At 48.9% G+C, this 71141-nt stretch overlaps 1 protein-coding gene across 2 annotated transcripts; it reads right to left on the bottom strand.

Annotated features, from left to right (window-relative positions):
- Positions 1–10461: 10461 nt before the first annotated feature.
- GPR20 (G protein-coupled receptor 20) lies at positions 10462–36996 on the bottom strand. Of its 2 annotated transcripts, none has more exons than XM_044418960.1 (2): positions 36954–36996; positions 10462–12829 (listed from the first exon to the last, which is right to left on the bottom strand). In XM_044418960.1, the coding sequence occupies exon 2, from the start codon at positions 12806–12808 to the stop codon at positions 11777–11779; it is 1032 nt and encodes a 343-aa protein (XP_044274895.1). In that variant the 5' UTR covers positions 12809–12829; positions 36954–36996; the 3' UTR covers positions 10462–11776. The 2 variants fall into 2 exon arrangements, with proteins under 2 accessions (XP_044274895.1, XP_044274894.1); XM_044418959.1 differs by lacking the exon at positions 36954–36996 and adding an exon at positions 36069–36535.
- Positions 36997–71141: the final 34145 nt, after the last annotated feature.

A 71141-nucleotide genomic window follows, 5' to 3' on the forward strand; every position in this document is an offset into this window, starting at 1 on the left:
GGGGTGTACAAGAATTCTTGAGGAATTGAGGAAATGCCCCACTTGCAACCACAAATGTGGCTTTTGGAAACTCTTGTGCATCTCCAAGCTTGCCATTTCGTTCTCAGGTTGGGCCAAATTTCAAAAAGACTCACTTGGAAAAAGGCATGTTTTTTTAAAAAAGGGAGGTGTGTTCATACTTTAAGTAACGGGGAGAAAGCACACTTTTTTGGAGCTGTGCATGGCTTCTGTTTTATTCTCCCCAACTCCATACTTATGTTCATGAATTAGAATGAAGTGAAATGAGCATCTGAGGAAAGGAAAGCCTCAAGGAAGCTGGGCCTGAATTTTATCTTGCTTCTTCCCTTAAACAGGACTCTGGGCATGATCTCCTTCGTGCATGTCATGGGGTGTGAAAAAGCGGCAAAAGCAGAGCAAATAAGATTGCTTTTGGCCATTTTGACAACTTGTGCTGAATCATGAAGCCCTCAGGGAAAGACCTTGGGGCAGAAGTCCCCTAACCTCCAACCACAAACAGGGTCATCTTGCCACATTGTGAAAAAAATACAAACTGTTTGCACGAGGCCTCTTCTAAGGCTGTTAACTCTGCAAGTAAATTAGCTAACTGCACCCCATGGTCAAAATCTATCCATCAGATCTACCATTTCCAAACAAATAAAGCTTTTTCAAAAAAGATCCGCAATAGCACATTATTGACTGAAGTGGCTCTGTTATTGCACTGAGAAAAAACTTCTCCAGCCACAAAGATTTATGTGGCCCAGGAAAACTTCTAGAGAAGAAGGTAGCAGGTTTCTTCCATTGAATTCTGTCAACGGATGTTCCAGGTTCCATATGATGGAGAGGCCATCTAGCCTGCACCTGGATGAGAAGAACTGGGGGATTTCTCCCTATCCACGACTGCTCAGCACCCTAGAAGCCATCAGTTCAGTGGCACGTCACAAACACAGGCTGGGAATCTGTGTGATACTTCAGAAAAGTTCGGCTTGTACTTTTGTTCTCTGTTCCACTTTCTGTAAACTGTTTAGATGATGTCAACACTGCTTAAATTTACAGCCATGCATTCGGATTAATCTCTAAGCCAGGGGCTGTGGCGGTCACGGGGGATGGTGGATACTTATCTCACAATCACAGGGAAGGAGCTACGGATGCCAAGTAACTGGTTTTACAACTCTTGCACTCCGTCGATAGTGCTTGCTAGTGCAGCGTGTTTCTTTTGCACTGGCAAGAGCTGCTGATATTGCACAAGTGCCGCCTTTCACTAGTAAGTAGCACTAGTGGCTGGAGACGGTTAGCTCTTTCCCAGAGTAGCTCTGAGAATTTGTTGACCTTAAGCTGGGGTTCAAACCCGGAGCCTTGGATCTGCGTGCGGAGTCATGGTTCTGCAGGTCGGTCTACCTGAGGCTTTCTACCTGCCACTTCACCAAAGTCTCCACTCCCCAGACTCTTTGTGGGATCGAGAGCAGCTCCTCTGCCTGTGTCTTTTTAAATCCCTCCAGCTTTTTTCTTCCCTACTTTCCTGTATCTTCCGTCACACAGCCTCATCCTGGTTCATTCCACTGTTTTCAACTAATACAGCACTTGGATGGCCCAGGAAGGGCCCAGGGGGGTTCCCAAAGCCCCAGCAGACCAGCGAACTGCCATGAGATGTTTTTGCCAAGGGCACAAAAAAGGCCTTATAGAGAAAAGCCCTAACTCTGACCCACCAATTCGTTAGCCATGAATGCACTTTTTAATAAGAAGAATAGCAGGAAGTTAAGAAGCACCTTACTTAGCTCAGGCTGTTTGTCCATCAAACATTGGCCATAACTCCCTAGTTATCTGATCTGTGTTTGGCTAGACAAGCCAAAGGATATTTTGCAAACAAAAGCTGTTGCCTGACAAGAGGGAGCACTTTCCCACTTTGCAATATAAGGCAGGCAATACCTCCCTATTTCCGAGACAGCACCCATTCCATTGTACAGTTATCACCTGGTTGTATAGAGAGAACATAGGTTGCTTCTGATGAATATTGGCATGGTATTAGAGCAGGGGTTGCACAGTGGAGACCCCCAAAAGCCTTATGTGCAGCCCTCACAAGTACCACTGACTCCCTGCTGCTTTCTGCCTGGAGAAGAGGAGACTCAGAGGGGATCTGTGGGCGACATGCAGGTATGTGAGGGGGTGTCACACGGAGGTGGGTGGAGACCTGTTCTCCCACAGTCATTCGTGGGTCTTGCACTGTCTTCTCCATGTTGGCCATCAAGTGAATGAATCCGGTGAAGTACAAGAGGTCTCCTCAGAAGCCATGCAACCCTCACTCTGGTAGAGGCTGCAAATGAAGGAATCTAGGAAGTGGGCCAAGATGGGAAGATGCATATAAAAGGGAGGGAGGGAGGGAGGGAAGGCAGGAGAAGTTAGGGTTTGTGATATGAGGTACGTGAGGGGATGTCACATGGAGGTGGTGGTTCTCCCCTGCAGAGGAAGGCAGGATGCGCTCCAACAAGCAAAGCTCAGGGGACCCAGGTTCACTTTGGATGCCAGGAAGCACTTCCTGACAGTCAGGACCCCGAGGCTGTGGAAGGGGCTTCCCCATTGGTGCGGGTGTTCAAGGATAGCTGGACACGCACATGGTAGGCATGTCGTGAGTGGACCTGACTGAAGCCGGGGGTCAGACTAGATGGCCCGGGAGGCCCCTTCTGACCCTCTCGCTTCTATGTTTCAGCCAGAAATCCTCATGGAGATTGCTCGTTTCCCTCCACTGCTAACAGCAAGGAAAGGGCTGCCTCTCCCAGGTCTCTAGGCATGTGCCCAGAATGGCAGGGTGCACAGAAGTCTGTCGTGCCCTTCCCAAACCAGCGTAACTTGCTGCACTCGGGGCTGAAAAGATCGTGCCCCCCAAATGACTGAGTGGAGATGTGTTCAGATGAAAGAGCTGGGGCTTAACTGCTTTTCGGGAAGCAAGGATCGTATGTCATGGCTTGTATAGACACTGACACTCCAATCCTGAGAATTCCCAGATGCGGCATTTGCGGTGGCACAGATGTTTAGACAGCAGGCTGGTCTTTGCAGTCCTCCCCTTGCTGTCTTGGGACAGGGCTCTTCTGTTTCTGCCACCCAGAGGGTGAGACTGGGCTGCTGGATGAATGGCATATGTTTTGGTGTATCTAACAGAAGGCCAAGGGCTTAGGCTACCAAGCGCTTGATGAACAGTAGGCACAAGGTCTCAGTGCTGGTTAAACAGGGCACAGCTCATCTCGACAAGTTTTCGCAGGACTCCTGGGGCTTTTGCTGCAAGCTGTGCCGTCTAGAGCAAAATTTGTTGCAACGTGAGGCCAGCGTCTCTATCCAAGCCTTCGGGCCGAGGTCTGACATTTAATTCTCCAGATATGACGCATTGCCTAAAGCATCTTGCCCCAAGTCAGCAGCTTCCAGCTGTGTTGGGTTGCAGTGCTCCTCAAGGATGGGAAAGCGGAGTTTGAAAACGCTGACCTGGGCGCTTTGAAGCCAGGTCCATGTTGGAGGTTGAAACCATCGGCCGATCCTTGACGCCGTCCTGAGCCAGCTCCGAGGGTGAATTTCTCTCTGTGCTGAAGTGTTTTGGTTTATACTGAACTTGGCTAAGAAAGGCCTGCCAAAAGCACCCCCTCTTCGCATGCAGGAATTCTTCTTGACAGAAGGAACGTGAGTGCCGGCCATGAAGATGCGATGTTCAGGAATGTGTGAAGGATCTGCTTCGGGAGTGGGGATCTGTTGGATCCGCAGGACTCCCTGGACTCCACTCTGCTTTGCAGCTGCTCTGGGTCAGTGTTCCTGGTGAACATGCCTGATGTTCACAGGGTTCTCCCCAGGAATTGAGCCCATGTGCTGCACAAGCAGCGCCTTTCTCGCGTACCACCTGCAGGAGTCACTTGTGCGGAGGAAGAAGTTGCCAGTTGTGCAACCCTCACCTTGTGAGTGGCAAGGACTTTTTTCTCGGCTCGGCTTCCTTTGCAAGACTGGGCCGGCCATGAAATGAAACTTCCAATACTAGAGGGGCAGATTGTGCTGGGAACCTGGCGATGTTCTCAGTCTCTGAGTTCACAGGTGGGATGGAGAGTTCATGTGGGAGTTCGGATGCGCCGAAAGCCTTCCCACGTGCTGGAGGAATCAAATGAAACGGTGCCCTTTTCGCACAATAAGTGTGAATCATCAACACCGTGCTTGGGTCAGATGTCAGTCGGGTTCACTACAGTAACTGCCTTCCCCCTTCCTGAGCCTTTCACCCACCTGAAGCTCCACAGGTGCAGTGTTTCCAGCTGGGAGGGTGAGAGCAGCTTCTGTTGAAATGCCACCTGCAAGGCTGGCCCTACCAAGAGGCAGAGAGAAGCAGCTGGCTCAGGTGGTCGGGGCACAGAGTGGGGGCAAACCGTTGCAGCAGCCTGCCCTGCCAGCCCTGAGCTCACCTGGTGCCTCAGGGGCAGTGGAAATCCTCTCCCATACCTGTGCTGGGGGAGCCAAGTCAATGCAATGGGGCATCTTGTCCTGGTCCAAACCTGCTGCTATTGAACCATTTGTCTAGCTCAACATTTCTCCTTGTGCCCACCAGACTTCTTACTCCTTGTTAGTAATATTTTTAAGGGTCTTGAACTGGGGGGTCATTGAGTCACAAGACTTATATTCTGCTCCAATGGAGATTTCGGAGTGGTGAACATTAGAAGATGAGGCAGGTCAAAGAATAAAGCAACATGTTAAGAATAAAACCAGCAGATCTGCCTGGTTAATTTAAGAAGCCTCCCTGAAAGGGAAGTGTTTCCCAGAAGCAGGAGGAACAGTTACAGTGCTGGTGTCTCCCTGATGTCTTCCACGGAAGTGGAGCTGCCGTGCCCAAGGCTTTTCCTTGGATGAACCAGGTGGCCCCGGTCCAGGGTGAACCATCAGAAGCAAGTCCTCCGATGATCTCAGTGACTGGGCAGGTAGGTAAGGGAGAAGGTGCTCTCTCAGGTAGGCACTGTCCCAGGTGCTCTCTCCCATCTCAGGAGGAGGTGCACTCTCTTTGCACCTGCAAAAAGCTCCCATGTTTCTCCCAAGGAAGCTTTTCTGAATGAGTGCGCAAGACGCCCAATGGCAGCCCCTTTGCAAGAGTGCCTGAAACGCTCTCTCCAAAATCCAAGCATGCCTACAAACTCAGAGGCTTTGAGGACCCCTGTTATACATGTAAATTGGGGCAGAAGCCTGTGACCCCATGTGGCACAGTGGCCAGTGTGCGGGTGCAGGATGTGGGAGACGCCAGTTCTAGTCCCCCGCCCCCTAGCCCTGAAGCTCACTGGGCCACTTGGACCACCCACTGACCCTTGGCCCAGCCCACTCGCAGGATTGTTATGAGGACACAATCGAGAGGAGGAATAGGCTTAAAAACGTTTCTCTGTGTTCCTTGCGAGAGGCCAAAAAGGTGGAATGGAATTATAAAAAATGAAGGACATCAGGATGTGCCCCAGTTCTCCAGCCCCTTGTCATGCATCTCCCTCCCGCCTGCCTGATCTCAGTGAGGTTTGGGCCTCCTGCTTCTCTGTGCAGGACACAAAGCTCTCCAACCTTCTTGCCCAGGGCTCATCGGTGCAGGGGGACTCTCAGGGGAAGAAGAAATGTGGGGAGATGGGTGGTCGAATTGGCGGCAGGAGGGGAGAAATGGCACAGGACCTGCTTCTTGCTGGATGGCTGCTCCGAGGAGCAAACAGAAGGGCTGCTCCTGGAGCAGGGAGACCAGCAGGACAGGCCTCGGGGTGACATGGAGAATGTTGCTCCATGACCTCTGGTGAAGTTCAGCCCGTGGCCAGTATGGCGGCTTTCTCTGGATGGGGTGGAGAGGGATCTTGGTGTCGGCCTCCAGCCGCAAAGCATCTTGGGCCAGCCAAGATGCCTTGAAGGTGGCGAATGAAGGTGCAGGGACTCGCTCAGCAGCCAGTGCCCCCCTCCTGTCACCCCAGAGCAGGTGCGCCAGAGCCCTGAACTGCGGCCGCTATGCGGGGGAAGGAGGCCGGGTTGCCCAAAGAAGTTGGCACAGCACTGCGCCGTAGCGCCCTCTCCTCTCTTCTCCCCTTCCAAGGCTCGCCTGTGACCCGGCACAGCTCTCTCTGGGCAGAGGCCTGACCCTGTAGGGGCCCCAGGAGCTGGACTCTGAAAAATCCTTTGGCCCTCCGGATGGTGTTGGGACACCATAGGACTGTGCTCTAAGGAGGCAAACCAGCCCAAGGCTTGAAGTCTGGCCTGGGAAAGATAACGTTCGTTCCTTTTTGGTGGCCTTTGTTTTAAATCTTCAATATATTCCATTTTTCCACTGGCCCATTGCCAAGGCAGTCCTCTTGTTAGGACAATGAAAAAAGCAGTTCTCTGGAAGCCCCTAGCTGTTTAATTTCCTGCTATGAATGGAGAATAAGCTAAACATTGACGGTTAATATTTACCTTTGTGTTCCTCCTGCCAAATGTCCTGATGGGAGATGGATCCCTCTGTCCCCTTCCCATTCGCAGTGCTTCCAACTATTCAGTCAAGCTGCCGGAAAGAGAATCCTTCCTTTTGTGATTCTATTTTAAGCTCACCAGCCTTTCGACTCACCCCCATTTCTGCGTTTTTAGCAGCACAGACATTAGCCAATAGTGAGTTAATCAAGTAAATTAATTAGGATTTCTATGCAATGCTTCTGTGTCCAAATATACAACATACGACTTTGGTTCAGTGTGAATTTGGAGTGGCGGAGGACAGTGAAAGGAAGGAAGAGATCAACCTCATTCCGTAAAGGAAGGAAGAGATCAACCTCATTCCATAATTTGAAGAGGCAGCATGATCTCCCTTGGAGGCAGGATTTCTCGGACCTGTTCAATGCAGCGCTGGCCAGTGGCCTCCATTTTAGATTTCCCAGGTGCCTCTCTTCCGAGGGGCCTTTGGAGAAATGTGGCAGCTGCCAACAGGGCCTCCCTTTTCTGGGTGCAGCAAGAATCATTTCCCCACCTGTGTCCCTTAGAAAGCTGCATTCTGGGAAAGTCTGGACAGCAGTGGATTGCCCGTGAAGTATTGGCCCCCTCTGCTAGGCTTTGCTTGCCCACAGACCTTGTGTGCCCAAGCCTAGTGGTTCTTTTGAGGCAGGTAAACGGAGCCGGTTTTGTCCAGCCTCAACCCCAAGTCGGATCATCATCCCTTCCACTGTTTGGTGGCCCGGCTGATCTGCTCCAAAGCACCCTGACATGTTCCTTGCCCTCTCAGGTGTACGGAGAGCAGGCCGAGCAAGGGCTCGTGGACTGTTGGACCCCCTGCCATGCACAATCCAAGGACCATTCTTGGCACAAACACTGAGAGGAAGCGGCCTCGGCCAAGGACTTCTGTATCGCCTGGTGTGGAGGCTTAGACTGTGCGCCTGCCTTTGAGATGGGTGTCACGGCAGGGCAAGGTGCAGCCGCTGGCTCGGTGGTGTGGGGAGAGGGACAGCTCCTGCCGTCCTGAGGACGACGGTCACGCCAGAGAGGTCACAAAGGTCTCCTCCCCTTGCAGTCAGGGGGAGAGCACACGTGCCAGATGGGGAGCGGAGGATTGGAGAGGAAAGTCACCGTGCTGAAGCCGACGGATGAATTGCACACCACAAATGCAAAGACAGTGAGAGAACTGAGAGCACCCTGCTGGGTTATTCAGCAGCCTATAAATTTTGAAATATAAGCAGACAAACACTTCTTATAATCCACCCTGTTTGAAGCATGAATGGTTCTTTATCAAGGGAACCCAGAGTTTTCAGATTTGCACTGGAGGGCAGGTGGCTGAAAGGCAGCTTTGTTGAATATGGACGCATCTTGATTTTGAATCATTTGAGTCCCGGGGACTCTGATAAATAATCACCTCATTTATCATATTAACTCTCAATGACCTATTTTTTGGGGGGGGGTCCCATCTTCCTGGACAGCCTCACAACAGCCCTGCGAGGTAGGCCTGGGTGAGTCACCCAGTGAGTGTTGTAGATGAGCGGAAGCAAACCCCTGTATCCCAAGTTGCAGCCCAACACTCTAACCACTACACTATGCTACCTTATAACTCCTGTTGCGTGCTGATTATCATCCCAAAGAGGAGTGATACTATTATATTTGGCATCTCCAGGTAGGAGTGGGAAAGACCAGGAGGGCCTCTGCCGACCAGTGCAGGGAATACTGAGTGACATGGGCTGATGGCCTGACACAGTCAGGTTCGTTGCCATGTGGTCCAGGAGCCTGCAAACATTTCACTGGTTCTATCAGCTGGGCAGAGAGTAAGGGCTACCTACAGGTAAGCAAAGGTCTCCTAGATACTTCTTCAAGCATGCAGAAAAAGGCTGGTGTAAATGAGAGAGACAGAGACTGTGGGTTCTTTGTGATCACACAGAACCAGTGAAACAGTGAATGATAACCTGACATGATTAAAAAAAGTTTTTCTACTTTTGCTGAGCTAAACCTGCTCACTTTTAAAACAAGTTTGAATGCTGCTTGCAAAATATATTTTTACTTCAACTGCTTTCCTTCCCTCTCTGATCTCAAATTATTGTCTTCAATTGTGATATCATCACAAAGACAATTCTGATGGGCTACAAAGTCATTCCTTCATCCCCGTGTTATTGTTACATGATCCCTGATTGACTGGAGTTCTGCCAGTGATGAACCAAGGAAGGATTGCCCTCACTCTTAATTGACTTAATGCACTCTCCATGACATCATCACATGCCCAGATCTGGTGTGATATCAGCGCTGTGTTGTCATCCCATTCACTGCATGATCTTTGCTTTGCTGGGATGGTCATCTGGTCGGGAAATCAGCAGGACTGATTTAGGAAGGGGCAAAAAGAGATACTTAGGGTGAGCTATGAATTCAATATCAGTAGATGGGGAAATAATGATATGAAAGACTCAATAGTTGCACTAATCAGGTTTTAGGGGAAATTTGACATCTTCTATTACAACATTTGGTATGAAAATCGAAATGAAAACACAATTTTTTACCAGCTCTCAAACTGCCGGTAAAACTGCTTTTACTGAGATTGAGCAAAGTATCCATTAGGAACGACGAAGTCCAAAACACAGCCTCCATATGGAGTTGTAAAACGTTTACATTTCTATCTGGACTTGAGTTGTGCAGCTCCGTGCTGCCCAAAGTTACTTGAAAAATAAAACATCCATGTAATTCTGCCCAGGGAAGTGTGGGAAGTGCACTCCATCTGTGTGAATTTGCTCGTGTGAACTGCAGCCCCAGAAGGTCGGAACGCTTCCAACTGGTTCAAGTTACAGGAAGGACCTTCCAGTTCTTGTTTATAGTCCCTGTTTGCTCATCACTCACGGAATGTGTCTCAAAATGACAAGTTATGCATGTGGGAAGGGCCTAAAGCACCAAACGCTACAGACGACTTCTGAAATTATCTCAGAGGATGAGAAATAGAAGGACAGCAAAAGGCTAAAGAGGGCAGTATGATTCCACTGGAAAAAATTCTTTTGTCGTTTCCCAAAGCATGGCAGACATGAGAAAACAAATGGCCAACCTTCCCTTACATATTTCACATGGCAAAAACCTTCTTCTCCCTCCAGAGGATAAAGCTGTTTGGTTAATGAATATATTTAATATGTTCCTTGAATACGTTGCTTGAGAACTAGATTGGGTTGGCATGTCTGGTGATGTTAAGGAAGGTGGCTGGCATCTTTTGCGTAAGATCCGAATCTTTATTTGTGTTTTCTAGCCTTTAGAAATGTGAATAAAATCTGTCTTTCCCCAGAATGTTTCCTAGGAAGGATGACTGTTACGAATATACAGACTGGCTTCTAAATCCTTCCTTGACTTATGTTCAAATGTATCTTTGGTCTAGTAGATAGGACTTCCTGAGGCTGATTTGAGTTCATGCTCTGGTTTGGCCTCACTGTATAATTTGAACATGTTACATTCTCTTAACCTCAAGTTCCCCCAGTCTGTAAACTGGGAATTGCAGCAACTTTGCAAGAGCTCAGAAAGAAGAGCAATGTAATTTTGCACCTTAAATTATACCGGATGGAGCATAATGCTACAAATATTTCCAGCTCTTGCACCCACATTTCTAATTATCTGGCCTAAACTAAACTAAAACTAACTAAATTAACTAAAACAATGCCTGCACATTTCCCCGAGTTTCTCCCAGTGGCTGCATTTATGCCTTGCTCGTGTAGGGACTTTTCTGGGATTCTGCATTTCGTTGGATATTTTCTCCATTCACCATTGGAGAAAATTCTCCATTCACCAGAACCATTTTCTCCATTCACCATTTTCTACTTGGAGTGCGAAGGCAAAAAACTGTTAGGATCGTCTCCTTGCTGCCAGAAGAACCTGTTTTTATGAGAACCCTCCACTGTTTGTGTGTAAACCTAACAGTGGCTCATCCCTATTGTAACTTAAGCATTGCAGGTATTTGCTCTGTGAATGAAATTTGGAGAGTGACAATACACTTGGATACAGTACAAAAAAATCACAGTCGTGAGGTTTATGCTACTACTGAATGACCTGTATTAAAAACAAAGAAAACACTTGTGTTAGCCAGAGTAATAAATGGACTTCTGGTGCACGGCCAAACTACACATTACACATAGCGACTGAGTTCAGACCACATGATAACTCACCCTCGAGGGCTGAGTATGAGTTGAATGTAGATTGTTGCTGAAATGGGGGCTATTGTGCTGTCTGAACCCAGCAGTGCTAAAGCTATGAACAACCCATGAAGAGAATCCATGGTTTGTTGTTGGGTAGTGTGGGTTGTTTACCATGGTTTATCTTGACTGGGTGCAGACAAATGATAACTCATATTTTAAAAGCAACCCATGGTTTAATGAAAATGCACACTCAGTCTACACTCAGTTCTTGAGTCTAGGTTATTGTGTTGTCTGAACCCAGTCAATCTCATGTCAGAAAATTCAATAGCCTGCAATGGGGATGCGTAATAATTTCCCTGCTTGCTACCTTCCTGTTGCAGCTTATCTCCACACAGATGTTTTCTGACCCTTAGGAAGACATGGATCCCGGAAGGGAAAAAATAGATGAAGATGGAAGTTGAAGCTGAAGAGCAGTAGGTAGAGTCAAGGTTAAGCATTTCATTGCTTCTTCTCTGGTAATCGCCCTTCTTGCTGTTGCTATTTAGCACAGAAGTAGGTCCATCAGGACTCCCCCTACTACATCTAACTCGCAATTTGACCCTAAGTTACCCTGGGCTGCTCATTCCAAAACTCACAATTTTTTCAGAAATACATTTTCTTTCCTGTCACAGTTCTAAAATACAGTTAATTATGCTTTTGGATCTCTTGTTCATTATTCCACCTATTCTTTGGGTTGGGCATGTTGTCTTTTAAAATTGCCACCCTAGCATTCCACAACTATTTATCCTCCTCTGCAAACACAGGTCTTTGTCATATTTATAACAATCTGTAGCATAGACATCTGAGGGATTTCTTTCTCAAAACAACACTGTTCTTTGTTTCCAGACCCCTAGATGATGATAGACATGTCAAAATATGTCGTGGCATCTGTTCTTTTCTCCAACATTCTCAGGTTGGCGAAGCTGGTACAGGGTCAGGTTGCGGAATGCATCCTGGGACACAATCCCAGAATTTGAGCATGAGTGGAAAGTTCATGAGATCATTTCCCAGATGAGTAAACCAGCTGCCATACACAAAGGGACAGTATCCCTGGAGAACACAAGGAGTTCTGAAGGTCAGTGTAATGTTCTAAAGTACCCTTAGAAAAGAGGATAGTACCTCATATCCCATCAACATTTACAGCAGCCTCCATCGGGAACTCCCTGCCTCTAGGAGTTTGCTGTACTGTTTGGTGAAGGCAGGCCCAGTGGAGTCCCTATAGCATTGGTAAAGGCTATAATTGCATTTGAACCCGATCCCTTGTTGACACTGATGATGTCCCCACTGGTTTGCTCGGGTTCAGTCTTCCTGAAGATGTTCTTCATGGTCGACTGGAAGTTGTTGGTCACAAAGCAGTAGACAATTGGGTCCATGCAACTGTTGAGGCTGCTTAGGGTGACTGTCACGTGGTAGAAAACCAAGCTGATGTTGTAGGGCATGCCTGGGTTGATGGAGATGGCCAGCTGGCGTACGTGGAAGGGCGTGAAGCAAATCATGAAGATGATGAGGACCGTGATGAGGAGCTGCACCGCCCGCATCCGCCTCTCCCGGCTCTGGTGCATGAGGGTCGGCTTGGAGAGGGCGCACATGATCCTGGTGGTGAAGAAGGTGATGATGATGAGGGGGAAGAAGTACTCACAGACCATCAGGGGCAAGATCTGGGCAATGCAGCAGTAGGAGAACTTCATGGCCATGGTGAGGATGGAGAAGGTGACCGCCGTGGCAAAGACCCAGATGAAGATGCAGATGCCCTTGGCGTAGTTGGGGTTCCTCCATCGGCGGGAGGCTTCCACCTGCACAATGGCCAGGTACCGGTCTATGCAGATGCAGGTGAGGAACAGGATGCTGCAGTACAGATTGACAAAGTAGGTGAAGATGTGGATGAGTGCGCAGCTCTTGCAGTCCCTGGCGCTGTAGTGCATGAGGGTCCGGATCGGCCAGGAGAAGCCCACCAGCAGGTCCGTGATGATCAGATTGATGGTGTAGATGACCGATGTGGTCTTGGTCTTGGTGCGGAAGCAGAAGACATAGAGGGCCAGCGAGTTCAAGACCACCCCCACCAGGAAAATGACAGCGTTGACCACCACCAGTGCAATCCACAGCGTGTAAAAAGTGTCAGACAGTTCTTTATCCAGGTGGACAAATTTGTTAAACAGGTCAGTGTCGTTCGGCTGCACCGAGGAATGGTTGGATGACCCCATGGTAGTGCCTTGTCCTGGAACCTGCAAGATACAAGCAAGCCAGGTTTAGCATTCGGCGTGTGTCGCATTGCACAGAATTGGAATGCCAGAATAGGCTTTGGGGGGCATCGTTTCTTCTTAAATGACAGTGACAGGGTTCAAAGCCTTCTTGGTCCGGCCTTTATCTGTAGAGATATCTGATCTCTCCGTGGTGAAGCAAATGCTCTTTGCACTTCCTCAGGATACTGCTGCTTTTCCTTCAGAAAGAAAAGCACCCGAAAGAGCCAGCAGGGTGGGCTTTTTGGCAGAGTTGGTCCAGACGAGCTGGCTGTGCTTGTTTCAATGCACAGTGAATTTTGAATTTGCTAATAGCTCTGTTGGGTCAATTTGCACAGTGAATTTTGAATGCAGGAAGATATCCATGCAGTGTTCCCAATCTAGCCGGGAATTTTCTATGCAGAATTCCACAGTGCTCCCTTTGGGATCATGGCAAATTATTTTTGATGAAGAACTTAAAGGGGAGAAAAGAGCATTTGCCCAAAATACCCTCCCTCCTGTTTGTTCTCTCATTTTAACACTGGGTTTGTTTGAATTAGCCTTTATATCTGATCTTTTTGTTTATAACTCCAAGTGGCTCACAAAAACATTAAAAGTGTAATGGAGCAGCACACACAGAACAACTTTAAAACTCTGAAAGTGTAATCATAACTCACGTCTACTCAGGAGTAACTCCCACTGAATGCAACGGAACTTAATGGGCCTTTCCCCTCTAACTGGGTTTTCACATTAGTGGCCTGAAATGATTTCATGTCTTACTAATGGCAGCTTCCATTGGGCTCCTCTGATTTAGACTAAATGCCAAACAAACCATAACAATTCTTCCCTTCTTTTTAAAGAGCTCAGCATTTCCTTACCATCTGTGCTACAGTCTTATCATGGTGGCCATTTGGGGACTTCTGCACCCCCAGCAGAACCAGCATCCCCACCTGAAAGCAAGCAAGTGCAGCCACTCAAGTAAGTTCCGTTGAAGTGAATGGGCTCCGCTTCTGAGCCAGGCCATTGCAGAAAATGTGATTTGCTTCTGAGCAGACATACATTTCGGCTCGTTATTGCTTGGGGCGAGAGGGCAGAGGAGGGCTGATCAGAAGGGTTGGAAAGACATTGCAAGCTTTGTTTTGGGAAGAGAAGGGGAAGCACGGGAACCTATCTTACTGGCCAAGTTAGAGGGAGGCAGGGAAAGGGAGTCAGGAAAGCAGCTAAAGACTGATCGGCTTGTCCTTCAGAGAAGCCCCATCACACCAAAATCATGCCTCGCCCCACACACGACAGCCCCACAAGTTTAGCACACACTGAGAGATAGAAAGAAGTTGTGATAAGTGCTCTGAAGCCGGTTTGGGTATAATGGTAGAAAATAGCACCAGGAGAAGTTTGGGGTGTGTTTCCTGTGACATGTCAGTGGGACAGGCATTGCAATGCTGGTAAAATTTCCAAGTGTGAACCCCCCCTTCCCTACCCCCCCCTCAGGCCACCAGGGATGGATTTCAGATAGGCACACATGTCCTTTCCCAGCTGGACTTCTGTAGTTCAGCAGTAGAGCGACTAGGAATAATGCCTCTCTTACCTTTTTCAGGAGCCTGGAAGGAAAAAGAAAATGAGGGAAGAGACAGAGAGGCAGGATCTGTGTGGTCCTGGAGTGAAGATTGAAAGACCCCCAAAATACCAGGCTGTGACTGCAAATAAACACATCTGTGTGGAAGTTTCAGCTTTCTTGTTCCTCTGCTCCTCCACCGGGGAACTCTTTTATCATTCCTTCCCAACTCCTGCTGTCTGGGGATGATCCCCTCCTTTCATTTTCCAAAAAGCTCTGTGTTTAAACTTCCTCCGAATGATTTGTCGCCTTATTTATACACGAAGGGTTAAACGCTTTTGCTTTTTTCAATGGTTTGCTTTGTGCCTTGGCAAGGTCTTTCTCTGCCTTGGCTCAGATTGGCCAAATATGGTATTTTACTTTTGTGCAAAGCGGGAAGGCTGGCTGTGCCGGCTGAGCTCCGGCTGCAAGCGCCATGCTTAAGCGGAAAGGCACAGAAAGGGTTGCTGGCATGAAGAACAGAGAGAGGCTGCTAGGACCGTGAGCCAGAGCTGGGCTGAGCGGCTGCAACCAAGCTAAATTAGACTGCAGAAAATTAGCTGGCAGTGCTCCCTACAACAGCCAACTATTGTATGGGCTGGTACCCAAGATGTTTTGCTGCGGAGGTCAAGAAGATGCTGTCCCATCACTTCCTGTACAAAAGGAGACTGGAACAGCTCTGGAAACTGGTGTCCGTACTGGTCATGGGAGCCAGCTATCCTGCCTGGGGTCTGGGTAAGCCGTAAGACAACACTGCATCCATCCAGCATCTGCCTCCCAAAGCAGCCTCTCCTCAGCATTTCCAGGGCGGCTTACGAGAAAGTTTAAAAACAAACTGACCCAAACCAGAAACATCATAAAGCTTCTAAAACGAAAGGCACAGGGCGGCATTCTACTCCACTCAGTTAAGAAATAAAAACCACAGCAGCTTAAAAGAATGTAAGAGCTTAAAATGTTGACATATGTTTAAAAAAAAAACGCCCGGGAAAATAAACGGGGATTTGCTTGGTGCTAAAATGATGGGGAAGCGGGTGCAAGTCAAGACGGCCCAGGCAGAGCTTTCTATGACTTGGCTCCCTCCTTGGTAGCCACCACTTGGAGGGTGAGCAGACCTCTGAGGAACCTCAGGTGGGGTGTGCTGTGCATGGGTGAGCTGCTATGGGGGGAGATGTGCATGGACCGCTTGGGGTTGGCACAGGCGAGACCGACCCATGTCTTCCAGGTGCCCCTGCTGGGAGTCTAGGCTACTGTGGCATTATGGGAAGGCACGGTTGCACCAAGAGTGCAGAGAGTAGGTTAGGACCCCCACTCAGCCATGCAGATGCAGTGGGAGGGGCTGACATCTGCAGACATTGTTGCGATGCTTATTTCGACATTGCATTTATATCTGCACCCCTTGTTCCCCCCAGTTGAACCGTGCATCTGATTGCAGGAGTGATAAAATAATTTTTATTTATTATTTTATTTATTAAGACTTTTTTTGCATCTGATTGCAGGAGTGATAAAATAAATTCATGCTAGTCCAGGGAGGTAAGCTGGCTGTCCTCCGTCATCCTTCTGCTGGAAGGGAACGCTATTTTCATTTAGGCTGGCTGTTGGCAGAAAAGTGGGTTTTTAAAGGGTTTGGTGCTCTTTACTTCTTTTATTGCCATATTTTGTTAGTGTATTGAATGCATTTGTTTCTATGTTGTACTTTAGTCTGGGGAGGCTGGTGACTCCGATGCCGGTGGGGCTCCTTACCCATTGCAGCTTTTCTTTTGAGCTTTATACAAACTAGCCATGGTGTTGACCTCAACCCCCAGAGTAGGCTCCCCAGCAAGGAGCACCGTGGATAGTTCTGATAAAGCTGAGAAGAAACGCTACAATGGCTGAGGAGCCCATCTGACATAACAGCCGCCAAGCCAACAAGGAAAATGGTCTTCCAGTGGTGGCCCCGATTCTGGAATGATCTCCCCACTAAGGCCCGCCTGGCATCTTTTCAGCACCAGGATAAGACTGCCCTCTATTTTCATGCATTTAATGGCATATAATAGTAGAATGTATCAGCTGTTTTTAACAGGTCTAGTTTTTATTTGACTATTTTTAGCCCTTTCAACTGTTCTATATTCTGTGCATCAGAATTTTACGCTGTATTTTATTTTATTCATATTTTATAATTATATATGTATTCTATTTCTATTATGAGATCTGTGTTTTGAATGGCTGTAAACTGCCCAGACCTAGCTGGTGCAGATTGACCTTGTTTTAAAGGTGCAAAAGAACAGCCAAAGGCGGCAGACTCAAGTGCCCCTGAGCAAAAGCTTAGCCCTGGAATTTAGCTTCAGTACCAGAATGGCAGCTTGCACCTGGATCATTTCATGTACAAACCTACTTTTACTTCCCTCTAAGCTTTCTTGATTTCTGCACCTTAATTTAAGGAGCGGGAAAGAACTTTTGGCTTTGCTATTGCTGAACTACTAGCAAGGGGAATTTCTTGCTGTTCCACTGCAGTTAACAGAGATTTACCAGTTGATGCAACTGTCCTGGATCACTGGGCGAGAAGTCTCTTCCAGTTATATCTTCCTTTTGTTTTTCCTCTAGAACCTCTGCTGAGTTTTCCAGCCTTTCTTTTTTTGTTTGTGCTTTGGTTTGTTTTTAGAATGAAGAAAAATTGGTTTTAAATTTTAAATTGTTACAAACTGGGGCACAAGCCTTGTGAAAAGTCCCAGTTCCGCTATGCTGCAGCTCCACCACAGTGCCACCTTGTGGTTGGTGAACAGAATACGAAGCCAGTGGAGAAATATAAACCCTAGCAAAAGCCAGGTGTAAAGGATTTCCTTGGCAACGGAAACAGAAGAAGGCGGCTCCGTGCAGCAGTGAGTTAAACCCCTGCACTGGCTAAAAATATCCTCCCATAACATCATGACTTGAGCAACTCCTTTAAAGAAAGCGTGGTGACACAGCTGTGTAGAATTGATTCCGCAGCCCACTCTAGCTTGATCTGAGCACACACTTAAAATCTAGTAAAAATGTTTTGTGAGTGATGCTAGAGGGTTATGCTGAGCTTGTCCTGCACTTGTAAACCCTTCATAACTTTGTGGTGAAATTTCATGGGCATTCAGAAGTCGGGCTCAGGCGTGATGACTCAGAGACAGCCCTGACTCTCACCCCAAAGAAGCCTTCTTTACTTGAAATATTTGCACCACAGGTGAGCCAGGTGTGGTCCGTGGACTACAAGGTCTGCAGAGCCCCAGGATCAGCTGGGTGGCATGGCACCGATACCTGTTCCAACCTTGCTGTTATCCCTGGAGCAACCTTGATCAGGTTTGCTGTTGGGGGAAGAGACTCTAACCTCCACCTTTTCCTATTAGAGGTATCTGTAGGCTATTGCATCTTTTAACTGCTCACCCATAAACAGAGAAGCTTTGGAACATGTGCAAATTAGTACATGCAATTTGCTCACGGGGGGGGGGGGGCAATTTCCCAATGGCCTGAGTCCTACATCTTTTCGGAGCCTAGCAGCACCCATGAATGTCGGGACCTCGTGCAACGATCCAAAGATTCTGACCTGAGACCCTGCTTTCCTCATGCTCCTGGGCCGATTGACGACTCAAGCTACCGTGATGGTCTTGGGCATCTATGGATGGACTGTGCCCATGATGTGGCCGTGGCGATCTGGCTGCAGTATCGAATGCAGAGTTGGAACAACGGGTTCCCGTTGGCCGATTGCCAGCTGCTTTGTTGGGCAGCGATGGGCTGAAGAGGGTGAACTGCCCAGCGTCTGCCCGGGAGAGCCAGCGGAGTGCAAAGGGGCAGGAATCAGCCGGAAGGAGTCTTGCAAGCGAGTGCGGAGTGCTCTCCTCGCCTCCGTTCATCCTTTGAGCTTCCCGTGCAAAATTCCGCCACCAGAATCCCTTGCTATCCCCAATCTGTGATAACAAGGTGATCCACTTCCCTTCTGTTCCCAAAACCAGTAGGCTCCACATCAGGGAATGGGGCAAGTGCCTGCGTGTGCGAGTGTGTTGGGCAGACGTCACTGCCGGATCAGGCCACGAGTCCGCCTAATTCGGAACTCCCTTCCCCGCAGTGGCCAACGAGGGGCGTCTGTCCAGGCTGCCCACAAGACCAGAAGGCAACAGCCCTTCCCTGCTGCGGCCAACCCCGGCTCCTGATACTCAGTGCTAGAGTGCCTCTGAGGCTGGAGGCTCCACCTCCCCATTCCCGGTCGGTGGAGGGTCTGTCCTCCTGGCTTCCTGCTGTGGCATGAGGACAGAAAATAACCCAGGCTCCTCATTTCCCCAGACGCTTTCCACGCTCCCAGTTCCTTCACACATCATTTTTATTTAATTGTTATTTTAAAAATTAGTATTTTATCATTAACCGTTGTGTTTTTGTTTTTTGTTTTTGTGTAATTCTATGGAATTGTTATTGTTTTATTGGTTTTAATGGTACATTTGTAAGCTGTCCAGAGATGCCGAGGCTTGTGGTGACGGCAGAGAAAAGTTTTAAATAAATCAATCAATAAAATAAATCATTAAACTGGGAGTGCAGCTTGTGGGTGTTTGGATGAAGCTTTGAAAGAGTTTCTCCCGCCTGGTGGCAGCCTTCCAACATGGCCGGCAGTCAGGAATGCTGGGAGTTGTAGTCGAAAACATTTGCGGGGCACAGGCTGCACAAAGGGTCCCCCTGCACCCAGTTCTAGGGGCAGCCCTTGTCCGCTCGTCCCCCCAAGCCACATCTGGCCCTCCGACATGAAAGAAGCGGTGTTTATTCCAAGGAGACAGTGGTGAACACATCTGATCTAAACATCCTCATGTTAATCCCCCGGCCATGCAGTATTTATATAAAACGGTTAACTGCCTAATAAGGGTGGAACGAGATTGGGAAAGATTTGCAGTCCCAAATGCAGACACAAACACACAGAGCGCAGAGCTGGAAAAGGCATGGAAAGGGCCTCTGCCATGATGTATTTGCTGCCTGAGCAAACCTTCCGAGCGACGGGTCCGGCCTTTGGGATCTGTTAGTGTTGGAGAAGGTGGCGATGGTTTTCTTCAGAACCCTGGAGACACGAGCGTAAAATTATGCGTGGGGTAGGAAGAGAAAAGGTTCGTTTCCCTGTCCCACAGTGTCAAAACCGGCAGCCATCCCATAAAACTAAGTGGTGGGAAAGTGGGAACGGACAGAAGGAAGGATGCTCTTGGTTCAGTGTCATTTTGAGCAATGGAGTCAGGCTCCTCAAGATGCGGCCAGGGCCACAATGCACAGATGCTTGAAGAGGGGATTAAATTCACACATTGTGTTGGACTGGGACTTCCATCAGCCCCAGCAGGCACAAGGGTGACTAGGCTGGCTGAGGAGGATGGGAGCTGCTGTCCACCGTGCCCCGGCAGCAGATGGAGACAATTTGGGTGACTGCTGCCAGCGTGCATGCTTTCCTCTCTGAATTGCATGGAGCACTCTGTGCCCTCCTCTCTCTGGCCATCCTGCTCATAACCGCAATGTATGGCAGCAGCTTTGCAAGGGGGAAGAAGCGTACAGACTCTGTGGCCAAGGAGTGTCCTGCACTGTGCGTTCATCATTCCCCACTTACAGTTGTTTACAGCTTCTTTGAGCAATGACGGGACCAGACGGTTTTGCTTCTGTATTTAACCAGCGCGTTTGGTGCACAAGGAGCAGGGAAAATGTGCCATTTAATGATGAAACTCGAAGTAGGTGGGACTGCCGCTCGTCTGTACGCAAGATTCTGCTACCCCACGGCGCCGCTAGAGGGTATACAGAGGGAATACAGAACGGAAATCCAATTCAGGCAATGCTCGGATCTCAGTCCTGCCGTGAAACCGAAAGGAGGTCCCTGCAGAGCGACGGCGGATGAACAGCCTTGCGTAGGAAACCTCTGAGAAGGCAGACTGCTGTCCCTCTCCGCACCTGCGGAGGCTGCTAAGGACCTCACTGCTACTGAAGGGGCAGAGGATGCTCGTGCAGCCTCTCGACCAACTCGGAAACAGCCCAGTGTGCATCTCACCTGTGGAACTCACTTCCACAGGATGCAGTCATGGCCACCAATTCGGATGGTTTAAAAGGGAATCGGACACATTTATAGAGGAGGAGAAGGCTCTCCATGGCTACCAGTCCTGATGGTGTTATGTCACCACCACAACCAGGAGCAAGTGTCCATATACCCAAGTTTGTTTGTTTATTTATTTTTCGATTTATATCCTCCCTGCCATTGAAAACCATTTTTACCAGACATCACGCATGGCAAGATGCAACCTACGATAGCAAGAAGCTTATTTATGATAAATAATAAAGCTTATTTATAATTATTTATTATTTACCACACGTATAGCCCACCCCTTTTTTCTTTCAAGTAACTGAAGGTGGCTTACAGAATTTTGCACTTCCTCTCACTTTATCCTCATAACAACAACCCTGCGAGGTAGGTTGGGCTGAGACTCTTGTGACTGGCACAATTTCACCCAGTGAGCTCCATGACTGAGCGGGGCCTGGAATCCAGACTGCTTGAATCCCATCCTGTGCTTTGAACCACGACACCACACTGGCTCTTGCCTGTTTTCAGTTAATCAATCAATCATGTTTATTATTCTAAGCCATTAAGTTCTAACCCTTTGGAATTAAATGCAATCAAATACGCCCATCTCAAATCCACGGTAAAATCCATTCAGAAATCACACATCTAATTAAAGTCTCTTCTTTAGCAGAGATGGCATTGTTGTGCGCTAAGTCAAATGGAACTTGACAACTGTGACAGAAGACATCATCCTCTGCTGAAAAAGTCTTTTTAAAATCATTGTCATCATTAAGAGATTCACAGACACATTTCCGGCTTTTCCAATCATCTTCCACCTGAGCCTCTCAACTGAAGATGCCAGGAACTGAACCGGCAAGAAAAAGAGGTGTTTGGCCGCAGAGCCGTGGCTCTTTTGGGTAGCCAAGTCCCGAGTGCCGCAAAGCCCATGTGGTGGGGTGTGGTGTGGTGGTCAGAATGCTGGACTGGACTCAGGAAATCCGGGTTCTAGTCCTCACCTCCGCCACGGAGCTCACTGGGAGATTCTGGGCTAGCCACCACCTCTCAGCCTAGCCTACCTCCTGGGGTTGCTGTGTGGATCAAAAAGGAAGCTATCTATGAAAGCCACACTGAGTGTCTCGCAAGAGGGACAGAGGCACCGTGTATGGGCAGTCGTGATTCTCTCTGTGGCTGCGAGCGACTAGGAGCCGTTCTGATGGAGAGATCTGCACGTCCGAGCCAATTCGGTCGACGCTGGGTTTCTCCTGGGAGATGCAAATACTCTCTGTCCACATACTGGACCTGCTGCCAGGCCAAATTCTCGGGACACTCCCATGTCATGCTCATGTATGCCCGAGAAAACAGAAGGGGCAGAGAAGAGGACTTCCGTATCAGGGTGCTCCAAAATGGACAGAAGGGGGAAATTCACCTGTGGGGCTGGAAGTTATTTGGAGCAGAAGTCAATGCATGTCTGTCTGTCTGTCTGTCTGTCTGTCTGTCTGTCTGCTAAATATAGTGATGGAAAGAGAAGAGGGGCGGCTGTGGGTAGGCACTTGGAACCCAGGGTTAAAAACCCCCAAGTCCCTGCCCTACCTCACTGTTCCAAATGTCTTTGCAGTGACTGGCTTGCTGCCCTGACTCTGTTGGAAATTTATGAAGTGCCAGAGAAGACACGGAATATTTAAGCCATGCGAAGTGGTGTTATTTTTTCCCTCGAACATTCGTGCCCCTTTGTGTGTCAGCAAATGCTCTCCAGACAGCTCAAAGTCATTTTCACTCCTCTTAAAATGCAATGCATGTTATTTTGGAATAATAAGGCACAAGGGAGCAGAGCCTAAAATCCACTTTCCTACAGCGGGATGTCAGATAGGGATGTGCCTAGATTTCTGTCTAGCCAGTCTCCGTCAGGAGAGGTTCCTATGACTTAGGAGGCGTTCTGAAAGGGTTCTGTTCTGGCATGAATAAACCTCCTCTCAGATGACGGAGGCATCAATCAGCAATAATGAAAGAGAGCAAGGGTGACTTTCAGCCTGACCTACCTTGCAGGGCTGTCATTATGAGGATTCAAAAAGGAGCTGTGTACACTGCCTTGGTTCCTCACCGGAGGAAAAAAGGTGGGATATAAATGCAGTGTAATAATTATAACAACTAGCAGAATCCTAAAAAATACCAGTCTGTTATGCCGTCTTCTCCACAGAAGAGGCATATGGCAGAATTCTAAACTGGCTGATGTTTCAGGACTCCACCTGCCTTGCATTTCAGTAGCCAAGCCAAGACTTTGTCAGGGCATTGAAAATAATTATAGTTATTTTCCAGGGAGGGGCACAACCCGATACATAACTGGAGAAGAGCATTTTTAGCTATGGCAGTTATCTAAGCCCTCTGAGATTGCAAAGGGTCGCCAGTCACTCTGTTGAGTAAATCATGCTCTCTCAGAATCTGTTTTGCCTGGATTAATCCCTGGTTTGTGCAGGCTGCAGCCTGTCAGGTTGGCTGGAGCACTTCACCTGCTTCTGATGAAAGAGAAGAGCTGCTGCCAGTCTGTGTCAACCATACTGGGCTAGCGGGACCTAGGTTCTCGCTTGGGGCAAGGCAAACTTGCTGCTCCTATCTAAAAGGAGACAGAGGGCTGTATTTCACCAGCGTCACCCCTGCTGCACATTAGAATTAATCCTGGAATAAATTCTCCCTCCCAAGGAATGCAAAGTGTTAAAAAGAATGGAGAGCATAATTGAACTTTTTGCAAACTCACAGGAGGATTATGGATTCCCGGCAGGAATCTGGGTCAAAAAAGGACCGGATTTCCTTCCCTGAGCGCAGCCAGATGTGGCTATTCTGTGCCTGCTCACCTCTGGCTGCTAGGAGGGCACTGAACGTTCATGAATATTCCAACTGGCGAAAGGGCCAGTCATGGAATGCTGGAATATCTGTGCAGTTGCTCCGTGGACGGCCAGCTGGAGAAGATAATCCAGACCAGATTCAGGCTGCGTGTGGCAGACACCTCGGTGGACAGGAGGTCTGGGAGAAACGAGCGTGTGGCAGGAGGGTCCACCCTGGAGCACAGTCAGTGCTAGTGCATGAGTTCTTCATTCACAAAACCCGGGGTTCAGTCGGCGTCACCAAGGGGACCTCTTCCCAGGGCTGGCACTACTACAAGGCAGAGTGAGGTGCTTGCCTCAGGCGGCCAATATTTGCTGGTAGCAGCCAGATCCTGGAGGAGAGAGCCGTGCGCCACTCAGCTGGCCTTGTGCCCCATAAGCCAGCGTGCTGCCATAGGTTGTGGGGGACTGTGCTGCCCATTCAGCAGCAGCAGAGACAAATGCAGCAGCAGAATCTCGGGGGCAGCTCTGTGTCTTTCCTATCCGGGCATGGAGAGACCCTCTTCCAGGGATCCTGGACAGTTGCTGATGACCTTGGGCTAGGTGGGCAGAGTCCGGCTCGCCAAAAACCCACAGTCCTGTGCTTGATTTCAAACAAGTCGCCAGTCCTTTGACTGCTGGCTTCTTGGAGAGCTGAAAGGCTGTCACGGTATCATAGCAACATGTCAGTTTTAGCAATTGCTTCCTGCATGTCATTTGTTAGTGTCTGGAGCAGCTTCTGACTCTTTTTCACAAGGACAAGCCATAAATATCCTGCAAATTGGCTTGCGGCAGTGTGCTCTTCATGGAGACCTATGGGCTTTTGTTCATCTTAATTGGGGTCACCTCTTGTAAATACTCCGGACCAAGTCTGTTTACTCAACCAATCCTGAGGCATGGAAACCCATTTCTCAAGTTGCTGCTACTGGAACTAATTCTGTGACAACACCCCAAGGCATGGTGCTGCCTGTCCTCATTTGGTCCCTCCGCAGAAGGAGAGCACCAGCATGGCCTAACCATGCAGCTCTTCCGGAATGCTGTTGCTGACTGGCTTATAGAATCAGGCAAGTGTTTCCTCCAGCATCTGGCCAGGGAAGTGTTTGGAGGTTCTCTTTGCAGCTAGTATCCATCGATAATGCAAAGATATCAAACCAGTCAGTCCTAGAGGAGATCAACCCTGACTGCTCTTTAGAAGGCCAGATCCTGAAGATGACACTCAAATACTTTGGCCACCTAATGAGAAGGAAGGACTCCCTGGAGAAGAGCCTGATGCTGGGAACGATTGACGGCAAAAGGAGAAGGGGATGGCAGAGAATGAGGTGACCGGATGGGGTCATGGGGGCAGTGGGTGTGAGCTTGGATGGACTCCAGGGGATGGTGGAGGACAGGAAGGCCTGGAGGAATGTTGTCCGGGGGGTTGTGATGCACCCAGCATTGTCCAGCCGAGCTCCTGCTAAGGGTTGAGCTGCCGTCTCTGGCGTGCAAAGCAGATGTTCTGCCACTGAGCTCAGGACCAGTGTGGGAGGGAAGAGGATGATGGAAGCAGGAGATGATCTCCCCGCTGATCAGGATGGTGGTGAACACCACGGACCTGGGAGCACAGCCCAAAACACTCTGCCCTGTTGGTGCCAGAAGGCTGTTGCAGCTGCTGTTCCTTCTCTTTGGCCCAGGTGCCTGTAGTAGGTGATTGCGCCTGGGCCAAATTCCTGACTGAGACCCCCACACGAACCCATTTTCCCCACCCCGGGTTCCTGTGTGATGGCCTCTGGCCACCTCCAGGCAGAGCCAGTCTGTTTCTGAAAGGTCATTCAAACTTGTGGCCATAACCAAGAGCCATGAAACAGTAGGTCTGGAAGGTCCAAAGCCATCAGGTCCAGCCCCCTTTTCAATGCAGGACTCCAGCAAGAGCAGCCCTGGCAGACGGCTGTTGCCTGGATCTTTCCAGGGTGGGACAGCTTCCCAAGGTCGCTGGTTCCATGGCTGGGTGGCTCTCAAGTCAGGAACCTTTTCCTGATGTCCAGCCGGAATCTGGCTTCCTGTAACCGGATCCGTTATTCCATGCCCTGCACTCTGGGATGATTGGGAAGAGGCCTGACCCTCTCTGTGTGGCAGCCTTGTGTCAATGAGTTCCATTGACAGGTCCATTAAACTCCATCGCTGGAAGGGGTGACATGATTATTAGCACTGACATAACTCAAAGCTCATGGGGAGCAGGGCTGCAAATGTCTAGCAGGCAGGTTAATCTTGGCCTGGTTAACAAACCAGTCCGGGGTTGAGGGGGAAAGTTCAGGCTTCATTTAGTGAGACTACAAGTTTAAGGAGACATCTTACATTCTTGAGCTATTTTCATCCCGGAATGTGGCAGCATAAGATCAGCTTGCTTTGTGTTCAGAGTCCCAGTCCTGAAGCGAATTGGGCTGGCTGGGCAGTTTTGAAGTAATGGCTTCCCAAACACTGATTCCAAACACTTTTGAAAGTTCACGGAGGGACACGGAGACTCAGACTGCCATCTCAAAAGGCTGATCCATTTCTCTCCAAGCTCTCCATATAGAGAAAACTTTGGGGTGGGGGGAGAGGGAGGGAAGAGGTGCAGTTTTGGGATTGGCAGTGCTCATTTCTAAGCATGAATGGTTTTACAGAGGTTCTTGAGTTCTCCTGCTTTCAGAAAATGTTGTCAGAGGAACATATGGTAAGACCGATGTAACATTCAGTGCTCGTTGCAGGAGTAGGAACATCATGAGAGGTTTGGAGGACTCTGTTGGACCTCATGGTGTGGGTGCATTAAAAAAAAAAAAAGGCAAACTCCATGTTAGGCATAATTAGGAAAGGAACTGAAAGCAAAATTTCCAAGATCATATAATCCTTATACAAACTGAAGGTGCAACCACACTTACAAAATATGGTACCCAGTTACTGTCATTGCACCAAGAAATGGATATTGGAAAAAGGACAGAAACAGGTCCCGAACATGATCAAAGGCTGGGAGCAACTCATCTGCAATGAAAGTTCACGTCACCTGGGACTGTTTGGGACAGAGAAGTGGAGAGTGAGGGGAGACATGATTGCGGGGTCCAAAAATCAAAGTTTTTTTCTCCCTCTCATGTAGTATTAGACAATAAGGTCATTCGATAAAGCTGATTGAGGGGGCAGAGGGGAGATTCAGAACAGATAGAAGGAAGGACTTCTTCAAACAGCCCATAGTTAAAGCAAAACTAGGTGCATTCAGGGGAAGGCTATCAAAGGCTACCAACCTTCAGTATCAGAGGCAGAATGGTTTGGACAGCAGTTGCTGGGGAACATGGTCAGGGGGATGGTATTACACTCCTGTCCGGGTTGTGAGCTTTCCATAGGTAGGTGGGAGGCCACTCTGAACAGAATTCTGGACTAGGTCGACCTTTGCTCTGGAGGTGTGCTGAAGAATGACAGAACTTTCCTCTCCACAATGAAGAAATTGAAGTTGTGAAAGATTTTGCGTACCCTGGCTCAGTCGTAATCCCAAGCGAGACTGTAGCCAAGAGATCTGAAGAAGACTGAGACTTGGAAGGGCAACAAGGAAGGAGCTAAAAAGATCACCCAGTGTCAGCACGTTTCCCTGGAGACCAGGTCCAAGTCCATCCACACTGCCATATTCCTGCATGGGTGAGGAAGCCGGACAGGGAGAGAACTGATGCGTTTGAAACGTGGTGTTGGAGGAGAGCTTTGAAGAGTCCCTGGACGGACAGACAGAGAAATGGTTGGGTCCCAGAACTTCTCATGGAAACAAAAATGATGAACCTGAAGCTGTCATATTTTGAACACATCATGAGAAGACGAGATGCCCTGGAGAAGACCGTCATGTGAGGGAAAGTCAGAGTAGAAGAAGAAAAGGAAGACCAACTATGAGACGGAGGGAGGCCATGAAGGAAGCCACCGCCTTGGGTTTGCAAGAGCTGAGCACTTCCGACCTTTTGGGAGCGCATGCATTCTTAGGGTCACCATAAGCCAGAGTTAACAGCACATAGCAGCAACCCAGCGTTGCTCGCTCGCTTGCTTGGAAAATACTGGCTTGCAAGTCCTTGTGCCTCTCCCTGTTTGTGCCAAATCTGCCGTCTCCACCCCGCAGGAGTCAGTGATGGGCTGTGAGGCTTTCCCATTTCCAGGCGATGGACTTTAGAGGTGGCTGCAGCTTTTATGGGTGTGCCTCAGGGCAGGTCTGAGGAGCAGCTAAACACAATTGACCTTTCAGTAGCTTTACTGCCCTGTTAAGCAAAGTAAGATTCACACTGAAGAGGCGAGTCCTCTGAGTTCACTTGGGCTCCATCCCAAAGGCGTGTGCATGCAGGGCTGTCGTTTCCTCTTCGGACTCCTGCTCCGACCCGCTTCCCTTCCCCAGGACTGCTCCGCCACACGACTCCAAGGGCACAGACATGCGCTATGCTCACTTATCGCTCTGCAAGCAGCCTCTCCTTGCTGTTTTTGAGAAAAGGCTTGTCCTATCGGGAACAAACAGCTGCAGAACTTCAACTGGCTCTTGAGACTTTGCCAAAGGGAGGCAGGTTTCCCAGGCTATCCTGCCTCTCCTCTGATGGATACCAGGCCCTGGCAGCAGAGGCCGTGTGCTCTCAAAATCAGACGGGACCCGGGGAGACCTTGTAGGGCAGAAGATTCCAATTGCCCTTGGAAGCTGCTCACAGGGCATTGTAAGTTTCCAAAGGCACGAGGCTCAGCATGCATTGCTCCAGCTTACCAAAATCAACACGCAGCCATGCCAGGCAGCGCCTTAAGGCTACAGAGGGGCAGTTAACCGGAGAAGTAGGGAGAAGCCAAAGAGTGGCAAGCTTAACTTGGGATGCCCTGAGGTTGACTCTCCTGCTCCGCCTCCCTGTGTCTCAGGGCATGGAATGCACGCATCCTGGGAGCATCTTAGCAAGCAGATCTTTTTCTTCCTGCTCATCCACACAGGAACCCACTTCTGTGCACCTAACTGGAAAATGGCAGTGCAAAGTGCTGTCTGCCAGTCTCAGTTGGGGAACTCCTGGAGCGAAAAGCAACAGGCTGGAAAACTAGTAATGCTGAAAATACTGAGACCGGACAGCTCACACTTTGATTGATCCGGTAGTTCGGGATCGTTTCAAATCAGTGGGGAGAGGGAGGTGAAGAGACTTGAATGACTGGAATAAGGTTGCCGGTTAAGAATGCCTTTACTTTATAATAGTACTGAACACTCAAAGAAGTGCTTTCAACTACGAAGGGCTTCTTTATAAGCAGGAGGAAGTCTAGTTCTTTACTGAGGCCTTTTTGGGGGGGCGGGGGTTAGGGTGCTCTTAATTTGTGATTTTTTCCCAGGGGTTTTCCTCTCTGCCTTCCATATGGTCCATTTCACAACATCCAGGTGGTGCTCTGGGATAGCACGGAATCCTGCAATTTCACATTTGGCTTCTGTAGTATAGCAGAAGCTTCCTGGGGAATAGTTGGCTTTTTTCTCTCCAAGCAAAGCCATGAGAGTGGCTAGAAAACAGGGGGAGAGTCTAGAACTAGAAGCCCATTTGAGTGCTGAGCGTCACCAAATCATAACTGTCACCTAAAGCCATTGGTGAATCTTTGGTGCACGAAGGAAATTCAGATCGATTTTCTGACATGTGACAGTATTCACATGCAAATGATGGCATACCCATAGGTAAATAAGGACTGGCTTTCCACAGATCTGGGTTTTGTGTGAAAAAGTGAGTTTCTCCTTGCAAAACTTCTCAAAGTCTAATTTACATCCTTCCCAGAAATGCACCGTCTCCAAATTCACAGCCCGTTGCCCTGCAGTTTCAGGCTCATGATCTCTGCTCTGCCTTGCAGCCTGTCCACCACCTGGTCAGAGTGCTTAAGGATTTGTGCCATGGGAGACAAGTAAAGTGTTTCTTATTTTGGGCTCAATTCGATGCAAGTTTAGCCAGAAAAAAGCCCCACAACTTTGCCAGGGCAAGCTGGAAGCTGTATAGCTTTTTTCTGGCTAAACTTGCAAAAAATTGCATCCTTTGTCGAGTGTTTCCAGATGAGGCATAATGGGCCCTCCCAGGAGAGTAAGAAATTCAGGGAGCCATGATTAAGCATTTCAATAGCATTAAGAAGAGAAGAAAAACCTGCTGGATCAGACCAAGAAGAGAAGAGAAGCCATGCTGGGTCAGATCAAAGCTCCATCTAGCCCAGCACTCCGGACACATGGTGGCAAACCAGCTGCCCGCAGGATCCCTCCAGCAGGACGGGCGCAGGACCTCCCCCTGCCCAGCTCCTCTGCAACTGGTGCACGCAGGAAGGCCACCTCCGGGGGAGGAGGAAGCACGTGCCTGCAAGGCTAGTCGCCACAGATCGCCTCCTCCCTGCCCGATCCCCTTTCGAAGCCATCCAAATGTTCGGCCACCGCTATTTCCCCAACAATGAATCCCATAATTTAGCAATGCACTGTGTGAAGGAAGCCTTCCTCCTCTCTGTGCTGAATCTCTCACCAATCAGCTTCTGTGGGTGACCCCGGGTTCTAGTATTATGGGAGAAAAATCTCTGCACCATGCATAATTTTGAACAGCTCTCTCATGCCTGCCTTTCCTCACGTTTTCTCTAAGCCGAACAATCCCTGTTGTAGCTGCTCCTCCCAGGAGAGCTGCTCCAGCCCCTTGATAATTTTAGATCCAAGCCCTTTTTGTGTCTACCAGGAGCGGGTCATTCGCAAAGCTGAAGGGTGTTAATTGCAATAGCCAGCCAGCAACCAAATCCTTTGCTGTGCAACAAGGAGCAATAGACTCAGGCCATTGCCAGGTGCAACGGCTCGCCCTGACTTAATTCCCCTGCGACCACTCTTGGGCTACGTGGCTCACCCGGGGGCATCTTTTCTGAAAGGTGCCTGCTTGCCCCCCTTGCCCTGGCTCGTTCTGTTGTGGAAATGCACCTGGCGGGATGGAGTTAGGGCTGGTCCTTCAAATAACTCTAACACGTGACACAGGTCATTTGTGGGTTGCCTAACCCTCGACAGCCCCTGCCGCCTGGGTTCACATGACCTGCTAGGCCATAGTGAGCTGGCTGCCCATTGCTATCGCGCCAACACGGCGACTTCAGGTGCCCGGCACGATGCTCCTGGGCGTGAACGGAACCGTGGCAGACTGTTCTGCCATGTGGACCAGGACTTCGTGGCTGGGTCACTCGCCCCACTGGAGTCCACATCCAGTAGCTGCTGGCCTGGCTGCCGAATCTTCCTGGGATGGAGTTGAACTCCACACCGGGGTGGGGGTGGGGGCTCAGAACAAGCTGTCTGTGCTCTGCACATGCTTGCCTCACTCTCCCTCATGGGAGGGCCGGCCCTGCCTGCTAATCGGAAAGTCCTGGAGTCTCAGCCCTGGGAGCCCAGCCACTGCTGCAACACACACATTCTGCAGAGTCCAGGGAGCCCGGTGAGTCACCCGGCTCCTGCCTTGTGAGCCAGCAGTTAGTCACCAAGAAGCAACAGACCCAAATGCCGGCCCGTGTGTGTGTGCGTATGCTGGGAAGTTTCTCATGCTTCTTACAAGGTAGTTTTATTTATTCATGGAGTGTATTCGTCATGACTCCATCCCCAGAAATAACCGATTGAAACAACGATGAAGCAAGCTCAAGGCAGGATTTTTCTAGCTGAAAACCACTTTCCAGAACAATGACCCTTCACAGCTGCTACTGAAAAGCAGAACCAGCTAGAAAGTTGCCGCCCTTTGTGAATCTGGCTGGGAAGGGCTTTCTAAGAACCCAGAAGTTCTTCTACCAGCAGATGCCACCTTTCTAGCTGGAGAGGCCCGGATTCAAGCCAAGGACCCTCTGCACACAAGACAAGCCGCCCCTTGAGATCAGCGGGAGAGGCCCTTCTCCGGGAACCCTCCATGAAGGAAATTAGGAGGGCGAGTACCCAGAGGAGGGCTTCTCTGCGGTGGTGTCCAATCTATGGAATGCGCTCCCCAGAGAGGTCCGCCTGGCACCATCGTTATTTGTTTTTTGGCGCCAGGCAAAGACCTTTTTATTCAAATGTCATTTTAATTGTTAATAGTATTTATTCATTTTATTCTTTGGCCAGGGTGACTTAATTTATACTGTTAATTTGTATTATTTTAAGGATGTTTATTTATGGATGTAAGCCGCCCTGAGGCTTTGGCGAATGGGGCAGCATAGAAGTCTCCCAAATAAATAAATAAACAAACAAACAAATAAATAAATAAGCGCTCTGCCGCAGAGCCATGGCTTTTCTCATCACAAGCCTCGGCACTAACACCATCTCTTTCATCAGGCCACTCTGTGAACCTGGGTTGCCATGCTCTGTGTTCTGTGCTGCTTCTCTTTCTTGCCTTCCTTCCCAGCTCATCGATTAGGTTTCCAGAAACTGCATTCAGAAGGGATTCTCTTTGGGGCGGGAGGTTGCCACAGTCCTCGGGGAGGAGAGGGTTAAGCCTTTCTCTGCAGCAGTGTTCCACTCCCATGATGCAAATTGGCTCTGAGGTCATCAGTGGAAGTTTCTGAGAGGGGCCACTGCCCAAGAGGCCATGCCCAGTGCGTATCCATGCTGGGCAGCAGTCTGAGCTGTTAAGGAGCTGTCCAAGGTGCCAATCTTTGAAGAAGGGCTCAGGACCACGGACAGCTCCTTGACATTTCAGGCTGAGCCCGGAGTGGATGCACTGCCGCTGGCATTGGAGCCAACACTTCACTGCAGTCCTTCCCTAAGCCGTGTTGAAGCATTTCAGAAACATTAAGAACAAGAGAAGAGAAGAGAAGAGAAGAGAAGAGAAGAGAAGAGAAGAGAAACCATGCTGGATCAGACCTAAGGTCCAACCTGTTCAGCACTCCATGTACATGGTGGTAAAGCTGCTCACAGGATCCCTCAAGCGGGATGGCTAAAAGACCTCCTTCGCCAGCTCTTCAGCAACCGGGGCAGGCAGGCTGGCCACCTCTGGAAAACATTGCCTCCGTGCTCATCTAACTCCGCATGGAGTGTCTGCAGTCCTCTAAGATTGGATCAGACCCCTGCTCAGTGCAAACTGAATTTCATATTACAGTCAACATGTTACAGGACATGCTTCAGACAATCACCGCCCTTTTAATGACGACTTTGCAATAGGGCATGGAATACCTGCCTTCCCCAGTTGCTGGGGAACGGAGACTGAACAGGGCAGTGATTCTTGGCGTGCGCTCCAAGGCCAGGTGGGTTTGGACCTGTCAGATGAGGAGGGCCCCTGCCAACCAGAACTCCCAGGCACTGAAATGGAGAGCCAGAGGGGCTTATCTCAAGACCCCCTCCCCAGGTGTTCAGGCAGAGGTTGGGAAGAGCCAGGGTTTGCCACTGCAGGAAGGGGACGTGAGAGAAGGACTGGAGCCAGCCAAGCCTGGCATGACTCTCGACTCCATGATGTGATGTTGGGAGAGACGGACCATTTAGAGGGGCGACAGATGGAGAAGAGCATGGCTGCCTCCGAAAAGGACATCCCAGAGGGAGGGGGCTTGGAGGTCCTCTAAAGGAGGATGCTCGGAAGAAGTTGGTAGACGGGGTTCAATGAACCACTCTGTGCATGCTCAGAGGCTCATTCTTTGTTGTTGTGCTTTCTGGAAGTGCACTTAGAGCTTTTGCCAAAGAATGCTCCATGCCTGGGAAGTGTGCAGGTGCGGAGGAGACCTGACTGGCTGGCGACAGGTGGGAGAGGCTGCTGTGGGGAGGGACTCCATGGGCAGCTGGTTGGCCACCATGTAGATGGAGCACCGGACTGGCTGGACCTTTGGCCAGATTATATTCTGTTATATTCTCATGACATGATGCCTCCCTGTGACTGGGGTGAAACCAAATTGAAAGAGAAGCTGGGGGTTTTGGCGCAACTGCTCTGGAACCCTTGCGGTGCCATTGTCACAGTGCATTTATGTCCTGCCTCTTTTCCTCGAGCACAGAACCCAGGTTGGCAACACGGCCCTTCTCCTCTCTTCACAACAACCCTGTGAGGTAGACGGGGCCGAGAGTCAGTGCCTGGTTCAAAGTCTTGCAGGGGGCCCCATGGCAGAGGGGCAGAGTAGAACCCAATCTCTGAGCCCCAGCCCGGCACTCGGATTACGATGCAATTGCTTCTCAAGATGTAATGGGACAAACGGTTTACCTGCACCAACGCTTAAAGAGCTATGTGGAAGGTTCAGCCAGGCGCGGCTTCCTGTGAGAAAGCTGGGCATTGCCAGGGAGGCTCCACTCTTTCTTAAACAACCCTCTTCCACCTGCCCCAGGAAAGGCTTCTAACCTAGAGGGACTCCCCCTGATCATACCAAAAGTTTTTTAGCCTGAACATCGTTATTGCCTGCAAAGGTCTAATGAAAGGTCGCCAGATTAAGTCAAAAATTTAAGTCTACAATCCTTAGCCTCTTTAGACAGAAACGCCCCACAAGTCCCAAACCTGCTGCGACCCACAGGACTATTATTCTGCCTACACATGGCAGGACGCTGCCTGAATTGGTTTTGCCAGTAGGAAATCCACAGGCTGAAGCTTTAAAGAAAAGCTCCCCTTTCTGCAAAATCCAGTGCGTAGTTATTCTTTCCCCCACTCGCAAGCGCACAGCTCCCCCACTTGATAGAGGACCACCCCTCTTCGAACGCATCTCGGATCGGACGGGCCGCCTGGACTCGCAGCAGTTTAAAGAGAATGCGTCCTTTGGCGTGTTCTCCATCCAAAAGCAGCCGTTGGGGAGCAGACAGAACAAAAAGCCTCCCACATCAAGCACCGTGTGTCTATTGCCATTTTAACCAACGGTTCTAATGGTTATGTATATGGTTATGTATATGCACACAACATATACATGGATTTGGACATATAGTAGCAGATTTTCTTTTTACTTTTGTTGGCGATTCCTAAAGGGCCATGCAGGTCACTTCAGCAGTGCCAAAACCCCACCTTGGGTGTGTTTAGTGAGCATTCTGCCATTCAGAACTACCACCTCGCTGATAATCCAGGAGGGCAGCCAATTTTCATCCCTGTGTGCTCTAGTCTCCTGATAGCTGGGCAGATTTCTCAGGCGTTTGGAATGAAACACCCCGGGAGCACGGTGGATCTAGTTGGACGTGGCTGAATTTGGTGCGCTCAAGTGTGCTGTTTTTAGCACCCACCCCGGCTTCTACTAGGTTGCCCTTGTAAGACAAAGTTCACAGAAATGCCATGAATTTTCGGTGATCTCCTGTCAAAAGGAAGGGCGAGGCACAGTCCCAGGTGTATTTTCTGTCTTAATATGCAAATCTGCACCCTCAATTGCACAGCCCTTTGGCGGGGACTCAGGGGGATGTGAATCGGACGGAGCTTTCTGTGAATGATTCCTCTTGTCTCATTAATCTGTTTATTATGACACCGCTTTGTGCCCTTATTGTCAAGGACATGCACACAAGTGACAGTCCAGTGACTAAGGCTGGACTTTTTGACACAGCACGGATGCACTTGCATGCCAGAATAAGGGTGTCACCCCCTCTGCTCCTTTGCAAATGCTCACATGGGGATGGGACCCCCCCCAGGCTGATCACTCAGAGGTCCTGTTGCCACAGCGGATCCCCCTGGGTCACAGGTGGAGAAGGAAGACTCCCTTTCTGCCAAGTCCAGGGTGTAGTCATTCCGGGTGCCGGTCCATGGCCTTCCAGCCTGAACCAAGGACTAGGAATCTGTGGTGTGAACTGAGACGTCTCCAGGACAAATATGGCTACGGGGCTAGTGGGCCAGAACCAGCCCCGATTTCGGTGCCAACCGCGGTGACTCCCAGCTCAGCCGGTGATCCCATGCTGGATCCAGTTCCTCAAAAGCCAAATGCATCCGGAGACTGAGTGTGACCACTGGGGAGGTCTGGTGAGGGGGGGTCAGGCAATCTTCCCCACATGTGTGTTTGTGTGAGTCATAGCACGGATGTGCTGAGCTCACACTTGTGCTGCCGTGGACCTTGCAGCCTTGTTCTCCCACCATCGGTGGGCTTGGCTCACGTAAAAAAGGCCATTCCAAGGGCCAGAGCCCGAGGCCACATGTGGCCCTTGTGGGTTCTCACCTCCTTCCCCAGCCACCCAGAGGATCTTATTTTCCCGGCTTGCCCAGATCTCTCCTGCCTCATGTCTAAATGTGGAAATGTGTCTCTTGAGGAGTTTACTTGTAGCAAGAGGATGTTCACAGGAAAGTTCTTGAATTTGTCCCAGTGGGACCCTGCCTGCATGACGGAGCCATGAGTGCATCGGTGGAGCGGGGCAAGAGGTGTTAGAAGGGACCTGGGAGGCTCAAGAGACAGGGATGCTAGTCCTCATCAGTCCTGAGGCTTACTGGGTAACTCTGAGCCAGCTCCTGACTTTCAGCTAACCTACCTTACAGGGCTGTTGTGAGGCTAGAATGGAGGGGATGAAGCTTATGCACGTTGTCTCAGTCCTCTGATTGCAAATACAAGATACAGTAAAAACACAACGAATAAGGCAGCCCATGTTGGCAGGATGTGGGGCTAACCTTGCAGACCGTGGCTCCCGGCACACACATCTTCTATACATCAAGGAGCACCTGAACCTCTTAATGCCAGCAGTGATTTTCTGAGATCAGTTAATCAATTCAATCTCTCTTTTTTCAGTTCTCTCTATATATTTTGTTAGTCTAACAAAACAAAATGGAAAACCCCAATAAGCACAACATTCATGCTGCGATCACAGGTAGATTCTAGCCCAAGGTTTATCTGAGGCAGTTTTTCAGTGTTAAAACAACTTTGCAAGCAAATCAGCAATGCTACGAGCTGACCAATACATAAACAAATAGTAATATCAAGCCCCTTTGCACATACCTGTCCTAGCCATGCATGGCACATTGAGGGCCTTCAGTCACCTGGAGGAGAGTCAGACTCACCACAGGTGATTAGCCTTGTGCCTCTTTGAAAGCCCAGGCGGGAGCCCAGGTTGGCACCTCTGCTGAGCCTGATGGTAGCAGTCTTTCCGCAGAAAAGTCCATTTCAAGCAGATGCTTATATACTCCCTAAGCGCTGCTAGGCGTAACCGAAAATGTTACTATTTGGAATGCGTATGCCAGATTTCCCCAGCTTTACTCAGCAACTGCCAAGCGCTCGCAGGTTCGGTCATCTCTGGTTGTCCCAGCAGTGATGACCCTTTTTGCTGTCGGTTCTCACTTCTTATCCGCCTTCTTCCAGCTGGCTTTTTAGGCTGTCCAACTGGCAATGCAACTGGATCTAAACTGCAGTTCTTAACATGAACGGATTCGGGGATTAAAGCACAGGCTGCCGGAAAGTTCTCCCTGTTGCGCTCTCTGGTGTTTCGTTTCACTGACTTGGGAACTCTCTTTGCATAAATCGCCCCAGCTCCATTGCACACACAGAATGGACATACAACAGCTGTTCTCTCTCTCTCTCTCTCTCTCTCTCTCTCTCTCTCTCTCTCTCTCTCATCTCTCTCTCTCTCTCTCTCTCTCTCTCTCTCTCTCTCTCTCAATCTCTCTCTCTCTCTCAATCTCTCTCTCTCAATCTCTCTCTCTCTGTGTCTGCCTCTGACTCTCACACACACCCTGGTGGCTAAGTGACCCAAAGACCTTCCTTGCAGTGCTCATTGTTAAATGACAAAGGTCCCAAGAAAGTCTCCTTCCCTCTGCTTGCCTTCTCACCCCACAACTCAACTGCCTGCCTTCTGCTCTTCTCCTCAGGGAAGGCCACCACCCTTACCTGCTTGGCTGAGAAAATCCAACTTGCTTCTAGATCGCAGTCAACTGGCAGCTCTTGTACTCCAGGGCTAAGTCAATACTCCGGCAGCCAGACTTCTTTGGTTTACTTAGACACTGACGTCACGGTCCTTTTTCTAGCATCCAAGAAGCTTTGGCAAAAGGCAGGAAGGGAGGTATAAATATTCCTACTTTAGTGCTGCCTTTATGACGGTGAGATCTGGGACCATGCGGGGGCATCTCCAGTAAATGGGCAATATCCGTGCAAGTTGGCCTTGTTGTTGTTATTGGCTTGTTGTGCCTCTCTCACAGTTCCACTGGGACCTTGCCGACGGCTCGCAGGGGGCTGGCTGGGCACTGGAAGCCTGGGACCTGCAGGGCTTTAGCAAGCCCAGCTGCACGAGGTGATGAGCACTGGGGCAAACAACCCTCGCTTGGCACATAGACCTCCTCCAGACTATGCAGCAACCCACGGTGGCTGCTTCTCGGGGGTGGGTTGTTGTAGTGTGTGAACGCAGCCTGGAGACGTGGATCCTGGCCAACCTTGCTGGAGGCTCGAGAGTGGATCTCTCAAGCGGACAGTGGGAATCTTCTTTGTGGTGCTCCTTGATGCTTAGGGCAGCGAGATGGGGAGGGACAGGCGTCCTCTCTTGCACCAAGGATCCAGCCAGCAACACTTCCCCTTGCTTGGGGGGGGGGGGTGTTGCTGAGCAGATCAGCAACTGGCACCCCCTACACCTCCTCCCTGGGAGTAGATCTCTCAGGAGTCACTTGGCATGGGCCCTACTCAAGGACAGGCACCAGAAGGAGCTGGAGGCAAGGGGTCCCATCAGCTCCCTGTCCTCCATGAGTTCCAGGTGTTGCTTTGCTAAGCATTCTTCTTTGTCCCCATAGCTTTGTCCCCCAGCCCTGGAATGCAGCGGGGCCAGCTTCCACGCTCAGCTGGGAACACATGGGAGTTGGTTGCCTGCGGGAGGAGGGAGGCAGACGGTGCCACCTGGCAGTTTGTCTCTGCCGTGGCTGGAAAATTGGCCCTCCGGTATTTCAGGACGCAAGCCCTGTTTGTGTGAAGGGGACTGATGGGGCAAGTTGAAATCCACTCCAAATGGTGACTGTTAGAGAGAGGAGAATCACCCCCCACCACAATGTCAAGTGGAGGAACTGAGGAGCCAGAGTGAAGTACCCACTAGTTTTAGGCCCCTCCTTACAGGAAGGATATAGCCAGGTTAGAGTCAGGGCAGCGCAGGGCCACAAGGCTGGTGGCCAGTTTGTAGGGGATGCCGTATGAGGCGAGACTGAGGGAACTGGGTCTCTTCAGCCTGGAGAAGAGGAGACTCCGAGGGAATCTGTGGCAACATGCAGGTATATGAGGGGGTGTCACACAGAGGTGGGTAGAGACCTGTTCTCCCCTGCAGAGGAAGGCAGGACGCGCTCCAACGGAGCAAAGCTCAGGGAACCCAGGTTCCATTTGGATGCCAGGAAGCACTTCCTGACAGTCGGGACCCTGAGGGTGTGGAGTGGGCTTCCCCAGGAGGTGGTTGAGGCCCCATCGGTGAGGGTGTTCAAGGATAGGCTAGACATGCACATTGTGGGCATGTCGTGAACAGAGCCGGCTGGAGCCAGGGGTCAGACTAGATGGCCTGGGAACCCCCTTCTGATTCGCTCTGTTTCTATGTGCTCTCTTTCTATGTAACATCACTAAATCAACCAACCCAGCGTGGGGAGACTGTCCTTCCCATGTTGGGTACCTCAGCCATAGGCTGATGTGGGGTAGACAGGTGGAGAGAGGCGGAGGAAAGGATCTTAGGGTTGTGGTGGAGAAGAGCTGCATGAAAGCGTGGACACGGGGTGCGGCTGTTGTGAAAAAGGCAAATTTGGTGCCACGGAGCATTAGGAGAAGGATGGGAAGCAAAAGGGTGGTATCTCAATGGCTTGACATACATGGGCAGTGTGACCAGACTTGGAATTTTGGGTGCTGCTCTCTGTCAATGAAAGAGCAGGAAAAAACAGGGTGAGGTGGACTCAGCACCCACTGTTTCAAAGTTGCAGGGAAAGCAGCTGCAGTTCGTCAGAAAGTGATGTTTTATAGCACCACCATGTCTTAGAATTGCTCTCTAATTCTATGTTTCCATTGTTTCAAGAGAACATCCCCTGTTCTCTTGAAACAAAGGAAACATAGAAACCAAGTGAGTTAGAAGGGGGTCTCCTGGGCCATCTAGTCTGACCCCTGGCTCCAGCCAGCTCAGCTCATGAAATGTCTTTGCCCAGCACTGAAATGAGAGGAAGGACGGCACCGGATGAATTTCTTTGGGGAGTCTGTTCCATAACGCGGGGCAGCCACTGAGAAGGCCCTTCTTCTATTCCCCATCCAGCTCCTCTTGGCACACCTTTCCACATTTACAATGTGCTACCAGTCTCTGTCCTTTGGCCCAGCCGGAGGATGCCCTGCTTTGAAATGCCGCAGCCCAGAAACACCATGAAAGTCACCACTTCGCAGAGGACTCTCTTCACAGTATAAGTTGCTTTCCCTTTTTCCACCCTCAATGCAGCTGACCCCTGCTTACTTCTCAGTTCTGGCTTTCATCTGCAGGAAAGCCATGCTGAATTCTTGCTTCCGATGTTCATGCACAGGGTGCCATTTCTTATGCAGAGAAATTCCTTTTTCAGAGAAACTCCCTCAACAATGTACAATGCAATCCCTTCCTCAGGATTCCTCAGTTTTCTGTGATGAATTCCACTACTTTGTGTTTTGCCATCTTAAATCTAAAGCATCCAAGTTTATTGCATTCCGCCAAAAATGTTATTACAACAGCTCTATGTTTCAAAGGCAGTTTAATTCCTTTCTTTGCAGTGACCTTTGGTTATTTCTAAGCAATTTTTTTCCTCCCACTTGTTCTGGGTATTGTCAGCTCCTGAAATGAACCTTTCTGACATATTTTTCTAAGAATAGAGAGACCTTTCCAGTGTCCAAAGTATTTGCACCCTTCTTTTTACAATCTGTATTATTAAATAATCACTCAGTGTCAGACATCTTCTCCGGCACTTCTATCCGGATGCGATACGGCTGCGGCACGTGTACAAAACAAGGGGAATCAATTCTGCGGTCCGTTGGCCAAAAACCTGAGCGGCACGGCTGTCGAACCAGCCTGAAGGCCGAACTCCATTTCACAGATGTTCTCTTGGATACTTCTTCACCCTAGTGGTGGGCAAAGAGAAGGGGCAAAAATACACAAGCCTTTCAGTGTATTGTAGCTGAAGGACGCGATCCTGTGGCCTCCCAAGCTCAGTAGGGAGGCCTCAGGATTATTTAGTCCCATCTTGAAAGTCTCACAGCTGCTGCAGATGGTGCCCTGCAGGCTGCACCCCCAAGGCTGAAATGGGGTCTCAAAGGGTGGAGAAAACGGCAGTCTGGAAGCGGGGAGGAAAGGAGATTGTGCTGAGTTTGAGGCTTCCATAAACTGAGGGCTCCAATGATAGGAATGCTCCCTCCAGTGCTAATTTCCACAAACGAAGCCTTTTGGGAGGCATTTCAGTCTCTGAGAATGGGAAAAAAACCTGGGGAAAGGGAAAAGAAATGTGACAGTCCAGAGAATCCCCAGAGTCAGACTGGAACTTCAGGAGGGCTGGATTTGACCCTGGACCTGAGCGCCCCTGCTTCCTTGCTCATCAGTTGTGCTGTGTGTGATGGAGGGTGTGCTGTTTTCTGTCTTCAGAGGCTGTAATGAATGTTGACTAGATGAAGAGAGGCTGACTTTTACGATGGGAGCGTCGTGTGAGCTAATAGCGAAGAACTGGAAAGAATCTACAGATGTGTGGAAGGTTGCAAAAACTAACTGGATGGATAGTGTGCAAAGTTATGGAAAAGAATCGGACACCTTCTATACAATTTGACATAAATGTATTGATTTTGTTAGCAAAGCCATTTCCCTAGAGAAACCCACCAGCGTGTCATGGACAAATATGGAACAATCCATTTAGGGTTGCATCTTTAGACAGTGAAGAGAATCTTATGTGTGTTTAGATGGAAACATGTCCTAGACATTGTCCAAACATTTTCGAAATATTCATAGGATTGTGCCCTTAGATTATTACAACTAAATCTTAAACTCTGGATGGATGAATGTAAATAAATATATGACCAATGATACATTGAACCTCCTGTCATTCTTGTTAATGTAATATACGGGTATGTTTTTTTAAAGTAAAGTATAAGTTTTACTGGTTGAGAAAGTTGCAATATTTTCTATATTCTCATTGATCCGATTGAAAGCATGTGATTTGAAATGCAGTAAAATAAGTAACATATTAATTGTTGCTATTATTAATAATTAATAATTTGAATAATTAAAACAAGTGCTGATACATAGTCTGGGTATTTGGGTTCTCATCCCTGCTGGTTATTAAGGTCTATTTTGCAGCGCCTTCTTTGGTTTCTGTTGCCTTCAGGCCGGTGTGAACCAAGGAGAAAGCGCTTTTAGTGGTGGCTCCCTGTTTATGGATCACTCTCCCAGGCAGGCTTGAGATCTGCCAACTCTTTCACATGAAATCCAGCATTTCTGATCAGTGGATCAGTGGTGGCTTTCTTCACTGAGCATTCCTGATTCTCCCCTCCCTGGCAGTGCTCATGACTCCTACGTGCTCAACTGTGGGTTTTGCAAGATTTATGATGCTCTTTAGTAAACATCTGTATAGATTTTTAACAGCGTTGCGGCATCAATATATTCCAAATTAGTAAAGCACCACCAACTCTATATTCTGGCCTTTTGCATGCATGGCACCTCTTGAAATTGTGTGTGTTTGTGATGAGAACCTAAGAAAAGCCCTGCTGGATCAGACCAATGGTCTGTTCATACAGTAGCCAATCAGCTGCCCAAAATTGTCTTTGCAGGATACAAAATGGTGGGCATGTCGTAAGCGGAGCCGGCTGGTGCCGGAGGTCAGACTAGATGACCCGGGAGGTTCCTTCTGACTCGCTCTGTTTCTATGTTTCTAAAATCAGATTCTGAACCCAGTGGAAACTGGGCAGCATTCATTACCATGGGCTGCAACTGTGGCCAGTGTATCTGGCATAACACTTCCTGAGAAATGGAAGGGCAGCTAGTGGGGCTCCCCTCGAAAACTGTTACATCATCATCATCATCAAAGGACTCTACGGAAGGGTCAGAGCAATGGTTGCAACCTATCCCATCCTCAAAAAGAAGCCACCCCGGTGGTTCATCCCCACCACAGAAGTGGTGCACGCATCCACATCCCAGATGAATGGGTGGTGGGTGAAGGTTTCAGCCCGGTAAGAGAGGGCCGAGTGGCCCTTCGTTTCCCGCAAGGCATGAGGTCAATGAAGGCTTCCTTCGGTGGGTTAGTTCTCGTGCTGGTATGGTGAGACTGAGAAAAAATTCAGATGAACTGAAACTGTTCTGGTCTTTTGCTATATATGGAAAACACAATTGCTATTTTTAAGTTGATTATTTGTAAAAGAATGGAGGCAACTAGTTCCTTCTCGGGTATGTAATGGAGAAATCGTAACAAAGCAAGAGAGGCAGTGAAGATAATTTCACAAGGATTGGGTTCAGACAACACAATAACCCAAACCCAAGAACTGAGTGTGGTTTCAGTGTGTGTTGTTGTTGAACAGGGGGTTGTTGAAACATGGGTTATCGTGTTGTCTGAACACAGCTGTGCTAATAAGCCATGGCTTGTTAGCTGTAGAAAATCTGTGAAAAGAACCCATGGCTTGTGGTTGAGTTGCAAACTGTGTGTCATTCACCATGGTCTATTACCTTGGCTGAGTTCAGACAGCCTGATAAACCACTGATTGACAACAACTTGTGGTTCAGTGACAAGCCATGGTTCACATGAGGTGCCGGTTCCCCTCTATTTGGCACTAGACAAGCCCCGTCTGGAGTCCTGTGTCCACTTCTGGGCACCACACTTCAAGAAAGGTGCAGACACACTGAATAAAGTTCAGAAATGGACAACAAAGATGATCAGGGACTGAAAACAAAGCCCCATGAGGAGAGACTGAAAAAACTGGTCATGTTTAGCCTGGAGAAGAGAAGACTGCGGGGAGATGGGAGAGCACGCTTCAAATTCACTGGCTTCCCATCAAAGTCCGGGCTCAATTCAAGGTGCTGGTCATCACCTACAAAACCCTTAACGGCTTGGGACCTGGATACTTGGAGGAACACCTTCTTCCGTATTTGCCCTCCCGCCCCTTGAGATCGGCAGCAGAGGCCCTCCTCCGGGAGCCCTCTGTGAAAGACATTAGGAGGCAAAGTACCCAGAGGAGGGCTTTCTTTGTGGTGGCGCCCCATCTATGGAATGCGCTCCCCAGAGAGGTCCGCCTGGCGCCATTGTTATTTGCTTTTCGGCACCAGGCTAAGACCTTTTTATTTAAACAATATTTTAATAACATTTAATATTAACTGTAGGTTTTAATTTGCAGCCAGAATGAATTGGGTTTTTAATTCGTATAATTTGTATTTTTTGCACTATGTTTGTTTATTTATGTAAACCATCCCGAGGCGTTAAGCGATGGGACGGCATACAAAAACTCTAAATAAATAAATAAATAAACAAATACTTGAAAGGCTGCCACACAGAAGGGCCAGAATCTTCTCTCAATCATCCCAGAGTGCAGGGCATGGAATAACAGGCTCAAGTTCCAGGAAGCCAGATTCCCACCAGATATCGCAAGAACATCCTGACTGTTAAGCAGAATGGCATTGGAACCGATGAACTGGGGCAGTCATAGATTCTCTCGCCCTTTAGGCATTCAAGAGGAAAGTGGATAGCCATTTGTCAGGGATGCTTGAACTTGGAGTCCTGCATTGAGCAGGGGGTTGGCCTCCATGGACTCTTTACTTTTGGGGTTCTTTACTATTCTATCTGCACAATGGGGTGAGTTCCCGTTGCTCCATCCCAGCTCCTGTCAGCCTTGCAGTTCGAAAGCATGCAAACGCAAGTAGATAAATAGGTACCACTTTGGTGGGAAGGCAACAGCGTTCCGTGCACTTCGGTGTTTAGTCATGCCGGCCACATGACCAGGGAGACTGTCTGTGGACAAACGCTGGCTCCCTCGGCCGGGAAATGGAGATGAGCACCACCCCCGAGAGTCAGGCATGACTGGACTTAACATCAAGGGGAAACCATTACCTTTACCTTTACTATTCTATAACTGATTCTATGGTTGATTCTATGGTTCTATGATTCTAAGCCATATTCCACCCTTGAGTGCAGGTTATTGTTTTGTCTGAACCCAGTCAACGAGGCCCTGGGCTAAAGAAGGTGATGGTTTGCTGTCATCTCGAATATTTGATGGCAGACTGGGGAACTTTCTTACACTATACATGTTAAATCAACTAGGACAGCTAGCCTGTGGGAGGCTCACCTATGTCTTGGAAAACCTCTTCCAACGTCAAATGCAGCACTCCACTCTTGGGAAGGGGCCCCACGGGTCTGCTCAATGCCATTGCAGAAACAACCCTCAGCGGGGAAGAAAGGTACCAGGATATGATGTATTCAGAGCCTCTGCCCTAAAGTATCCTTGCCAGATGGGCTGAGAAACTTGTCTTAAGACCACCTGCACAGTTCAGGGACGAGAAGGCGAAGATTGTCTCTGCCGTTCCTCCTGCCCTTCTGGCAGACTCTCAGTTTAAGGGGCAGGCCTCCAAGCAGCCAGGCTAAAATCTGAGGGCTGCAGACGTACACAGAACTCGGTGCAATGCCACGGAACAAAAATACACACGACTGAGTTGCAGAAAACCCCAGAAAGCGCCTTTGGAACCTTTTGGTAAGCAAGCAGCCAGAGCAATTCCTTTCATTCCCAATTTCTATGGACTGCCCAAGGCAATACCTTGCGCTGTTGGAATTATAATACCGAGGTTGGGCTTGCAATAACATGCTGTGGTGATAGACTGACTTTGTCATTGAAGGAGGAAGAAGATGCTGATTTCTATCAAACTTGTGACTCTTTTTATTATTGGCTAGAGAAACGGGACTTCATATAGATTTAAATCTGTTTCTAGGTTATCATAAATAGAAAAAAATGTGGGGGCTGACCCAGCAGGTCCGCTGTTTCTGATGATTGATGTTGTTTTTTGTTTTTCTTTGTTTTAGGGTTATAATTTTAAATAAAACTTATTATAAAAAAAAATAACATGCTGTGGTGTTCCATCAGTCGTCTGGGCCTTGAGACCTTTTGGGCTTTACCTACCAGGGCACATACCTTGAGGTACCTTATCAGAGCTTGGCTATTGTTGGCTAATTCAAGAATAGCGGCTACTTCCTGGGCTTCCGGAAGAAGCTCTGAGTCAAAGAGGATTTCTAGACTGCAAACCTGCTCCACCAGAGGAAGTGGCCCCATCTGCGGGGGCTGTTACCAAATTCCTGGACTGGGGTACCACCTGCACACACAGTCTGATTGGGAGGAGCCCCCCCCCCCGGCTCCTGGCACCAATCCAGGCTTGCACGGCTTCTCTGGATTTAGGTATAACGGAGAGATCGAACTGGGCGAAATCTGCACTGCGTCGATGCCACACTTCCAAATCACTGGATGGTGTCCCCCCAGGGCTTGCACATATTACATACATAATGTGTAATATCCCTCTGTAATACAGAGGCAACAGTGCTGGCCTGCAACGCAGGGGTGTTGTAAGAATCACACAGATCATGTAGGGGAACCCTGTTGCGTACTGCAAGGCCTAGAGCAAGTTAAGAAGGACTAAAGAGAAGATCTTGCCCCGAAGCAAGGGAATGGACACTGCCATCCAAACGAGGGCCGTGGAACATCCAGGACTTCGCATGGGAGGGAAGCTCGCCAGCTTCCTGCTGGGTGTTTGGTCCGGAAAAAGTCCGCTAGTGCAGCTTGGCTCCTGTGAAATGGTCCTAAGGATAAACAAGCATTAGAGCAGGCTTCAAAGCCGTGGAGATCAAGCAAATGCGTAACTCCTGTTTGGAAGGTTGGCAGGAACAACAAAGGAAATGGGCAGGATCGAGCCAGCATCAGTCAACATTTAGAGACCACTCATCCTAAGCACATACTTCATGTTCCTTTAAAAACAACTGGACTGCAATGGGCATAACTTGTACTAGGTCATGACCCAGTGCATTCGTAGGACTTTGGGCAAAACCTAACCCCACAAGGGGCAGCATTGTCAATCAGTGGGACTTGGGGTTTTTTAAGAGGCATGAGAGCCTTGGCTACTTAGGCCAAAGGCTTTCCTCTCCTTGAATGCTTTAAATAACCGCCAGAGTATTTTCCCCTTTTGCAAGCCTGAAATTCTGAAGTCAAATGTAGCCCATTTGTGGCACTGGGTCCACCATTTAACAATCTGCCCAGGAACTTGGCCTTGCACACTTTCCTCCTCTCACTCAGGCCCAGGAAACAACAGCAATTTCCACTTCTGTTACTGGCTAACCATGGTTTGATGTAATATCTGCAAGAACGGGGTGATCCTGACGAGGATTTAGGGAAACAAGGGACGGATGGAAGCCCCTGTTTAAACTTGGCTTGTTTCCTGACACCAGTGTGACCCAGCCCAGACTACAACTCCTACTAGCCTCAGTGAGTACGATGCTGGGGATGATGGAAATTGTAAACAACACATTTGCAGGGCATCCTGTTTGGTGCATCCATTAGTTTATCATTGTATCTGAACAAAAACATGTGTACTGTCATGCCCTCGAGTTAGAAACAGCCTGTGAAAAAAACAGCTAGAATCCAATTATTAAGCCCTTCTTTTCTTCAGTGTGTGCCAACATTGAATCTTCCCGTCCAGGCACAATATTCCCCTCAGCCAACCAGTTTCTAATGTATTGTGGGACTTGGAACCTTTGCAAGCATGTGCATTAGCACTTGGGGAGCAAGATGTGTCAAAAGCAAGAAAAAGGCTGCCCGTGTCACATCTAAATACAGAATTCCGGTGCACAGGGAAACATGCTTCAAGAACATAGGAAATGTGTTGGATCTATGGCTGAATAGTCCAGCATTTCCATTCTCCCAGTAGCCAACCAGTTGCCTGAGAGAAACCCACTGCAGACAAGTGTGTAAATGCACCAACGCACTCGCGTGCTGCGGAGACGGACACACGGAGCAAGATGCTGCCTCCAAAGGTGGAGGTTAGATAGCGAGCATGATTGGAAGGCATCAAGATATTTCTCATTCATGAAGCTTACCAAAATCAAAACAGTACGAACTCTAACAAAATATAGCCCCAAGCACACAAATCCGTCAAGCCTTTGGCAAACTCCACATAGCAATGTGTGAGGAATGCCGTTTGGTGGTGCAAAGTGACTGAATTTCCAGGGCCTGGCTTCTTGCACTCTGCCAAACACCTGCAAAGGCATCTGGCAGGAAGCAAGTGTGAGCAAGGCAGCGAGGCTGGCTTGCACTTGCTCTGCCCATGCGCCCACTGTGCAAGCCGTTTTGCTTCCACACGCGCAACTTCTGGACTCGGTGTACTTTGTGCAAAGGAGGCTGTACTGGCATTCCTGAGCATCCGTGGCCTTGACCTGGGCTCAGCTTTTGTGCTGGTTAGTTTAAGATAAGGGAAGAAGTCCAGGGAGGGCAGGAGTGCCAGATTCGGGCGAGATCTTTGCATCTACACTCAAAAACAGATAAAACATTTTGGTAACTCAAATACTTCGGCCACCTAACGAGAAGGAAGGACTCCCTGGAGAAGAGCCTGATGCTGGGAACAATGGGTGGCAAAAGAAGAAGGGAGTGGCAGAGGATGAGGTGGCTGGATGGAGTCACTGAAGCAGTCAGTGTGAGCTTAAGTGGACTCCGGGGGTTGGTGGAGGACAGGGAGGCCTGGAGGAATGTTGTCCATGGGGTCGCGATGGGTCGGACACGACTTCGCAACTAACAACAACAACAACCTTCAGGCAAGATAAAGCAGGATAAAACTGGGAGGCACTCTGTCGCTTCCCCATTCAGACAGTTTCAACATCAGACACATTACGTGGCATTCTCCATAGGGGACAAGCAAGGCTCTTGCGATGGGACGGGATACAAAAATTCTAAGTAAATAAATAGAATAAAGAATTCATTGTTACATGGTGGTCCCAATGCAAACTGGATGTTGCTGGTTACAGCAAATATGCTTTTCCTGTTTGGCGTAGCTTGACGGAATGGCTTTTACATTAGGTTTACACTTGTGTTAATAATGGACTGTTTATCTTTTTGCTGTTTAACTGCTTGCAATGCGTGGTTTTGAGTGCTGTGAAACAAGGACATCTCAATGTTGTTATTTGATATTTATTTATATCCTGATTTATATCCTGATCCTAAATAGATAAATCTTCCTCACCTGCCGGATAAAAGGCCATTCAAGGTACTATCAAGCCTTTTTGTTTTATAAAAATGAAGACTGCCTGGTTTCTTTCTGAAGTATTGGAAGAGAAAGCCTCCTTTGGGAATTGAATATAGTGCATTTTACATACTATTCTAATAGGCACTACTGCAATGATCTAAACTATTTCTAACGCTTGCTTGCAATTGAGCACTCAGTTATTCCTTTCGATAACCTTGCAACTGCCTTTGCTTGCCAAGCTGCACTCAGTCACAGGACCGAGACGGCACCCTGCTTCTGATGGCAGATGAATGGAAAAATAAAATAAAATGGAGGATATGATTTGATTCCTTTTTAAAGCAAAGAGCAACAAAGCGAACTCCAGATATGGAACCTAATTAGGAATTGAAGCTCTATGCAGCTGAGAGAAGCCTGAAGAACTGTAGACGAGAAGCAAATGCAGCCCATAATATTTAATAATAGAAAGTGGTGGGAGCAAAGAGCACCCATGACCTCCAACACGTTGGAAAGGCTGAAGCAACTGGGACTTTTTAGTTTAGTGAAAAGATGATTAGAGATGAGAAGCAACGATAGGGATTCATTAAAACAACAATGATGGGCACTTTGGAGAAAACAAAGAGGGGAAAACATAACAGCGGAATGCAAGGTTTACAAAAGAACGGATGCTTCTTTGGAATGTGGAGATCCTATACTGATGTCTCCAGACTCATAGCATCACTTGCCATGTGATTCTGAGGTCGTTTGGTGATGCATTTCCCAAACCCATGGCTCGGGTAGCCCAACAGGGACCACGTGGATCTTAGCACATCCGTCGTACCACGTCACGTTCCTCTTTCTTCGGCCGTCCATGAGCACCTGTCCTGCAAGTGGGGAGAGGCAGCTAGAGGGACCGAAGCAGGGCAGGTTCGGTTTCCTTAGCCGTGTTGCCCCTACCTTCCAGCACACTTTTCCCTTGACTGGGACAGATCCTAGGTTTGCTGGGAGTACGAGCACCAGGTTTTGTGGATCCATGGGAACTGGCCTCCTCTTTCAGTCAGCTTTCCTTCCCACTATCATACACATCAGCTGCTCTCTTCCTCATCCTCCTTCTCCCTGTAACTATGTACCACCTACTTGCCTGACATGTAGAACCCTGGGAGCATGTCAGTTGCGGCATCTCCTGCTCCTCTTTCACCCCCACTGTTGTCTTGGCTGCAGTGAGAGGCAGGTGAACCAGCAGGTCATACCGGGGAAGAAAAGAAGCAGCTCCAGGGGGCTCATGCCAAGGGGTCCCTGCTGGGATGTGAGGTCTTTCCAGGTGCCCAGTTGGGCATCCGTCAACACCAGTCCTGTCTGTCCCAACTCATCAATAAGGATGGACACAGCTGTCCTACACAGTCAGTCTACATGGGGCTGCCCTTGAAGACGGTCCAGATACTTCAATTGGTTCAGAGCAGAGCTGCCAGGATACTAACAGGGCCCAGCAGGTACTCACATATAATGCTGGTCCTCTTTCGCCTGCATTGGCTACCAACTGAAGTCTGGGCCCAATCTAAGGTGCTGGTGATGACCTGTAGGCTTGGGTCCGGGACACCTGAAGGAGAGTCTTCTCCCTTATGTGCCCCCCACCCCTTGAGATCTGAGGCAGAGGCCCTCCTCCGGGAGCCCTCCTTGAAGGAGATCAGGAGGGTGACTTCCCGGAGAAGGGCCTTCTCTGTGGTGGCACCCAGACTGTGGAATATGCTCCCCAGAGAGGTTCGCCTGGTGCCAACACTTCTTTCCTTTCGGCATCAGGCAAAAACCATTTTATTCTCCCAGTATTTTAATTGTTAACTTATTTTATTTCGTGGGTTTATATTGTAACATCAGATGCTGGGCAACTGCTGCTCTTATTTCTATTTCTATTTTATTGTATTAATCTGTTGCAAACCCTCCCGAGACATCTGTGAGGGGATGGTATAGAAAAGTTTTAAATAAAGAGATATAAATTTAAATAAATAAGATGGAGGAAGAGATGTAAGCTGCCTTGAGCCCTTTGTAGGAAAAAGGCAGGATATAAATCACAATATAAATAAAAAAGTTTTAAATAAAGAAAAATAAATACCCAGGAAGGTCTTTCTGGTGCAGAAATACCTTCACTCGCTGGGAGCTATTTTGCAGAGTTTTCTGAGCGGTCTTGCCTGGCCCGGTTATGCGGGGATTTGAAGCAGCAGCATCCACTGATGCATCTCAGAGGATGGGGAGAAGCTCAGCAAGGTGAAGGGTCCATGCATCCTCCCCAGAGACTGGATGTTTTCCCAGTGTATCACCCAGTGGATCACCACATTTTCCACTCTTCTGTAATCACTTCATTTGCCAGAGAATTTGATGGATTGTGACTCTCCCCTGCTTCCCATCATCATCATCTTTTGGGGCCAGAGATTTCTTTTTAAGGCTTAATGAGGCCTGCCTGTTACTCATGTCTGCTTTTGATGGATCCATCAGTTCCATTCCACATACAAATCGGTAAATGCCAGAAATACTGAGATGACTAGTATGGTCAATGCTAGACAACACTTCTGTACAATGTAAGAAGAGCCCTAATGGATCAGGTTGAGATTGGCTGAGTTGGAGTTCTTGTGGAGAACAAGCTGAACATGAGCCAACAATGTGATGCAGGAACAAGAAGGGAAAATGTTATTTTGGGAGACAATAATAGAAGTATTACTTCCAAATCATGAGAAGTAGCAGTTCCCCTTTACTCCTCACTAGTCAGAGCTTCCTACAATACTGTGTCCACTTCTGGGCACCAAGATTTAAAAAGATGCAGAAAAATTAGAAAGGGTCCAGCGGAGGGCAACAAAAATAATTCAGGGTCTGGAAACGCTGCCCTGTGAGAAGAGACTGAGAGAACTGAGCATGTTCAGCCTTGAGAAGGGAAGACTGAGCTGGGACATGGCATCCTTCTATAAGTACCTCAAAGGCTGTCCCAAAGAGGAAGCTCAAGATCTCCTCTTGCTGATGCCAGAGAGCAGCACACGGAATAATCAACTCAATTTGTGACAAGCCAGATTCAGGCTGGACATCAGGAAAAGCTTCCCCATTGTCAGAGCAATATGACAGTGGAACCAGTTGCCTGGAGAGCTGGTGGGCTCTCCCACACTAGAGGCGTTCCAGAAGAAACTGGGCAGCCCTCTGAGTGGGATGGTGTAAATCGGACTCCTGTAACAGCAGGGGTTGGACTTGATGGTCTTCATGGCCCCTTCCACTTCTTCTATTCGATGATTCTATGACTTGTGGCCATCAAGATATTTCAGGCTTCAGCTCTGATCCCTCACATGGGCTATGCTGGCAAGTGCTGATGGGAGTTGTAGGCCATAACATCTAAAGGACAACAAATTTCCCACCCCTGGATTAGATGAAGAATCCCTTTAGTGGTAATTCAGATGCTCCTGAGAAACCCAACATCCAAGAAGAGTACCACTTCTCCACTGTTTCACCCCCACAGCAACTTTTTCACAGCAAGAGACTGCCTTGAAGCCTGGAGGTTCTATTTAGCAGTCAGAGCTAGTAGGTACTGCTAAACTTCTCTTCCAGGCTAACCCTGAAGCATGCGATCCTATGCATGATTGGACAGGAGAAATCTCCTACAATTCCCAGCAGTCTCGACCCAGCCAGGGCTGGGTCCTTTAAAGAAGTGACAAGGATTTTTCCTGACCAAACATCCATAAGGTTGTGCCCTTAAAAATGCCACTGGAGCTAGTACCCAATGGTATGAGGCATTTTCCCCTGCTTTGTTTTGTTTGGCACACTTTAAAAGCTGTGATAAATGCCTCTGGATCTTCTTGGAGCAAGAACACAGTCCCAGGCCAACTCTGGACTTCTCCCTTGGCAGCCCACCTTTCACCTTGCTTGAAAGAATCCGCTGTCAGTTCATGGCTGTGTGGATTGGCCAACTTCTCCTGAGCTTTGCTGCAGGGCAGAATATGGGGGCACATTCCTGCTAGGCCCAAGATAGAAAGTTTCCCATCCCGCCCAGCCAGTGGGAATGAGGCTATTTACGAGACCTTGGCTGCATCTGAAGCTAAAATAACCGGAGGGGAAGAGAGAGGGGGAGATAGAGAATTCAACGGAATGGTCAACTTCTGCTTCTTGTCTTTCAAGTTCTTTCCAACTGGGCTTGTTTTGAGATAGGAGAGCACTCCAGATTAGAAGGAAGAATCTAAGAAAAGCCATGCTGGGTTGGATCCAAGCTCCATCTAGTCCAGCACTCCGTACACATGGTGGCAAACCAGCTGCCCAAAGGATCCCTCCAGCAGGACGGGTGCAGGACCTCCCCCTGCCCAGCTCCTCAGCAACTGGTGCGCGCAGGCAGGCCTCCTCTGGGGAAGGAGAAAAGCACATCATTGATCAGTTAAAAAGCAACAACTGCTCCAGTTCCTGTGCCTTTCACAACTGCATTGCCAAAAAAGAGAAATTGTATAGCATTGCAAAGGTGAAGAAGGAGAAATGATTGCTATAATTTACCTAGGAATGCTGCATATTGCACCTTATCAGGCAATCTCTTTGCCTCCTTTGGGAACCCCTGCCAATGAGTCATCACCTTTAAACCAGGCACGGACTGAAAACCTTTAGTAACGGAAAAATTGGGGATGGGGATGATGGAAATCTTCACATTGTCCTCCGTCCATGCTTGGTAAAGCAGGACTGCTGGCTCCCTTTCAGGAGAAGCTTTTCCAGCATGGAGATGAAGGGACAAACAGGGTTGGATCCTCCTTCAGGGAGGCTTTGGGGTGCCTTTGTGTGGTGGTAATTTAGCAGTGGCAGTGTGGAAAGCACTGATCTGCACTCCAGTCTGAGTAGAGCAGTTGGAACAAAACGCCTCTTGATTTCGCACAATGCCCTTGAAGGAGCATCATGGACCCCCCAAGGGTGGTGGGGCCACAGTAGCTGCCCAGGAAAGCTGGACAATGTCCCTGATCTCCCCTGCTGGCCTGATTCTGAAGAGAGAAGGGCAGGGCCAGAAAGAAAGGTGGTATCACCATGGCAGAAAGATTTGTGAGAATGCAACCGAGCAGAGGGAGGGAAGGCCAAGAGGGAATTCGCTGAGATCTTCAGATGAAAGGCAGTACCAGATCCCACGGAATAAAAATAACAACAAAAACAGAGAAATGTTGCCCATGATTAAAAGGAAGGTGAGAAATTGCAGACCTTTGGAGAACCATGGGTGGAGGCTTCTGGTCATTTCCCCTGAAGGGAGGGTGCAAAGATCAGCACACAGTTGAAGACGGAGCTGGAAGGGCTAGCAATGCGTGGCTTGCAATTTGCACTCAGATGTTGGCATTCGAACCTTGACCTTTCCTGTTGGGCTAGATGGGACCATGGTCGGCCTTGGAATCACACAGGAGTCTGATGTTTCTTAGGGTCACCTAAACTCTAAGGCGTAGCTAAGCCTGATCATTTTCTTTACTTTCATGTAATAGCACATAGCTTTCTTTTGGATCAAGACTAGTATCTACCAGGAAGGGAGGAATAGCCCTTTCCCCACCCACCCCCCTTTCAAATTCCACCTGTCTGTGGAGAAGTAGAAAGAGGCAGACGGAGAAATCTCCAGAAACCTCTGAAGTATCTTGCATGCACCAGTTTTGTAGTGGTTTGGCCTTGGAACCCCGATGGGAAGAGGGTGCAACTCCGCCTGGTCTGAAGACAGAGGAACTTGGACTTTTGTGCTATCTGATGCATGCATGGAGGCACTTGATGTTTGAAATTTGCTGCTCCAGAAGGAGGAGATGGCTTTTAAAGAGAATTAGATCAATTCACGGAGAATGAGGCACTCGGTGGTGAATGATGGGTGTTCAATAGCTCCACATTCAGACCCAGCAGGACTCCGCATGCAGGTCCCTGGGAACAAGAAAGGTACTGCATTCATGCGCTGCTGGATGACTTTGCAAAGGCATGTGGTTGACCAGGTGGGAAACAGGATGCAGGATGGTTCAGGCCTTTCATGAAACCCACAGGCTGAAGTACCTGAGGAGTTCCAGGTGGACCGAGTCCCTGGCAAACAGGGTGCGTGGGTCAAAACCAACAGGCTGGACTGCAGTCTGAACTGTGAAGGCTCTCTTGAGCCACTGTGCCCACCTCCCCAACCTAGTGCTCTCCAGCATGCTGGCTGGGAATGATGGGGATTATAGTCCAACGCATCTGGAGAACATCAGCTTGTGGAAGGCAGGCTTAGTGCGAATACGGATGTGCCTAGATGGACCTCAGCCCCCTTTGGGGCAGGTCATCTAAATGGGATGGTGTAACTTAGTGTCCTGCAACAGCAGGGGGTTGGTCCTGATGACCTTTTGGCCCCTTCCAACTCTTCTGTTCTATGGTTCTAGATTAAGGAAGTTTATCAGTCCCCATAAATTCAAGCAGGAGGAGATGTTCTCTTCAGTGGTACTGGCCTTTTCAGTTTATTGATTTAAGGCCCAAGATGTTCCTGGCTTATGAGGGCTAATATCCACCCCGTTTTATGGTTCTGTGCCATCCCGTTTGACTCGTTTCCACCGTTGTCCTTCTCCTTCCTGGGCTTATCACTGGCAACCTATAAATCTCCCCTGTTTGCTTTGCTAAATGTCCTTCTGGGGAAAATTAATGCACAAGTGGCCCCAAAGCTGCCTCGGTTCCCTCTGAGGCTTTCCACCCCCACAAAAGTCCTGGCTTGAGGAGGCAGTATCAGGGCAGACAAAAGATGCGGAGGAGGGAAGGCAAGTTCTGGTCATTGGAGGGATTACTTTAAAAGAAAAGCAAGTCATTTTTCTTACTGAAAGAAATAGGGAAGAATTAGACGCTGGAAGAATTAGGGAACAGGGAAGAAATACTTCCTGCACCACCATTCCAGGGCGCTTCCAATGAAGTAGAGCACCAGACTGGAGACTGCAAAGCCACCGACTTGGGCCCCAAGGTCTGCCGGGCATTTGCTGCCCCACCGCGACTGCTTCCAAAACTTGAAGTCTCCAGAAAAGGAGAGACCCTGTAAGGCGGACAGCCATGCAGAAGCTCAAGGGTGCCAGCGCAGCTTGGTTCACTGCTGGATCTAAAGAAGTCAGATCAGCTGGATTGGACAGCGGAGGAAGAGAAAGAGGAACCCGCCCTTTGGAGCAACTCGGACGCTAGCTGCAAGACGGGGACTTTTGAAGACAGCTGCAGCCAGTGGGTGCCTGGAGCTCTGCACCCAAGTCCTGGGCTGGGATGGAGAGCATTATGCACCATGCTTAAACGGAGGGGCATGGCCTGAGCCACATGGCCAGTCACAGCCGTTGCTCATCCGTCTGAGCTGGAAGCGGCACCATGTTATGGCTCCAGCCACCTGTGACGCCTCGCTGAACGGGGAAAGTGGAGCTGGGTTGCGACCTCGCTCGTTTCCTGTTTAGACAGGTTGTCACGCAGACACAGAACAGAGAAAGCAAAGGCCTTCAGGCTCATGGGGAGCGGAGAGGTATGAGTTACTGGCAGCGGCTAAAGCCAACGAGACGGGAGCAAGATGGGCAGGTCACTGGGATGGTTGCATTAAAGGCAACAGCTGAGACGGACTCACCCAAAAGTCCTCTCCCTCTTCTGGCCGCTGACCCAGCTTTAGGCTTGGTGGAAATGGGAGGGGCAGAAGCAGTTCAGAAGGCCCTTTGTGCAGCTGGGTTTGCATTTTCACCGGACAAGAACGGGTTTATCGCCAATATTTGCGCAGATGTTTGGAAAACGACACGTCCCCATTTCCTCTTCCTCAATCCATCTCTTACCTGTGCTGTCCATGCAGGCGTGCCTTAGTTTTAAAATAAAATACCACAAATTGTTTCTAATAATATAAATTATACTACTATAAACCCTTGTCGGATTCATATGCCTCTGCTCTGGAGAGAGAGGGAGCCGGTGAACTTTGTCAGCTGCAGGAGGTTACAAATTTGGTTGGAGGAATGGTGGAGGAGTCCGTGCACTGGAGTCTTTCTCCACAACAAAGAATCATTGAAAAATTATACCCTGGAAGAAGATGACTGCATGCATCCTCTCAAAAGAAGGTGGAAGGAGACACGGGTTCTGTAAAAGCTGCATGTGCTTATATATTCATGTATTGCAAATTAAGAAGAATCACAAGAATTACTGCACTATAACCACAATAAGTAAAAATATAAGATGTCTCACCATTGCAAAGATTTATGCTAGATCAACTGTGCTTTTGGAAATGGGGTTCAGAATAATAATGATTGCATTGCATTTTATCCCCTTCCACTTTCCTCTGGTGAGAAATCAGGGAGCCTTCCCGGACTCTATTTCATCCTCACAACAAGGACCCTGAGAAGTCGGTTAGGCTGGGGGGGATTAGAACCCAGGACTCCGAGGTCCCCAGTCCAACACTTTAAGCACCACACCACTCTGAGGCCCCTGCCCTCCTTCCTAGATCAGGCCCTCCAGCCTGTGGAAAATGCTACATAAAGCCAGGGGGAGTCGGGTGGCCTATGCTGTGGAGGAAAGACAAGGATTGCCCCAGAGCAGGTGGGGGCACTTTCTCTGAGTGGAATCCTTCCTCTTACATAGCACGGATCCTGGTCAAACCACGGGCAAGCTTCCCCTTGTTACCATTCTGTATTGTTGAACTGGACTTGGTCTGAGCAGTCCTTCAGACAGAGGACTGCTCTCTGCAAAGCAGGGTACATGGCCTCCCTCCTTCTAAAGCTCTTTTCCGCCCATACAGGAACATCTTTTGGCTTGGGGTGGGCAATTCTGACCAGCAAGATGGCCTGTAGGGAAAGCGGTCTCCTCCTTATTTATTTAGAGTTTTTGTAACTCTACTCCTTCCCCTTCCACTCATCTAAACTGCACCTGCTTTTTATTTATTTTTTAGATGGTCAGGATCCCATGAAGGTTTAGTTCCATCAGTGGAAGAGTCTGAGGATTGAACTTAGGCCTTTGTGGATATAAAACTTAGCTGCTTCCATTAAACCTGGCAAACTCCCTCACACACTTACTGCTAAGCCGTGCTTTATGAGAACCCTGGTTTGTTGCTTTAACCATGAATTGTCTGGCAGATGAACAAATAAACTGGGATTTCTCTTCCCTACTTCTGGTTTCCTACTCTCATGTTACCAGCATGCAGAGTGATTTTGTTTCAGGGCATCTTAGTTTTGGGGCAGAGAGGAGTGAAATGAGCCCGGCTTACCATGGCTTCTGGCTTCAGTCTTTACAACAACCCATGGCTTAAATTAGCCAGATTTCATAAACTACCAATAACCCATGAGTGCTGTTCAAGGTGTATGACTAGTTACCAAACTTTAGATGTCTGCATACAGACACAACGGCAAGTCAGGTTCTCTGACCTACACCATGGCTTAGAACTTGGCCTCTGAGTCTGTCCTTTTTGCTGAGGAAGAGGCAGAGAAGGCCCTTCCCCCCTATTTGGCTATTGAATCAACGCCGTGTGTATCCCTTCAATGAAAGACAGATGCCGAGAATAAGCTTCATAAGATGAAGTCGCAAGGAAGATGGGAATGATAAAACTAGCGTATCTGTTCCCAAGCTCTCCGGTTGCTTGGGTACAGCTGTTTGCGGAGTGGGGGGATTGATTTCCTTCTTGATTTCTTTGCAAAGGGAAATGGAAGGGAGAGAAAGTGCGACTGCCAGGGGGAGGGCGGTGGGTGGGAGGGTGCGGGGAACGTACAGCAGCAATTCCATGAGAGAGTGAAGGAAATGGTGTGAGAACACTGACAAGATGAATGCGAAAATAGCCGGCCAGTTCCCTGGGAATGCATAGCAGTGGAACAGCTATGGCCCCAGGGGGATTTCTCATCCCTGAAATCTGCTAGCAGGTAAACAACTTAAGTGTTTAACTTTGTGCCGTTATTAGGAACACCATGTAATTTCCCATCTTCCCCTCTGCAGTGGAACTTCCCACCCCATCCTTCGACCGGTCCCAATAGAAACCAGCAACGCTGGAAAGCAAGAGAATTTGGACAGCCCAGACTTTCCATTCGGTCGGCAGGGAAATCCCTCCCTCGGCTCCTCTTTGTGCGGTGTGGGGAGCATCCTTCCAAGCAATGAACAGGATGATCCGGAATAAAGGAAGTGGGGATGCAAAGCCTGCCTTTTGCAGCCTCCACCAAGCAAAAGTTCTCAGAACCGTCCCTGGATTTATGGAGCAGGAATGCTGAGCTGCTTGCAACTGAGTTCCACATCGCTTCGTTTGCAAAGCGCTTGGGGAAGGGATCCGTGTCTCAGCAGCGGGGAGAGGCCAGAGTGGAGCGTCGCAGGAGTAATAGACAGGATTGCTCTCTTTGTTCCCTGTGCAATACGGAACACTGGGGGAAACGCCACGGTTTCTGCTTGTTAGCACGATGGCTGTTGCACTAGCAGAAGCCAGGGTGTGTAGGCATGTGATTGCCACTCATTAGCATGACAGATTTCCTGGGAAATCTGTGGCACTAGCGAGTACAATGGACACGGTGCAAGTTTAGGCTTGTGTACATAGTCACTGGCTGGGCCCTTCCTGTTGCACCTTGACATTTTTCTTTCCCTGTTTCTGCAGGTTTCTTTTGTAGTGGGGCACAGAATGGGACGGAGTAAATGGGATGGAGTAAAAACACCTGGAGCACCGGCTGGGAGGTATGGCCTGGACAGAGGGGCATGGCCTGGGAAGAGTCCAGAGGTCTATACTGTAGGGATTGGGTCCATCCCCCCTATCATAGAGCCTCCAAAGCTTGTGGATAAAGATGAGGGTTCAAAGAGGAGAGGCCAGAATCTGCCGCTGAAATGCCAAGGTCCATGAGAATCAGACAGTTGCAAATTCTGCAGGAAGGTTTAGTGAGCAAGCTGAACTGGGAGGGAGTGGACACAACACCAGTAATCCTAGGATGCAGTGTCAGGTGAAGAGGCGGGCGGGTTGAGGAGCCTCGGACACTCCAGACAATCAGCCCTGAAACTGAAGGTGTGGTTCGCTCTTCTCAGCCTGGAAGGCAGGAAAGGTGCTTCATTTGGAATCCGCCTCTTATCATGAAGTCATATTTCCCAGATGGCTGGTATTCTAACTTGGCTGGCTTCTTTTGTTAATGATGTCAGCAATTTTCTGCTTAGCAGGTCAGCTTTAACATAATAAAACTTTTTTTTCCTTTAGAAAGCCTTTGTTCTGTTCTGCTTGGAAGAAGGAGACATGAACTAGAATAGAAGGGTATAACTTACTCAAAAAGAACAGAAGAAATGGGAATGGAGGTGGAGTTGCATTATATATTGAAAAGAGGGGAAGATGAGCTCAGTAGCTCCACTGAGAGCATCTGGGCCAAAATAAATATGTCAAGGGATAAAAGGAACATGAGAGTCGCAGTCCTCCACCAACTGCCAAAGCAAGGAAAAAATGATGATGGAACTTTTGTTCCGCAAATGCCAGTACTTCAAGGAGGCGTGATGTGGTAATAATGAGGAACTCAATCGTTTGGAAATCTCTTGGGGTCAAGTTCTGCCAACTGTGGCCCCTCCAAGATGTTCCTGACATGCATGGCTGAGAACTTCCTTCTAGGGGAAGTGGAAGAAGGAACTAGAGGATTGGTTATCCTTGACTTTCTACTAATAGGGATGAATTAGCGGTTAAAATGGAAGTTACGGGAACGCAGGGGAAAAGTGACCTCAGTGTACTTGTGTTCTTTATTTTAAAGAAAGCAAACATGGGGCATAAACCATACGGGTGTTCTGGATTTTGGGAAAGCTGATTTTAATGAACTCAGGTCAATTAGAAGAAAGATCCTGTGGCAAGCAACCCTAAGCAAAAAAGGAGTCCAAGATGGGTGGGAACTTTTTAAAGAAGAAAATTTTAAAGTTACAATTACAAACAATTAGCAAAGCAAAGCAAAGCAAAGCAGAAGATGGAAGACAACGGAAGAAACCAGGATTCCTCCATGAAAAGCTTAAAGTTGACTTAAAAACAAGAAGGATGGACAGACGGACAGTCCAGTTACAAAAGAAACGTACAGGCAGACAAAAGAGTACGGACAAAAGCAGACCACAGAGAGGTGGCACAGAATTACAGGACTGACATCAGGATGGCTAAATCTGAGAGTTAGTTGAAGCTAGCAAGGGATGCGAAGAAAGAGGTAGACAAGCTGGAAAGGTTTCAGAGGAGGGCAACCAAAATTGTAGATAGGGGACTGAAAACAAAAGGAAAGAAGCCACCATATTTAGCCTTGAGAAGAATGAGGGGAGCTCTGATTGCACTTTCCAGATACTTGAAATACTGCCACACGGAGGAGGGTCAGGATCTCGACACGGAACACTGGGCTTGAGTTCCAGGAAGCCAGGCTCTGGCAGGGCATCAGGAAAAAGTTCCTGAGTGTTATTGCAGTACAGCAATGGAACCAAGACCTAGGGAGAGGGCAGGTGCTCCCATGTGAGAGGCATTCGAGATGCAGCTGGACAGCCTTCGGAGAGGCTAGAGTTCTGAAGTGAGCAGGGGGTTGGACTCAGTGGCCTTCTGGCCCCTTCAAACCCTACCATTCCATGAGTCCAACAGCCAGCACATATGTTGAGCGGCCTTGAGGCCCACGTTCGGTCAGCCAGCCAGGAGCTGCTCACCCTTAGGGTGCACCTTGCCTTATAACCTACCATTTCGTACTGCTGTATCTGGCAGTACAGGGAAAGGACACAGTCTGAACGCCCCTTTAGGAGAGACCGAATCCTTCCCTGCTCACCAGTCTCTCCCTCTGCATAGACCACATTCCTTGCCTCCCCTGCCAGCTGAACGATGCTCCTGACCTTTTGTCCTGGGCACGATCCAAAATGGCCTCACTACTTCTAGTGTTTGCAGCACAGAGTCACAGCATATATAAAGATCGGGCAGGATGACTGATGCCTGTGTTATTTACTGTTTGGCATTGCTGGGTGCATTATAAAATCATGATGCAGCAGCATGGAGAAAGAGCGGCATGGGGAGTCTCTGTTGAAAGCATGTTCTGAAGTTAAAGGTGTTCAAAGAGAGGCTGGACATGCACATGGTGGGCATGTCATGAGTGGAGCCGGCTGGAGATGGGGGTCAGACTAGATGGCCCGGGAGGACCCTTCTGACTCGCTCTGTTTCTATGTTTTTCTATGTTTTCTAAGTTGAGAAATCAAAGAGTGTTGCATGGTCACAACTATGGCTCGTCTGTTGGACTAAACAACCCCAAAAGAAATGCCCTCTTACCATACTTGAATAATATTCCTTAGGGAGGTAAAAATTGCTGCTGAAAGCATGAAAGGAGGACAACTTGAAAGCCGGGGACTACCGTTGTTCAGGCATGGCTATGCTAAAAACGTACGGTGTGGCAAGCTGGAAGCTTGGTTGGTTCGTGCATTTTTGTAGACCTGGTAAAGCTGGTGGTGATGCGCATGTAGGGATGGCTCCCCTTTCCCTGATGCTCAGAATTTTTTTGTGTGGGGAGTGAGGAATGTATCTATGTACGAAAGCCATGCTGGGCATCTTGTTTGGCTTCATGCAGTCTGGGCGTTCTATCTGGGAGAGATGAGGAACATCTGGGTCAAGGTTCTTTGACCTTGTTTGACCTATGTGTATTTTTTCAATTTTTTAATTTATTTTTCAATTTTTTTATAGCCTGCCTTTTTCCTACAAAGGGCTCAAGGCAGCTTACATCATTTCTCCTCCTCCATCTTATCCCCACAACAACAACCCTGGGAGGTAGGTTGGGCTGAGAGTCTGTGACTGGTCCAAAGTCACCCAGTTGGCTTCATGACTGAGCGGGGACTCGAACCCAGATCACCTGAGCCCCCGTCGCATGCTCTTCACCACTACACCACACTGGGTTGTCCTCTGAGAGCTCTTCAAACAGATGAGTGTAAGGTATGGCACTACTCAGAACTGCTGGAGAAATTGGTCCAGAAGGGACCCAGAGTTGTACATGCCAGAGAAAGGAACTGCAACCTGCTTGATTCCGTGTGAGTGTCCAGGGAATTCTCAAAGCCTGGGTTGCTGCAAAGCAGCCCAGAGTCTGGAGAGTCAAGTCCAGGGATGTGATGGACGGTTTCTTCCCTGGATGGATTCCTCACACATTCCTACTCTGAGTAATCCCATGGCCTCTGAGATTGTCAGGTTGATCTCCAATTTGAAAGGTCATGATAGCTCCTCTGAAAAACCCAGCAGTCCCTGCTGAACCACCTTAATAAAATAAAAACAAAAATTACAACCTGTCATATACAAATACGTTCAGTTATTTTTAAAGTTATATTTGGACTAGCAAAAGTGCCCTTTTGGAGATCCAGTGGAAAGCATCTGTTATGCAGCAAGTACCCAACATATTGATCCAAAGAGGCCAGAAAGGGGTTCATTGTTGACTTTGCTTTCTCCTGACAGCTGTCAAAAGGTGTGTTTTCAAGGGCAAGAAGGACTGCATGTGAAATTTGCTCATGAAAGCAGAAGGGCAATTGTACATTCCCTTTGCGACAAGGACATCTGCTTTCTCTTGGCTGGACCTAACCCTTCTGGGTGTTCTGACTCATTTCCACCCGTTCTTGAGACTCAGGGTGGTCCAGAAAGTGGAAAGTAGGACCTGCCCACCCTTTTGGAAGCATGGCGCTTTGACAGCTGTCAGGCTTTTTGAAAAAAAGAGTGTTTTTCGACAGGGTTAATCAGAGCGTTTTCATAAGGACATATGCATATTCATAAAAGGTAACACACAGGCACACAAAGTTGTGGCAAGGGATTGGGTGATAGGAATTCTCAAATGAGTGCTAGCATTCTTTCACTTAAGAATCAGCTTTTTCGCAGGGCAAATCTTACGGGACGGGAAAAACAAGTGGGGCGGCTAAGGAACCAGAAAATTGGGGAGCAGACTGCCAAGGAAGAAGTTGCAGGCAGGGGCTGCTGGACTGCGATTCGTTGCTGGGAAAACTTGAGGAAGGAAGTTCGTCCGCAGGACAAAATCTGCCAGCAATTTTTGTTACTCTTGCTGGGTGGCTCGTTAGCTGCTTCACATGGTGGAATTGAACCGCGGGGTTCAGAAAGCAGGCCAACCCGCTGAGGGTTGAAAAGCTACTAGGGCAATCCATGGCTTGTTGGAGTGGCTCAATACGCCACCTTGCAGGAAACGGTCCAGGTTTGTGTGGCACAACAGTCCACTGTGACTTCTCATGGGGGGCAAACCCTGCATCCAGCATCCCCCGAGGCTCGGCGCCTGGAAGCTTTCTGTGCTGTTTCTTACAGAACAAAATGGATTCTGCAGCTGAGAGGTCCAGACGATGCCAGGGACATACTTGGCGTGACTCTGGGCCTGCCGTTTTGATGGACAAAGTCAAATATGGCGGCCACATCACAATACAGAAAATCATAGAATAGTATTGCTGGAAGAGGCCATGAAGGGCATCAAGTCCAGCCCCCTGCTGTTGCAGGACACCCTCCAACTCAGAGGGCTGCCCAGTTTCTTTTTGAATGTCCCCAGTGTGGGAGAGCCCACCACCTCTCCAGGCAGCTGGTCCCACTGTCGTGTTGCTCTGACTGTGAGGAAGCGTTTTCTGATGTCCAACCTGAACCTGGGTTGCCGCAACTTGAGTTGGTCATTCCGTGTCCTGCACTCTGGCATCAGCAAGAAGAGATCTTGACCTTCCTCTTTGGGACAGCCTCTCAGGTACTTCTAGAGTGATACCAAGTCCACCCTCAGTCTTCTCTTCTCAAGTCGGAACATGCCCAGTTCACTCAGTCTCTCCTCACAGGGTAGTGTTTCCAAACCCTGGGTCATTTTTGTTGCTCTCCGTTGGACCCTTTCTAATTTACCTGCATCTTTCCTGGAAAGATTTACCCGGAAAAGAAAAAGACCATTGGACAAACTCACAAGGTTATTTTCTTTGCCTCTTAAGTGCTGTGTCCAAGGTGCAAAAATAGCCCAGGCTTCTGTGACTTCCCTACATTTTGGGCAGAAGCGGTTTATTTTTCTTTGGAAAGGGAGTTTGTACAGCTGATGACATGGTTTACACAGTTTAAAGCACAAGAAATATGAAGCAACGGCCCCCTTTTCACTTTATGTCAAATAGCCATGCTTTGCTTTGACTAAACCGCTGCTGCAGCCGTTCTCGCCTTGTCCTGAGTAAACAGAGAAGGAGAGGAAAAATTGCATTCTTTTCCCTTCCAGAACAGGGCAAGACGGAGTAAGATAAGAGACAAGGCAGCGGGCTGTGGTCACAACACCAGTGGATGTTGGAAATTGAGGCCGTCGAGGGGAATGTACTGGTTTAGACTGAGTGCAAGCACATTTTGAATTGTTCTGCTATGTAAAATTAATAAATACATACAGAAAACCAGCCAGACATTTCTCCTATGTGCTACTTTGTGACTTGCGAAGACTAATTTCCTTTTGCTTTTCTTTTTAACATGGAAAATATTTTTAAATGGTGCTTTTTCATTCTCATTCTGAAAGCTGTCCACTTCCGGATATGCCCCTTTCCCCCATTCACTATATTTGGAGAGATCACATCTAAAAGACGATAGAATTCTGAATTTTCCCATAAGATATTCACCAAAGGACATGTGATATTCATCAAAACAGAGAAACAATGGTGAACCACCCAGTAAGAGCTGGTGCTGGCAAGAAATTGATTGATTTATTGATCCAATTTATATCCTGCCTTTTTCCTACAAAGGGCTCAAGAAATGAACATGTAAAGTACAGTATGAGAAGTTCTGAGTTCAAATCCCACTTCATTAGGTGTCAAAGCAGTGAGTGTGCAAATCCAGGGCCCCCAGTTTGGACCAAGCCCAAAGTAGCTCGAATCCTCACTTTTGCACTTCCGTGCAGCCTCCATCCTGCAGCCCTCATGAACCCTCTGGCGGTGGGAAGCCTGTGGGTTAAGCCTGGATCTAGAACGCCTGAACCTTTCCTTTGGCCTCAGTTTGCAAGCTGCTCTATGGGGCTAATAGGATTGACCTACCTTACAAGCCTGTTGTGAGGATTAGTGAGACATTGGCCAGGTTCAGACAACCGCAGGGAAAAGGAGTCGCAATTGCTTCTTTCCCACCCTACACACAGCCCTGGATTCTGTGCTCCAAGCAGAGGCGAGGCAAGCCATGTGCTCTGGGGGCAATTAGGCGAATTGCTAAATTGCTAAATTGCAAATGGTCCAAGCCTACTCATTGCAAGAGAAGTTCTTCCAGAGCCTGAAAGCCCTGCGGAGGGGACGAGACCTTGCTTCTCGAGGCAAAGGGCATGGTGCTTCCATGGGCATGGTGCTTCCATTCCGCTGGTGGACTGACCGCTAAATCTTCTTGAAGGCTGTTGATGGGAAAGTGCCTTCAGCCAGACCTGGGGGGCTGCTCAGGGCTGCATCTCTGCCCCATGGCATCTCGTTCCCCTCCCCACTGCCAGCTGCTCAAGGCAGCTGCCCCACTTCGCCTCTGGTGGGGTCAGCCCAGACTAGAGAACATGAAGCGTCGTATTAGTAACGCTCTGCCGAGCAACCTTTAAAAAGCTCTTAAAAGTCATTCTCTCTCTTTCCCTGTGCTCTCATCTGACTTGCAAGATGCGCCAAGATTGTGACTGCACCACGAACATGTGCAAGAGAAGAGAGGGGCTTTCGGTACTCTTTGCTCACCCCAAGCCTATGCCAACCTCGCAGCTTGAAGATTCTCCCCCAACTCAGGAACATCTCCTTATTAGGGCTGGATTTCAAAATCTGGGGTGGGAAAGAACAGGACCACTGGGATCCAGCGCCACATATGTGTGTGGACACGTGTGTCATTCCTAGGGATAGCAAGAGACTGCCCATGGGAGAAGGGCTGGTGGGACCTCCACCTACAGGAGAGGAAATCTTGGGGGGAAATAGGTGTGGGGGACGCTGGAATGACCCCTTCCTTCCTTTCTTCCCCAAGTCTTGGTGATCCAAGGGGTGCTTCCTTTGGCCATCTGTGGCCCAGAAATGGGATGGTAGTAGGTGGGCGCTGCTGACCCCGAAGCCAATGAGGGAAGACTCCGAGTTGGTGGAGAAGAGCACAGTTTGGCCAGCACTGGGTGGGCTCCGAGCCAAAGTGAAGGTCCCTTTCAATGTTTTCTAAAATCATAGAATCATAGAACAGTAGAGTTGGCAGGGGCCATGAAGGCCATCGAGTCCAACCCCTGCTGTTGCAGGACACCTTGTCACACCATCCCACTCAGGTGGCTGCCCAGTTTCGCCTTGAATGTCTCCAGTGTGGGAGAGCCCCCCACCTCTCCGGGCAGCTGGTCCCACTGTCATATTGCTCTGACCATGAGGAAGCTCTTCCTGATGTCCAGCCTGATTTGATTATTCCGTGTCCTGCACTCTGGCATCAGCAAGCTGGTCCCACTGCCGTATGGCTCGGATAGCGGGGAAGCTTTTCCTGATCTCTAGCCTCAGCCTGGGTTGTCGCAACCTTGAATTGACTATTCCAGTTCTACTCTACTATTCTATGAAAAGGACCATCTGGAGAAAATGCAGTGGGTAGGTTGTGTCACCATGCAGCTGATGCTTGCAAGCGATAGAACGCCGGTTTTCAATTTGCAAGGAGTGAACACTCGAGTGCAAATTGGAGTGAACACTCCAATTTGCAAGGAGTGGGGAACATCTAACTTCTGCGGCTTTATTGAATTGGTGCCCCAGTTCCTGCAGTAACTAACGACAACCCCCCCCCACGCACACACAATAGAGATAAAATCAACTACAAATTTCAGAACACATACTGAGTGTTTTATAGGTTCTGATTCACAAGACATAGCAACAGAGCAGAAGATGATGAAATAAGGGGAACACAGTCAAAAGAATGTGAGAGATCTGACTCGATACAATAGCCTTGATTACAAGGCATTAACGTAAGGATCACCGAGGCACAGGGATTATTGTGGGTCTTGGCACGCGAAGGAGGGTGATTGCAATGCTGCGGGGAAAGCTTGTCTGGCCACCTTGTCAGTTTTGTTAGCTGCTAGCCCAAGAATAGTCTTGGGAGCCCCATTCTGCAAAGGCTCTTCCAGCCAGAGCTAGTGGCCCTCTCTTAAAGGAACAGCTTTGAAAATAGCACGAAACAGAAACCTGCCTTGGACTTCTGGTACTTTCTGAGAAAGAGACGCAGAGATGTCGCAAGTTTGATTTTATAACACAAAGGCCCATACGAGCGACGCTTTTCTACCAGGATTTACCTGAATTTTCCCAACACAAGGCAGCGAGTTCGGAAGTCGACAGGCATCTGGGACGAGGGCAAGAGCACAGCAGCATAAGTGGATTTAAAATGTGACCTTGCGTTTGCAGAGTAGATTGCCCGCTCGCTCCAACATTTCAGGAACGTACAAGCTCTTGCAAAGTGTGGCGTGGCTGCGTCAGGGTGGGCGGAGGGAGGTATTGTGTGCTTCACAACGTGAGCAAGACACATGGCTTTTTAAGGTGGGGGGGACTTGGATCCCAGAGCGAGGTGGAGTGTGCCAGGGCCTGCTTACCAAATGGCGGAATGGATCACCAGAACCGTCAGGGATGATTGAATCGCCTTGAACCCCAGTGGTTTCACTGGGGAGATCACCCAGGCCCCCTGCAGTGACTTACGACCCCATGCTCCCGGGTAGCGGTCTACAACACCAACTACAAGCTTTTAGAACATATGCAGAGTATTTTCTAGATTCTGAGTCACATGGGCCCAGCAGTTGATGACAAAAGAAGGTGATCTCGGTCGGAAGAAGGTGAGAGGTCTGCAGAGGGGTCTCAATACAATGGCGTTGCATTGCAGGATAGTAACGTAACAATCATGGGATTATTGTGAGTCTTGGCATGCAAATGAGGGTAATTGCAATGCTGGCAGCCTGGCAGCCTGACCAGTTCTTACTGATCAGCAAAATAACAGCCCTGGCAGCTTCTTGGGGAAGCCATCAGGTCCCACTTCTTGAAGTAACAGCAAATGCCAACAGTGACCTGGCGTGGGATTTTAGGGTGCTTCCTGAGAAAGGAGTGCTGGCATTTTATAACACGAAGACGCATCAGCATCCCCTTTCTGCCAGGATTTAGCTGGATTTTCCCAACGCCGTCACCATTTGCTTCTGTCCCTCCTGGCTTTGCTTAAATGAGCCCTCTGGATACAAGCCAAGCTGTCCTGGGGCTCCGAAAGAAACACCCTTCCGTGCCCCCTGGATCCTTGTCGGATCGAACACATCGGTGGTCTTTTTAAGCATGCTTTCAAAAGGGATATTGGAGCATTTTGGCCAAAAGCCACGCTGCAAATTTGCATAGCGTGCCATGCACCCCCCTGTGCCCCCTGCCCAGAGCCTTCACAATTCAAGGTGACCAGCTAGTCTTCCCTCCAAGGCAGGGCTGCAGGCCAGCTGCAGCCCTTTAAAGGGAGAAGAGCGACACGCCAAGACAAAATAACTGCACTTTATCTCTGTGACTCATTAGCCAAGACAAACGGGCTCGAAACGAAATGTTAATGCAGAGGGTAGAAAATGCTTCCCTTTGCAGGCAGAAATGCTCAAGAGACAAAGCATTTCCGTCTGCCTCTCAGCTAAGCACAAGAGGCTGGCACCCCTTGCTGGTTCCCCACTCTGTTCTTCCACTGTCAAACTCACAAGAAACCATTCCCAAGGGTGCAATACTTTGCAATTTGAGGTAGAAAAGTGTGCAGGGAGTTGTAAGCTTTTTAGATCTAAACTTGCCTGGGATTGCATCTGTTGGGAAAATTTGGATAAATCCTGTCTGAAAAGCATTACTCCTGTGTGCCTTTGCACTGTGGGATCAAATCCTGTCTTCCTTCTCAAAACCAAGCTGTCACTGTTTAAAATGGCATTCCCCCGCTCCTTTCTCTCACCTTTAGCTGTGGGCTACAGCAGACAGGCCATTTTAGCCCAAATATACATCGTAAATAGTCATTGTTGGAATTCAGTTTACAATAATCTTTTGATAGCCCAGAGGGCTTCATGTGCCCTGATCATGCAGAATGTTTAGAGTCCAGATAGGGGTCTGAGCTTATCATGAATAGTTTCTAGTAGCTTGAATTTGCATGTCTGAGCAGACCTGGAGACGGGTTCAAGTTACTCAACTAAAGTGTCAATACAGGCAATTAGAAATATTGTAATCTCATTGTTACTGTGTGATTGACTGACATTCCTTTATCTGTTCTGTATGTGATGACCTCAGAATCTTATTGTAATCTCTGCATTCCGTCATCAAGTGCCCTGTACCTGTGTACCTATAAATGCCCTGCAATGGTATTGAAGCTTTGCAGCAGAGTTCATCTCTGCCTGCCCAGTAATGCATGCAGTATTGTGAGAGTCTACCGCGGGAACCTTGGGATAAATACAATAAAGCCTCAGAAGGTCTGGACGCTTGGTCTTTCCCACAAACCTGAGTTTTATTCTCTCTTCTCAAATTGAGATTCCGGGATTCTGACACATCTTAAGTAATTTCAGCTTAATTAAATTAAAATGAAATTTTCCCACTCCTGCCCTGATACCTTGCAGAACAAGAACTGATGAATTATGGGGAGAGTCACTAGGGCAATTCTTCACAAATGCTGGGTTTCTGATTCGAAAATAGATGCAAAAGGCACAACCAGGACATTTCTAATCTGTTAGTTTTGTAATTCTTACATGCTACTTCGGGAGGGTCCCACACTTAAATGTGGCCATAAAAGAATTTAAATAAAATAAAATGGTGCTGCAGAAGTTCCTTTTCACATACAGGGATTGCATCTTTGTAAATGAGATAGCAAGTTCTTGGCCACTAGGAGCAGCACTGGCTCCAGACCGAATTTTAGGGGACAGCACATTTTAGTTCTGCTTCTGGCCATCTGGGCAGAGGCAGCAGGTCCCAGAGCTGGCTTTGCCTTCATAAATGAAGACTCGCACAACGCACCAAGCACTTCCTAGCACAACGGGGCACCCATAATTCCCTGGGGCAACAACAAGAAGGGTGCAGAGCATTCTGTGTGTAGAGCCAGAGTGGGGTTGTGGCTCAAGTGTGGGGCAGGGATCTGGACTTTCAGGTTCTCATCCCCACTCGGCCATGGAGCTCCCTGGTGGCTTTGGGCCAGTCACAGGCTCTCAGCCCAGGCGACCCCGCAGGGTGGTTGCGTTGTGAGGATAAAGTGAAGTTAGGCGAGCTGCCCTGAGGCAAAGGCGGGACATCAGTGCAGCGCAATGAAAATGACATACATGTATCTAACCAATGTAGAGTGTGATGCTATAACCAGTGCCCAAACAGCAACCCAATCCCCACTTATTTATCGCAAAGTGCCAACGCTGCAATAAAACCTGCATGCTGAGCTTTTAGTTTAGAAAAAACAACTCACAGCCAGTGCAAGCAAATCTCTCTCTCTCTCTCTCTCTCTTTTCTTGGCAGTGCACTGACTGGGCATGCGGAAGTTTGGACAAGTTACGGCTAATGAGTTGTGGCTCGTGACGTCATCGCCTGGCGCCGCCACTCCTTTCCGAGCATGCGCATGGCCCCCATGTGCGCTGTTATCCGAAGCACGGCTGCTGGGGCGATGCTGGGGCGACTTGGCTCGCGTGCCGACAGAGAGGGCTCTGCGTGCCGGCTGTGGCACGTGAGCCACAGGTTCGCCACCCTTGCTATAGAAGCTCGGCAGAGGAAAGGACTATCCCAGCTCTGAGACTGTGAAAGCGACCCCAGAGAGGGGCATCTAGTGGTGGAGAGCGGGTGGGTCTGGGTCCACCAGCACCCAGAGGGCCCCATGGAGTCTCAGCATCCTTTCCTCTTGTTTCCGGGCCAAACACTTAGCCAAAACCAGCCGTCTGAGGGTCTTTCAAGGTGGAGGAGACACGGAGGTGCCCTCCTCCCCCTCCCCTACATGGGATGCCTGCAGTCCTTCGAGTGTGGAGCATTACGAGGCGCCGCACTGGACTGGGTTGCCCTTGGATTCGCAGGTTGCCCTCCACTCACTGGGTGCTCAAAGAGATTCGTAACAGAACCATAAA

The sequence above is a fragment of the Varanus komodoensis genome, unplaced genomic scaffold (assembly GCF_004798865.1).
Source record: "Varanus komodoensis strain SLA01 unplaced genomic scaffold, ASM479886v1 scaffold95, whole genome shotgun sequence".
In the NCBI taxonomy this organism is placed as follows: Eukaryota; Metazoa; Chordata; class Lepidosauria; order Squamata; family Varanidae; genus Varanus; species Varanus komodoensis.

Excerpts from the sequence above, each read along its gene's own strand:
- GPR20 (XM_044418959.1), bottom strand. The coding sequence starts at position 36,092 with ATGTGCCATGCATGGCTAGGACAG. Across the intron at positions 12,830-36,068 it reads GCCATGCATGGCTAGGACAG|GTTCCAGGACAAGGCACTAC; the intron begins GTATGTGCAAAG and ends TGTATCTTGCAG.